Source organism: Barbus barbus (assembly GCF_936440315.1).
Source record: "Barbus barbus genome assembly, chromosome: 1".
Taxonomy (NCBI): Eukaryota; Metazoa; Chordata; class Actinopteri; order Cypriniformes; family Cyprinidae; genus Barbus; species Barbus barbus.
In genome coordinates, this window is record NC_136729.1 from 36,548,667 (window position 1) to 36,620,755 (window position 72,089).

At 35.7% G+C, this 72,089-nt stretch overlaps 1 protein-coding gene across 1 annotated transcript; it reads left to right on the top strand.

The window, feature by feature from the left end:
• Nucleotides 1–5,081: 5,081 nt before the first annotated feature.
• Nucleotides 5,082–16,539, top strand: LOC306871135 (large ribosomal subunit protein eL34). The gene is made up of 5 exons (XM_079418853.1): nt 5,082–5,200; nt 5,663–5,733; nt 5,862–5,961; nt 8,062–8,165; nt 16,416–16,539. The coding sequence occupies exons 2-5, from the start codon at nt 5,669–5,671 to the stop codon at nt 16,498–16,500; spliced, it is 354 nt and encodes a 117-aa protein (XP_079274979.1). The 5' UTR covers nt 5,082–5,200; nt 5,663–5,668; the 3' UTR covers nt 16,501–16,539.
• The last annotated feature ends 55,550 nt before the right edge of the window (nt 16,540–72,089 follow it).

Genomic DNA, 72,089 nt, shown 5'->3' on the forward strand with positions numbered 1-72,089 from the left:
GAGCATTTCACACTAAATAAACAGAAAAAGTGAGTTAACTGCAATGCAAAGTGTCTGAACAAAGTAAGTGTGTGTGTGTGTGTGTGTGTGTGTGTGTGTGTGTGTGTCAGTGTGTGCGTCTGTCAGTGTGTGCGTCTGCGAGTGTGTGCGTCTGCAGTGTAGTGTAGAGAACAAGTTCTGACATTCAAACAAATCCTGTTAAATTTTCTGATTTGTATTGTTCTTTATTTTTTATAAATTATTTATTGTTCTGCAGGTGCGTGTCTACGTGGTGGCCAGGGCTTTTTTTTTTTTCTAATTCAAGTGAAGACTAGGCTTTTCTCACTAAATGGAAGCAAGCTGAATATAGTTAGCCTTCTCTAGTTATTAATTTTATTAATACTTATTTTAGTTAAGTGCTTAAATTGTAAATATGCATTTATTAAATTATTTTATGTAGTACATTTGTATTTTGTTGTTTTTGTATATAGTTATAGAAGCATATCAACCAGGTTCCAGAAATAATCACCAAGGCTGCTTCTGAAATAAGTGGGGGTGCTCTCTTAATGCACATTTTCACATATTTTGTCCCTTCTATTACTATCAATATGCTGATACTTCGAGAGCGAATCCTGCATAAATATGCAGATGTCATTCCCAAAACGTTGCAACATGTGTGTGGGCAAAAAACAAAGTTCTGCATTTTAAATGGATTGCCTAGAAAGCTTGCAAAGAGCGCTCATAACCAATAAAGCTGTCACTCTTTGTTCATCGCGATCTCACAAAGTTCTGTGAGTACCAATGAATCTCACACTGTGCAATTAATAGCCTATATAATATAGGCCTATTAACATCGTGTATCCAACCCCTCCCCCCGGCCACCCTCTTTTGAGGCAGTGCCCCAGACTGGCCCCCCCATTTAAAATGTTCTAGACACGCCCCTGTTGTTCTGGCAGCTCAGGTGGCACTTTATTTTTTTTTAAAAAGTCTATATATTTGGCAGATGTAAAGCATACATGTGTATGTTTTTTGTGTTAGTCCATTTTTATTTAATTTTATTATTATTATAACAGCTCAGGGATGTTCAAGGAGCAACGTGTTTGTGCACTTTCTAAATATTTTAGTTCTGTTTTTGAATAAAGGGTTGGAAATGAATGCCTTGTTTTTGGTTTTTTAATCCGATTCATCGATTAATCGAAAATATAATCGACAGATTAATCGATTATTAAAATAATCGTTAGTTGCAGCCCTAGATTAGAGCAAAGAAAACCAGGCGTAATCGAAGTTTTGAAAGAGGAGTGGAGGAGAATGATCAAGAAGGTTTGAAATTTAAAATTATACTGAGATTTGGTGAGGAGAAGGGAATATCAGCAATGAGTCCAGTGAAATTGACAACTATTTTGCGAAACCTTTTTGCGAGACATGGCTGAGACCAAATTTAGATTTTAGACTAGTTGGATATGATTGTGTTAGGTGTGATAGGAGGGAAGGAGTAGGGGGTGGGTGTGTAACATTTGTTAGAGAAGATATTGCATTTAGAGAGATAGGAATAGGAAATGAGCATGAATATGTAGCCATAGAGATCTGGACAAAGGAAGGAGAGCTCATAATTATTAATTATTATAATCCTTGTAAGAAGTTAGATCTGAATGAGTTAATGCAAACTGAAGGAATGGATGGAAATAAGAGAGAATTTGTGGGGATTTTAATGCGCATAGTACATTATGGGGAGGAACAAAAACAGATGTAAACGGAGGGGTGATTGAACAATTGTTAGAGGAAAAGGAATCGGTTTGTTTAAATGATGGAAAAAGGACCAGACTGGATGTGCACACAGGGAATATGTCAGTATTGGATTTAACTTTGGTGTCAAATAATTTAGCAGGGATATGTGAGTGGGATGTAACTTATGAAACATCAGTAGGGAGTGATCATTATCCAATATTTTGTGGAATATTACTACAGGAAAATAAACAACAAGAGAAAAGAATAGGGAAGTGGATATTTGATCGTGCTAATTGGGAAACGTTTAGTTTTATTTGTGAGCGGGAAATAGATAAAATAGATTTAAATGAAGATATTGAGGAGATTGATAAAAAATTGAAAACAGTATTGCTTGAAGCTGCTAATGAGTCAATTCCTAAAAGTAATGGACAAATGAAGAGGAAGGTGGTCCCTTGGTGGACAGATGAATGCAGTGCAGTAGTTAAAGAAAGAAATAAAGTTTTAAGAACTTTAAGAAGAACTCATAATTTTCAAAATTTAATTAAATATAAGCAAATGCAAGCAAAGGTTAGGAAAATTATACGGAATGCAAAAAGACAAAGCTGGCAGAAGTTTTGCAATAAAATAGGGAGATCAACACCTGTGGGGGAGGTATGGGACATGATTAAAAGCATGAGAGGGATCAGAAGAAAATGGAAATACCCTGTTATGAAGGTGGGGGAAAAGGCAGCAGCATCGGATGAAGAAACGGCAGAAATGATAGCAAAGGCACTCATTGAAATCCATAGCTCAAACAATCTAACTGAGGAGGGAAAGAGAGGAAGGGAATTAACAAAATCAGTTTATTCTGGAAGGATTGAGAGGCAGAAGGAAACTAATAGTACAATGGATGCTCCGTTTACTATGGAAGAAATGAAGAGGGCAATAGAAAGAGCTGGAATAACATCTCCTGGAAAGGATGAAATCTGCTACATAATGTTAAAACATTTGGGTGTTTTGGCATCTATAAAACTGTTAGGCTTTTATAATGAAGTTTGGGAAAAAGGAAAGTTACCTTCTGGATGGAAAGAGTCAGTGATTATTCCTATTAGGAAACCTGGAAAGGACCAGTCAAATCCAAAGAACTATCGGCCAATAGCATTGACCTCACATATAGGAAAGATAATGGAAAGAATGATTACAGAGAGAATAGCATTTTATTTGGAAAGTAGAGGAATTCTATCACCTCATCAGAGTGGTTTCAGGAGAGGAAGAGGAACTATGGACCCCATTATATGTTTGGAAACAGATGTTAAGAAAGCTCAGGTTAATAAGGAATCAGTGATGGCAGTTTTCTTTGATGTTGAAAAAGCATACGACATGGTTTGGAAAGAGGGGTTAATGATCAAACTTGATATGATAGGAATAACAGGCAGAATTTATAATTGGATTAAAGATTTTTTGTTTGATAGATTTATTCAAGTCAGAATTGGGAAAGTCTTATCTGGAAGATATATGGTAGAAAATGGTACCCCCCAGGGCAGCATCATAAGTCCAATACTCTTTTCAATTATGATAAATGATGTATTTTCTCAAGTTCAAGGAGACATTGGCCGTTCATTGTTTGCTGATGACGGGGCATTGTGGAAACGGGGAAGGAATATAAATCATATTATAGGAAAAATACAAGAGGCAATTGAAGTAGTAGAAAAATGGTCATATGCATGGAGATTCAGGTTTTCAGTAGATAAAACAAAAACAATAATGTTCACTCGGAAAAGAGGCATTGACACAGGGATAAAGATGTATGGACAAACTATTGAACAAGTTAAAGTTTTTAAGTTTCTGGGTGTGTGGTTTGATGCAAAATTAACATGGAACGAACTTATTGGAAAAATTGACACTAAATGTAAAAAGATTTTAAATGTGATGAGATGTTTAAGAGGATCAGAGTGGGGAGCGAGTAGAACGGCAATGAAAAGTATTTATATAGCACTGAAAGATCAGTGTTAGACTATGGAAGTATTGTTTATGGTTCGGCAGCAAAAACTTTGTTGAAGAAGTTGGATGTGGTACAGGCTCAAGCTTTGAGACTTTGTTGTGGTGCTTTTAAAACGACTCCTGTATCTGCTCTTCAGGTTGAAGTGGGTGAAATGCCATTACAAATCAGACGAAAGCAGTTAATGATGAACTACTGGGTAAATCTTCAAGGCCATTCAGAAGACCGCCATCCAATAGTAAAGGTACTCCTTCCATGCTGGGAAAAGGAAAGGTCTAAACAGAGGTGTTTTGCATGGAATAGTGACAAAGAAGCTAGAGAAATGATTTTAAGTCAGAAAAGATACATTCCTACAGTACCGTTATCAATAACTCCACCTTGGTTGTTTCCTGCAGTAATCATAGATTTTGATATGCTAGAGTTAATGAAAGAATCTGGAAACATTGTAGCTGTGGTTGAAGATAGACTACAAACTGTATATCAAGCATTTGTCCCAGTATATACTGATGGCTCTAAAGATCCTAATACAGGGAGAACAGGTTTTGCTTTCAGTATTCCATCCTTAAATATTTCTGTTAATAGGAGAACATCAGATCATTTATCAGTATACACAGTAGAGATGATGGCAATAGCAACAGCACTACAGTGGATAGAAGACACTCAAATCAAAAAGGTTATACTTTGTACAGATTCATGTTCGGCATTAAAATCATTGAAATCATTCGAAAATCCCTACAAATTTAAGAATATGAACATCATGATAATATTTATGTGGATACCAGCTCATAGGGGGATAAAAGGTAATGAAAAGGTTGATAGTTTAGCAAAACAGGCTTTGGAAAATGAGGAGGTCATGAATATTTCACTTAGTAAATATGAAGCAAAAGCAGTAATTAAAGCATATATCACGAAGGAGTGGCAACATACATGGAAATACAGGAAAATACAGGACGTCATCTTTATGAAATACAACGAGAAGTAGGAGTAGTGAGGATAACAAAAAGAAGCACCAAAGAGGAAAATATTCTAACAAGATTAAGGGTTGGACATACTATGCTGAATAAAACCTTAAAAATAATAAATAAACATCCAACAGGATTATGTGAGCACTGTGGAACAGAGGAATCAGTAGAACATGTTATTTGTGTTTGTCAAAAGTATACTAATGAACGAGAAGTAATGGAAAATGAACTTAGAAAGATGGGAATAGATGAATTTAAGCTTAAAAATATAGTTACTTATGGTTTAGAAAGTTTATTTCTTTATCTCAAGAGGACAGAGTTGATTAAGAGAATTTAGGTTTTTTTTTTTTTGTTTTTTTTTATTATTATTATTATTATTTTTTTTTTTTTTAAAGTTTACATAAAAAGGGTAAACTCTGGTTCACACTCCAATACAGTAGGTGGCGATAATGCACCTCAATGTTGGTGCTACCCGCCATAAAATCGAAGAAGAAGAAGAAGATTTTGAACTTTACCCTGTATCTAATCCTTCCTCTTCCGGCTACAGTGATAGTAGGTATGGCGGATTGTCTTTGCGCTTAAAATGTGATTGAATTATCTATTGTCATCTGCCGTTTTTGAAGATCAAATATATGATATTAAAAGTTCTATGTATAGTTCGCATTCTATCGGAGAATATATTTGCCATATTAAATCAATTAATAATATAATAACGATTTTTGTTACTGCTTGAGTTGACGCTGAGAAGCTGTCGTTCACATCCCACACAAACGCGAACCTATCAAACTACGATTTTACAGTTGTTACTATCTTCTAACAGAGTGAAAGTGTAACGCTGTTATATTCGTTGATTTGGTTAAAACGTATATTTAACAGCTGTTTGGACATTTGTAAAAACGCATATTTAACAGGACATTAGCTTATACCCTAAACGGTGCTTAATCCGTTACTTAGCCTGAACTCCACACAGGCTTTGACATCTGCTGAACAGGTGTAATTAAAGAGTGTAATTTTTCAGGTCAAGATGGTGCAGCGCCTGACTTACCGACGTAGGCTTTCCTACAACACTGCTTCAAACAAGACCAGGCTGTGAGTGTATTTCCTGCATTGATATAAATGGATCTTCACAATGTAACGACTTTTTTTTTTTTTTTTTTACAATATAGTGTTTAATACAGACTTCAAAAGCTGTGCTTAACGACTGCATTGTTACTCAGGTCCCGTACGCCAGGTAACCGCATTGTGTACCTGTATACCAAGAAGACTGGCAAGGCACCCAAGTCAGCATGCGGAATCTGTCCCGGTAGACTGCGTGGTGTAAGTGATGCACTATATACAGTTCTTTCCTTTGTGCTTGGACGATCCGTTATCTTAAGTACGCTGATAGGAATGGTGTTTGAGGGTAGAAGCTAGAGCTGCACGATTCTTGCTAAAATGTGAATCACGATTTTTCTCCATGGGAATTGAGATCACGATTCTCATTTTTTCAACCAAAATGTATTGCACTCAAGTACAAAAAACAAAAACACAGGACATTCATATATAATAAATTGTCAAGTATAATAAATTGCTGGAGTAACAAAAAATAGTCTCTTTTCTTTATTTTAGTCTCCTTAAAGTGAATAATTTTAAAGCTTTAAGTTGTTGAACATAAGAGAACATTAACAATAATAAATCCAAAGGAACTTAGGAATGCGGAAGTAAAGCGTGTCATGGAGCAGCCAATAGTTCCAAACAACCGATAGTTTCAGCATTGAAGCCCATTAATTTCAGTGCTTCTCAAGCACAGTTGCCAGAAAGTTGAGGAAATTACAGCATTTTTTTGCCATTTTAACGCATTAGTTTACCTCTCGGAAATCTGACCAGTAGTTCTATTTTATGAAACGCGTTATAGTTAATGTTTATTTTTTAGATAATAGGCAGTATATGCTATTTTTGCAGTTAGATAACGTGGATATATTATATAATAAAATATTTTGATGAATACAGTTGGTTGCCTTTTTTATTTTGAAGTATTTGCAAACTGAAATTTAAATTTTTTTCATTTACATTTAGTCATTTAGCAGACACTTTTATCCAAAGCGACTTACAATGTAGAAGCAAACAGACCAACGAAAGAGCAACACAATACAAGTGCTGTGACAAGTCTCAGTCTAGCACAGTTCACATACAAATTATTTTTTTAAATAAATGGAATAGAATTGGCAAGTGCTAGTATTAATTGGTCAGATGGTGGCGAAAAAGATGTCTTTAGATGTTTTTTTTTTTTTTTTTTTAAATGGCTAAAACCATTTCTAGCATTTTTCTATCATTCACTGATATTCACTTGTGTATGCATATTGTATCTTATATTTTAACAATGTTGTATTAAAATGTGAATAATAGATGACCATAGATTAAGAAATATATATTAATACAATAACACATTTTACATACTAATTAGATTTCTTATACGCTTTAAATAAACAATTTATTTCATCATTGGTCTACACATCCACAGGAATAAGTGTAACACAAAAACACACAAAGTCATGCCTCAAGTCTCCAATCTTTATTAAGCAGTTTACACTATTTATACTTTGCATACAAAGAAATGTAACCGCCTTATCCTGTGTGTTGCATTGTACTATGTTTGTACTCCTCCATAGTTAAACAAGAAAAACCCATTAATATTATTTCCATTAAACTCCATAGACAAAATGCTACTATCAGTGTATTTAATTAATCAATGGACATTGTGTTAATATTTGCCGGAAAATGCTGCAAGTATACCCGCTGTTGTTGTCTGACCCGATTGACAGCGCGGAAGTTGTTTGGAACTATTGAGAGCTCCATGAACCACGTGACGGCGCGGCGGCGAGATCAAAGCGTGTCGCAACTCTGTTTCAATCTCAACGGCTCTGGTCAGCACCAAGCTTCAGACACGCCCTCCGTCAAGCATTGATGCTGACGCCCCGTGATCGTGATTTTTTTTTTTTTTTGATTAATCGTGCAGCCCTAGTAGAAGCCAATATATCTGGTGGAATCTTGAAAGGAAGCAGTGTTAGTTTCTTGGCTGTTGTTTATCGGATACAGCTTTGTTGTAGAGTAAATAGTATGTTTATCATGAGGTTAAAAATATTTTGTAAAGCAATTATCATCTCTAGAGTATTTTTATAGTATTTCTAAGTTAAAATGCCACTTAGTGGCATATTATATCTGTTAAAGATAAGATCAGTAATGTGTCTCTTGGGGTAGTTTATATCAAATATTAGGGAGATCAATTCAAATGATCTACAATAGCGTAGCAGATGTTAGCATCTATTGAAAGTCTTGGTAGCTACATCAGATTGGATTACAGAATAGTTTTAATTTACATCAAACTAGACATAAGTGAACACATGATTTAAACGTGTTCTAATGTTTGTTCCTCAATAGATCCGTGCTGTGAGACCCCAGGTTCTTATGAGACTCTCAAAAACCAAGAAGCATGTCAGCCGAGCTTATGGTGGTTCCATGTGTGCCAAGTGTGTACGAGACAGGTAACTGACTGAGACCATTGCATTAGCCTGTTTGTAGATAATTAGATTGATAATGGGTTCCTCCAAAAATTGTTCAATATGTAAAGTATATTTTATTTAGATTGCACATTTAAACACAGCAAAGCTGACCAACGCTCTGAACAGAGAAAACAGAGTCCAACAGAATAAAGAATAAAACACCAAATAATCAAAACGATTTATAATGCCTAGGAGTTAGGGGTGTGCAAAATATATTGTCTACACCAGTGGTTTTCAACCTGTGGGCCGCGGCGGTATTGCAGGGGGGCCGCCAATTATTATTATTATTATTATTAATAGAAATTGTAATGTTAATATAATAAAAAATGTCTAGTCAAAATCAAATAAATCATAATTTATGTATATTTTCTGTTTATTCAATACATTACCAGTTTATTCAATAAAGACAATTAACAGCCTTGCTTCCGAGTACTTAGTTAACCCGACACAAAAAGCGGGATCGTTTAAATTCTTTTGCAGTGGGCCGCGGAAACATATGTGTTTGGCTGTGTGGGCCGTGAGTTAAAAAAGGTTGGGAACCACTGGTCTACACTAAGATCGTAATTGTATGCGATTTGATTGATACTGATTGAAATGTATTGATTGATTGGTAACAGCCCTATAGTGTGTTACTATTTTATTTATTTATTATTTAGTCATTTGGCAGCCGCTTTTATCCAAAGCGACTTACAAATGAGGACAACAGAAGCAATCAATTGTACTATTAAAAACAGATCCAAATCTAAAAGCTAAAACTTTAGAAATACTACCTATACACATTTTAAAAATAAAGAAATTAAATAAAAATGTCAAATACAACAATTTCTAAACTTAACATTTAAATGAAAAACCAAAAATAAAGCTAAAAAACAATTCAAATTAAAGCTGCAAGCAGCGATGACGGGCCCAAGCCGTCAGTGCAACCGCCACCCCCCGTGGCATCAGGAAAACGGTGCACAGCGAGCACATGCATTAAAGTAACCCCCTGGCAGTTTGGATTTGAGGGATTCAGCAATGAAAGGGTTAAACCAAACCATCAAGACTGTGAAACACACACAACGATACATAAAACTTCTGTAACACTTTCAATAAAGTTTCAGTTACTAACATTAAATTAATTAACAAGAACAATACTTGTATAGCGTTTACTAATGTTAATATTCAAAACTTATATACATTAAAATTAAGTTTTATCTGTTAACATTAATGCACTGTGAATTAACAAACATTTTGATTAACATCAACAAACATTAATAAATGCCGTGAAAATTAATTTTTCATTGGTAGTTAATGCATTTACTAATGTTAACAAATGAGACATTATTATAGTTACCAAAGCTTTTAATGATTTATAAGCATTTTTTAATTAATTTTTTCATGAACTAACATAATTTTTACTAACTCAAAGAAAAATAATATATTGTTAATACTTAATGTTATTTGAGAATTAACCAATGTTAAAAATCAACATTATTTAACTGTTAGTTAACAGCATTAATAATTATATACCATTTAATGTTGATCAATATTCATTCCAAAATGCGTTAATATATTATCAAAATTTAAAGTTTTATCTATTGAACATGACTTTTTCTAACACTAAAAATATTTTATTCATTGTTAGTTCATTGTAAGTTCATACTATCAATGAAGAATTAACATGCTGTAAAAAACATTTTTCATTGTTAGTTCATGTTAACCTGTTAACCTTCAACCCCATTTGTGGCCTCGCAGGTGAAAATAACCTACCTGAATTAAAATGGTAACAGTTTGTGACAAAGTGTGCTTACACAAACAAATTAGGTATCTTTTGAAAGAAGAGACTCTGGGCTTTACTATCTATCATCCAGAGTTGATAATGCTCAAAAAGATAAAAAGTTATAGACACTGACGTCCCTTGAAAAATATTTTTCCACACTGAATGTTTTTTTATTTCATATACAAATACATGAAATAAGTCCTGGAGCAATCCAGAAAAGTAATGGATCGAAAGCCACATGTCTCATGTGTTCATATTTCAAATTTGAAGAAGATACCATGAAAAATGAGATTCCTGCAATATTTTTTCTGAAACTATTTATGGTCCCCCCACCCCCCTGTTTGAGGAAAAATAACCACCAAATGGATTACAGAATTATACAAGCTATTTTAGTCATTGTACATGTTCCTGCATAGTTTTTCAATTATAAAATAATAGACAGATTTATTTGAGCACTAAAAAATACAAAAATAATTATTTGAGTAATAAAAAAGGAAAAAAAATAGAAAAAAATGCTTTGTATATAGTATGTATACTGAAGTATTGTTCGTTATTCGTTATTACAATGATAAATATCACTGCCAGACGTGAAGTGATATTGCCAGACATGGTCATAGAGTCAGTAAACACACGCTGATGTGCTTCCATTCAGATTATAATCAAACAGATGGGCCATATAATCAATAATAGCTGATCAATGAATCACAATGATAGCCGTCATAGAGTCGCTAATAAACACGCTGATGTGCGTCCATACAGATTATAATCATGCAGACACGGCCACATTCCCCACACAATACACACACACACACATATAAAAAATGTAGAAGAAAAAAAAAACAGTTTTTTATGGATAAAGCAGATCGCTAAATTGTGCCCCGCTCAGATGACAGCGTGCGTCACAGAAGCGTCACTGCCGGCTGGAGGGAGCGCCAAATTCAAATAATCTATATTCCGCTTTTCTGAGACTTTTTTTTCCGTAGACGGTCTCATTATATTTGTAAGACCGTATTCTACAACATCGTTTTGTTTTTTTACCACCAAGACGCTGTTTTTGAGCGTAATTTATTCCATAACGGACGCGAACAATAACTCTCTGAAGAAATGAAATGTAAACAAAGGAATATTCATCCTTATTACAACGTTATTGTTTCGCTGGACTAAAAGTGCTCGCTGGGATGTTTTTCTGTGGACCCTTACCTCTCTAACTAAACTGGGATTTCAGCAGTGGACGCGTTTGTGGCTCGTTATTACAATGATAAAGGTACGTACGGCTTTTTTACTCTGCGTGTTTGGATGTGTACTGCTTACACAAATGTAGCAAATTTGTGCCACTCATTCCTTATAAGCTTTCCATCGAAAAACAGCGATCTGTCGTCGATGCTTGAGGCTTAGACCCTCAGAATGATATAAAGTTTGTCAAGATTAACTTTGTCCCGTTTCATTTATTCTATTAGAAAACAATGACACATGCAAACAAAGATCGTTCAGTGCGAGGTCGCTCTGGTGCAGGCTAACAGGTTAATGCATTCCCTAATGTTAACATATGAGACCTAATTATAAAGTGTTATCAACCTTTAATGCTTTATAAGCATTTTTTAAGGATTTTGAGAAGTTTAAACAAACCCTCTCGCTCTCTCTCTCCCCCCCACCCCCTCCACGCTCACTGAACTCACACAGTCAGTCACCCACCGCTTACATAGAAGCAGAGTGACGGCAAATCTCTGATAAGTTTTTACATTTTCTTTTCGCCATAGTGTATTGTAAATTCATGAAATTAAGCACATATCCTCAGACTGTCTTGTTCTGTGTATGTAATTTTTTTATTAAGTGTTTGGAAGCTGCTCTTAAAAGATGAAAAAACTAAAAGTTCTCTTTTTTTACTGTAACTTTAATAAATTGCCATTAAAACACCGTTCAAGATATCCTAAATCCATCCGCAATTTAGCATCTTCAGTATCTTGGCATCATGAGAAAAAATGTTTGGTGTGATTTACGTGTTTCTGCTTGGAGTATGAATTTGTTTACAGCCCATTTAAAAAAATAAATGTAGCCGACGTCCTGTTGGTCGTAGCTTACTAGAAAGTTGTCTGGATTAATAAGAACAATTTATGTACCGAGTTTGGTGTCTGTAGCTAAAACTAACCCCCCCCCCCCCCCATTTTTGACAAAAGGTGGCGCTATAGAGTGCCTCTTCCACGCCAGTTTGAGCTTTTTCCAGTGTCAATGGATGTGTGTTGAGTTTCATGTCATTCTAAACATATTATCTGCCTCAAAATCACCAGAAACGAATTTTCAATTTTGACACGTTGCCATGGCAATATAATTTTAGATATCAATATTCCCTTCACAGTTTTACATCGGCTGTGTTTTGACATTATTCTGGTGAAGTTTGAAGCAAATCGAGTAAAAATAAGATGCTGGATTCAAAGCATTTTGAAAATGACACTTACTGCAGCCAGTTGGTGGCGCTATAGCTTTCAGTCATAATAGTCACATCTATCCGATCGGCATCATACAACGAAGAAACCACTGAAGTTTGATCAAAATCAGACAATATATGTGGACGTTATTAGGCATTTCCTGGGTCTCATTTTTCACCATAACTTCATCGCCTCGCCACGGGCAAACCCTTCGAGATATCAAAAATATCTTCGCAATTTAGCGTCCCCAATGTTTTGAGATCATGTTCACCGAGTTTGGTGACAATCGTATGGAAATCCTCAAAGGAGTATATCAAATTCCAGAGCATGCACTTTTTAAACAGCCCTGAATAGCCGACTTCCTGTTGGGCGGAGCCTATGACATGCTGCGCAGAAGTTGTTCAGCTCAATGAGTTCTATGTGTACCGAGTTTCATATGAATACGTGCAAGTATGTGTGAGCTATACATCAATCAAGTTTTCTGACAATTTTCCAGGGGGGGCCGTAGAGCCCCTGTGCCACGCCCGGGTCCCAGCCTCTGTGGCGTCCTAATTTTCAAGAGTTTTTGAGCACGTTAAGGCCCCCAAAAGTGCTCGGATAGTCGAAATAAAAAATAATAATCCTTAGGGGAACAATAGGGCCCTGCGCCTTACTGAGTCCCTTATATTGAGTCCTAACACGTGAGTTTGAAGGAGAATGCATGCTTTGGCAGTAATGTATAGACGGACAATGCGTGAAAATGTGAATAGTGCCAAAATAAAAGTGCCTATTTATACTACAGATTAGAGGTCTGCACGGGCTTTAAACTGAAGCCCGTACCCGAGATCGTCAGACCCCGTTAAATTTAGAGCCTGAACCCGAAATCTTTTTTCCCACGATGAATAGTCAATTAAAAAAAATAAAATGCTGTATTTCATGATTGCATGCAACAGTCAGTAAACAAATAAAGAAACGGATTCATCAAGGCTCAGCCACTTCACAAGGCAAAAGAAAAAACACTTACCAGTTATGAAAGTTTATGAACATCAGGTGCAGCAGCGGTCACACAAATTCAGTTTTTGAATGGTTGTAGCATATACAACAAGAGAATTTTTCCACCGTGCAAATTATGGTCATTTTCGTCAGTTAAGGCTTGTTACCATTTGGCCTGCTTTAAATCAGACACGGAGATGTAGTTCGGTAAGATTGCATTTATTTGAATTGGCGAGAGAGAGAGAGAGGGATGAAAGTTGCGTGTGTGAACTTGCATCTGCGTGTCTCTCTCTACAAGCAATGAGGCTTAAGCCCGGCTCACACTGTGCGATTTTGGCCACGATTTGTTCGTCTGAGACAAATTTTGAAAATCCTAACATCCTAAAAGATTCCTATAATCCTAGGCTAAAATCGGTTGTCTAGATCGCTGGTTTGACATGTTCACCGACAGCCGATTAATGGCCGTTGCGATCAATTTTTTCCTCCGATTAAATTCTGGCAGTGTCAGAAGATTTCAGACACTTTCCTCAAGTTTCCTGCAGTGTGACATCTCCTACGACGACCGTCAAACCAAGAACCAATAGGAGCACTGAACTTGATGACGCAAATAGCGCGACAACTTCAAACCATTCATTATTTGTAAAAAACAATATATGTACAACGTAAAGTTTACTTAAAGTTTATTTATTAAGGGGCAGGATGTTTAAACTCGAATAACAAAATTACCTCAAGTTCGCTCTGTAGAACTGGAAGTCCATAAAGTCCTCTTTTGCCCAGCCATGACTTGCTCCACACACGTCGTCTTTTTCGTTTTTTTTTTTTTTTTTTTACATCAAGGCATGTAATTAATCAAACTAACGCTACACGTTGCTGTTGTTTGCTAGCTACCATTATAGCGAGAGAACGCGGGTCACGTATTGATGACGTAAAACTCCAGACAAGTCTTCTTGAGTACGTCCGTTTTTATCGCGTCTTGACTGTCGTACAGTCTGACATTAAGACAACTGAGATCCTACAGTCTGACATGGGGATCATGTTCGTACAGTGTGACAAGCAGCAATCGCAAAAGATTTTTAAAAATCGCACAGTGTGAGCCTGGCTTTAGTTACTTCAAAAACAGCGGTTTTACCCCCTCTTTGCAGATACATATAACGTTGCGAGTCAGTAGCCTATCGAAGCTATTTTACTAATAAAAGTTTCCGTGCTGTTTTCTGCGCGATCTCTGATATGTGTGTAATGTGTGTGCATGCGTCTATGAAAGAAGCGTACACTGTTAGACATTGCAAAGGGTTTTTACAGTAACTTACTGTAATTGAGATTTACAGTAGCAAACTATTTGATTTTGCTGCAAACTGTACTGTTTTACAGTAAATTACTGTAAATAAAATCAATTCATTAGTATGCTACTGTAATTCATTCATTTTCATATAGATTTCATTAGATTTTATATTTTTTATATAGAATTCATTTTATTTTTACCCTACATAGGTACTACTGGCATTCAATTAAAACAGACACAATAATTGTAAAATATCAAATTCTTTATTTAAAACATTGCATGTTATAACACTTAAAAATACAGACTTCCAATGCTGGAGAAGTGCATATTCACCATTTCACCTGTCTTAGGACATTTTGCAGTGCATTATGTTGTGTCCTCTGGATTTATCCTCACAAAGAATCTTTAGACAAAAGACAAGCAGCCAAAGAATACATAGCCATCTGCAAAACCCAGGTGCTGCTCCAAAACGTGGCCACCACCTTTGTTCTCCATCCACTTTGTAAGTGACAGAAATGTCTTCTCTGAAAAACAAGAATTAGAAATAGCTCACTTTTAAATGCAAACCTCATAGAATACACAAATCTCTCAAAACCATAGTTGTTCTCTTACCATGAATTATCAGTCTCAGGGTGGCTGGCATGCTCATTTTTTTCTTGATGCTTCATTGCGGTTGCCTTTAAAACACAAATACAAAACATGCAGTAAATCTTAATGTGTTTATTTAGTTACTGACACGAAAGCACGCTATATATTAACATGTTCATCCAATCGCCGCTCAAGTTCAGGTGCATTTTCTCTGAAGCGCTGTGTGTCTTCTTCTCTTGAATGCATCCAGGAGGGCTGAACTACAGTCTTGCGCTACAGTGCCACACTGGTGAAACCGCAGTATTGCAGGCTCTAACATTAGGTCATGTGAGATCTAACGACTACTCGACAAATATTTATGATAATGTCGACTAATCGTTGCGGCCCTATTCTCTGCAGACCTCTTAAAGCCTGCGATGTAACGCCACATTTTTTTTGAAGGTGTGCCTCCTCTAAAAGTGTCCGCCGTCCGATGGAGAAAAGCAGACAATGGGGAGTCCCGTGATTGGTTAGTTTACGAAGAGACAAGTCTGACAATGTTCTGCTCGGTATGTCGTCAACACGCTTCAGAAGATGCCAAAACTAATAGTTTCATTGTTGGGACTAAAAACCTAAAACTGGAAGCCATAAAAGACCACGAATCATCCGAGCAGGCGTAAATTGGACTGGGAGTGGGGAGGATGGGTGGAGGAATGTTAGTTTTTTTTTGTTTAATCTGCCCTACTCATTTAATGAAATGTATATCAGTTCATGTTTGTGTGTGTATAAGAGAGAAAGAGAAAATGTCAGTATTTCATTGAGACTTGAGATTAAATAAACTGCTTAAGTATTGTAGATATTGTAGTATTAATTTTCACATGCAGTTACACATTGTCGGTTAAAAACAAGAAAGTGGCTGGTAAAAACATTGAGTGGCTGGTAGATTTTGAAATCCACCAGCCACAGTGGCCGGTGGACAAAAAAGTTAATTTCCATCCCTGTACTGTACTCTGCAAAAAGGACAGTTGAATAGTCAAATTATTTTGTGGAAAGGAACGACCAGTAAGCTACAGTTCTCCTTTGGGTTTTGCAGAATAAGTAATAATGAAACAACACTAGTAAATATTGACATGTTTTTCATAAATTGGTGAACTATTGATATATGAATGCTGTAGTTAAACTCTTAAAAGGCTTTTTGTGAGCTAATAATCCATATCTGTCTCCCTTTTCAGGATCAAACGTGCTTTCCTCATTGAGGAGCAGAAGATTGTGGTCAAAGTACTGAAGGCACAGGCACAAAGCCAGAAGTCTAAGTAAAGTTGATTTGTACTGTTCAAATAAAAGAATTGGAAAGCACTGTTTTGTGTTCTTATTCTTATTTCTTATTTGAAGATGAATGACCATGACTGGATAGTGGCAGGAATTTAGTTATGTATGAGAAATGAATTTTATTTTATAATTAATATTATAATAAATTTTTTGGTGATAATAGTATGGCAAGTATGATTTGGTCTCTTTTTTTATTTTTGTTTATTTTACAAATGATCCTGAGCTGAAGAAAACCGTTTTGATTGATGCTCAGTAATGAGACAAACTCTTTTATATATTCAAAATCCAATGTATTGAAATGACACAAGGGCAGATTAAAACTATGACAAGTAGTCCTCGCACATACACAGTGTGCTCTACCAACCCAGTCTCACGGCAGTTCATGATATAATTATGAAACTGAATGTATTGACACTTTGGGGACCACAGACGCTGTCCAAACCATCATCAGTGGTTCCTTGCGGTCACATGTACTATAACGTTAACGTTGCATTTATATACAAATATACGAGACTGCATAAATTAGAGACGCACATTTATTACAGTATAGAAATTATAAAATATATTTTCTGCCTTATTCTCTGATAAAATGAAAATGTGGGAAAAGATTACATTTGGCATTTCTGTCAGCATTAGCCATGATCCTCAGCCTCCGGAGCCAGGCTGCGGGTGAGTTCTCATTGCCCACTGTCCAGGTAAATCACGAGATTATTATTAGTAATTAAGTCACTAATTACTAATAATCACGTTTTGTTTAAATGTTGTAATTGATGACTCATTAAACTCGCATGGTTTAAATATAGCAACAATTAAAACCCGACCAATGGATTGCTCCTTATCAGCGAATAACAATAATAAAACATTAGGCTTGCTAAATGGGGCTAGCTAACTTCAGTATAAGCTAACTCTATTAATAGAAAAATCCAAGGTACTTCATCTGGTCCAAAAAGGTTTATTTACCTCTTGGCCATCATCACTATTAATAGACGGCTGAAAGAATATTTCTTGACCCCAAAAAAATTCTAACAAAAGGTTTCTCAGTGGTTTACAGTAGTATCAGATGTACTTAAAAACATACTAAACGTTTACCAAAGTTTAACTCCAAGAAAGGCCCCATTTTAAAAATGGCGGCCGTCAGGTCCTTAAAATGACCGTTACTCCTTTGTATTCCTCCTAGACCAGGAATACTGGTGCCTGATACATGTTTTGGCCATGTAATTTTCTAATTGGCATATTTGCTTGACAAATAAGTGATTACAAGGACAATTCTATATTGTTCTATATAGTGGCAAGTGAATCAGTACTTTTTCCGCCAAACAACACTGCCATTGCCTCGGTCCCATGGTCCTCTATGATTCCTTGCTTGATGTGGGAGCAGAAACACATTTGCACAGGACAGGATGGTTGATTCACCATTCACAAGTTTCTGGAATGCTGTCTGTTTGTCAGCACTAAAAATGCGTGAAGTTGTATCACATCCTGTCAAGGCGTGAATAAACAGCAACTGGGAACACAAGTCACTATCCAGGACATGTTTTATCTCACTGATGTTGTACACTTTAGTAGCTTTGGACTTGTCTGAACGAAAATAGAGGCCTCTATTGTTCGTCCCAGCATAGTAGAGGAGAAGAATGAGTAACTCTGTATCCTCCCCTATGAAGGTTGTGGGCTGATGTTCTGAGGCCTTGACTGCAGCTTTGACAGTGTCCACGTCTGCATCACCTGATGCATTGATAACCGCCCTTCTTCTCCAGCTCCTCGGTCATAAGATTGATAAGTCCTTGTTTGTTGCAAGATCTGGAAAGGAAATTATCCTTCCTTCCACAAACTCAGTCTCTGCATTGAAGTTAACGATGGGGTGAGTGTTTTCACCATGTCTCTGATGCGTATTGTCTTTGATGGAAGGACCTTTGCTATAACCATCAAAAACGACTATTGCTTTACCATAATGGCGTATGGTAAAGTCTGCATATGACTGTGCAATGGCACCGTAACTGTCACCCTTTTTCCATGCCAAGCGGTGAACCAGGGAGCCACCGTCAAGGACATAATGCTCAGTTGGTGGGATGGAATCCAGGACAGTTTTGTTAGATTTCTTGCTTGAGAACAAAGTGACAGCCTGCGCTAGTTGTGGCTTGTTGGCTTTACGGAAGATTTCCTTGTCTTTGAACAGGGCTGCAGGAAATGAGCAGAGCTCATAGCTTATTACATCTTTAGTTTTCAACATGATCAGGAACCGTTGGAACAGCAAAGCAGGATCAATGGTTTGGTCTTGGCCAACTTTGATGGTGGAGTCATCTGCAAGGGTTTTTGCCTGGTCTGTTGAACATCTGTTTGAAGGATATTCATCTTTTCAATTATCTCATTGCCAACAGTCTCAAACTCATGCACATTCACCTCCTCTTTGGCAACAACACCAGTTACAATGTTGCAATGTACAATGTGCAAATGCTAAGCTTTTCCTTGATCTTTTCTAGATCAGAGTGATCTCTTTTCATTCTTGCTTCTGAGGATTCTCTGTGCTGCTCACTGGTCGTGTAGGTGAGGTCATTGAATTCCTGCATGGTGTTGTTGTATTCAGATGTGATAGCTGTAGACATGGTCCACAATGCTCGCATTTCTTCAGTCATTCCACTTCCATGGGTCAAGCCTCCACTGCTTTTCAAGGATCGGATCAATGTCTGCTCGATGACAAGGTCAGAGCTAAGGCCTGCCCAGTACTGGTTGCTGCAGCGGATCACATGGAAACCCCTGGAAAACTTGTCATGTACATCGGTGTCTGGTCTTGAGTTGACACATTTCTTGGAGGTAGAAATATGCTGATTTCAGGTAGTTGTAGTGCCCAGCGGTGGGAAATATTGGCAGACAGTCCAACATTGCGCGCAAGTGCTTTTTCCAAGATCCTGTACGATCTGCCTTGATCAGAGCTCGGGCTGTCTGCAGCGTCTTCTGATAGTTTACTCACAGCCGGCTGGTTTTTGACCTTGTGCTAAGGTCTACCCCCTTTGTGTCCACCTTTTCCTTGATTTGGTTCAGCATATCTGATGCTGCAGCACTCTCCAAAGTTGTTTCTTTCATTACCATGGATGAGTACATCTCTCCAGGTTGGTTCACCAATGACTCAAACTGTGAGTCATCCTCCTTCAGGTCTGACACAGCCAGGTGAGTGAGACATCTGTCTACCAGCAAATGTTCACGAAAAACTCTTTGCACTGACTTTCCAGTCATCATGTGCTGGACGGCATTTGATCCATAGACAACTTCCATAATGTTCCTGAGTCCTGTGCCTTCCATCAGTGTGCCTATTGCACCAAGTAGGTTCATAAAAGTATGAAAACCTCAGTTTCAGCAGACTACTCTGTGGTGCATCCATGATCATCTCTGCTGCTTTCCAGTACAGTGGCTCATCAAACGTAATAATGGGTGGAGCACTGTGTTTGATAGCCAGGTCACAAACTAAATCCAAGGTGGACAAAATACATGTTTTGTCTCCAGAGTACAGGTCACACAACTGATGATTGGCCTGAATGTTGTAGTCCTTGATGAATTATATGCATCATTCCCTGCCACCCTGGGGTTTGTTGTTTGAAGTTCAGTGAGAGCTCCCACAGGACATCAACTGTTCTGTCACAGCCGATCAGTGCTGGGAGGTCGTTGAACACGATGGTTTGGCACACATCTTTCGCAAAGCTATATTCGATGACTGGGATTTTACTTTGCACTGCAAAATCTAGGTTGGTAATGTATCTCCTTGGAATGATACGGTCCTTTTTTCGCCCTGGAGTGATTGCTGCTATGATTTCCATTCGGTGGAAGGTCCCCTTACCATCAGTAGTAAGGATGTTGTGGTCAACATTGTCCCCAACAAAAAGAAGTGCCATGTCCAGCACATCTATGTCATCCGCTAACATATCTGGGGCAACTGGATCTGCTGCATTCTTTTCAAAACGCAAAACTTCCTAGTATGATGAAGCAAATCCCATTCCATGAAGGGTATCCACCAGAAATTGTGACCGATACATATGATGTGCCTGCACTGCAAGGCCAAGTTGTAATGTATCTACCACAGCACGCAGTCGTGCTGCCTGGACAAGTGCCTGTCCAATTCCTGCAACCTTTCGGCTTGTCTCCTTGCCCACAAAAAGACCATTCAAAAGTGTACGGAGAGTCTCAGGAACAAACAAAAGGGCAGAGTCAAGCTCAGGTGACTTTGTGCTCGGATACTGATCTGTAACAGACGGGACATTGGTCTTGATATCACTTTTGATCAATCGCGCAGCTGTTTGAATTATCGCTTGTTTCTGGGATTCCTCATCCTTTCCTTGTTCACTGAAATAAGATTGTAGTATTTGTGATGTCTTCTCTCTCATTGTCACTATGTCATGGAGGCCTTCCCCTTCAGTGAAATGTACATTGTCCTGGTACTGTTCTCTCAATTTTCTCTTGAGGTATTGATTTCCATATGGTTCAGAATCTGGGTTTGTTAGAGATTTCTTCATTTTGTCTCGAAGATATGTAATTGTCAACTTTTCCTCATCATTACTCTCGAGGTAAAAGCAAACTTTCATGAATGCCTGCTCCTGATCTTCATTTTTGGGCTGGCCAGACTTTCTGCGCTTTGCCTCTGGGTCTTCCTGGAACTGTATCGCTATGTTATATCTGTTATGAAAACTACTACTGCATAAGTGGTGGTAAACACAGTCTGCAGCATTTAGATCACGGCCATAATACTCGATCCTGCCTTTTACAGTGAAAGCCCATTGATCTGCATGATTGTCACAACACTCAAGAATGGACTCTGCGAGTGTATCAGTCTTAACACTACTTGTGTCTTTACTTCCATGTGTTATTGTAGTCCCACAGAAAAGACAATCGGTTTGGCTGTTGAAAGGATCAGTTGCTACTCTGGCACTTCTTTTTGGAGGCTCAGCTTTATTCTCTTGTTGCATTTTAATGTCTTTTTTTATTTATGTACCTCTGTCAACATTTTGAGTGTACTATTACACCAGCGGAAATGTGTACGTCGTCGCCTCTTTGTATACTTGCATTGTTGATTCCATCAGCTCCCTTCTGATGAGCATCAACCACATCAGAGCCATCTCTTAAGTTTTTACAGTAAATGGGGCAAGTTTCTTGGTTTACAACAAAATGACTCATGGTCAAAATTGCATTTGGAGTCTACTTTTTCCTCAAGCTAATTCAACAATGTCATCCTCTCTTAACACATTCACATTGTTGGCCTTTTTCATGTGTTAGAAATCTGGGTGGGGGGTTTAAGTAGTCAAGGATGAATTTTGCTTGAGCAAAATGGTATACACTGTGCTGCCAACAACATTTCAATGAGGCAAGCAATATCAAATGTCAGTATTCTCTTCCACCATCTTCTGAATTGCTGAAAATTGTGAATTTAGTTTTGTTGGGTTTAGTATAATGCTACCTTTATACTCAAAAACATCTATAGAGGATGCATTACATATGTATTACCTTATTCAAATTGAAATGAGTGACCATTTTAGAGGGTTCACACACAGGCCTCTGTTCGGGCTAATTCAGAGTTGTTTATGATCAAAGTTATACAACTCCAGTTTAAGTTACTTTTGGGTGCAATAACTTTTACATTGAGTGTCAAGTCTGTGTTTTAGCAAAAAAAAGGGTATGTGTCCAAAAACACGTACTGAGTAGGAGTTACATGACATAGGCTAAATCGTTTACATCTCTGGTTCACCGCAAACATTGATAAAACCTTACAGTAATCTCACAAAATCATGTATTCCATAAGTATGTGTCGCGGTCCTACTCCACCCCGCTCTGAGCGGGAATCGAACCACAGTTTCCAGCGTGGGAGGCGGGCGCTCTAACAAGGAGGCTAAAGGCCACAGCCTCTAGTGTCAGTCGCTAGAGCGCCACTTGAGATCGGGGAGTGAGGTTTAACCTGCACAGCACTTACCCGCTGGCCTCTGCTACATATGTAATCATGTCAGTGCAATTTAGACAAGTCCAATGGATTCATAGACCCAGAAAACATGGGGGTAGAGATTACTTGGCTAGGTCAAATAATGGAGTTAGGATAGTTTAAGGGCTTCCTGCTCATCTTGGACACCATCTTGAAAATTACACCTTTCTAGTGGTCAAACTTTGGTGAACTTTTAGTATGTTATTAAGGACATCTAATATTACAAAAAACAGCTGAGAAACCTTTTGTTAGAATTTGTTTTAGGGTTAGGCGGTTTTTTTTATATATATGCAGCCGCCTATAATAGAAACATAACTAAAACACTGCACTGATGCATTATTGCGTGAGCTCTAGATGACATAATTTTCTCTCGATCATCGTGGTTCACCCACAACGTCACTGTAATGTGTCAGTAATAACAATATAACTTTGCCTAAAGTTACTGCACATAAAGTTTCCTTTAAATCTGGGATGAGGAACCCCAGACGCATGTTACATGCCTTTTAACTGTCATACAGGAAATTGGAAAATTTCATTGGAAAAATATTTTTTTTATTAATTTACCTTGAACCTGCAGTCTGTAACTTTTTTTGGTTAAAAATTATCCAAAATCAATATTTGAGAAATTACATAACCAGCCAGTGTTCAAAACTATCACCTTACTTTTGCCCGATTCACAACGGTTAGTTTATAATAATGTTTTCTAATTTGAGTGGTACACGTAGGTTTTCGCGGGAAATTCTGTAAACATAAAGAAGTTTTCCCGGCTAGTAGGCTATCCGCACATGAGGATCCTGCAGGTGCCTGATCATTTATAGCCTTTTCTCACAGCAGCTAGAATGATTAAATTATTGTAGGTTGGTAATCCAGAAAGGATTATGTGTTTTTGAAACACATGTGAATGAAATTAAATTATATTCCAGTTTTAAATATGCTTCTGATTACAGATAGCCAGCGTGGGATTACACAAGTATTTGAATGGTATGACAAATAGATATTAGACTGTGCAAAAATTTAAATCTACACACTAATACTATACTCATAGTCACGCAATGCTAATGTTGTTAACAGTAATAATTTGAGAACAAAATATAACAATGATAATACTTTGCACAGTTAGATGTGATATGAGCTAACTGATCTTTAGATTTAATCACCATTGGTAGCACGATTTATTGTAATGCTTTTATCCTCAATTGGGCAGAACAAACGTGGCAGATTGTTACTTACTTGTTCAGATGACAATATACGGTGAAAATTCTGATTTAGGTCATATAATCCAAGACATACAGTTCCAAACAGGATATATCACCCTCCGAAGGGCACATCGGAGTGAAAACAATCATGGCCGCCATATTGAAGTGTCGTTCCAAACCGAAGTGCTCAAAATTAGCCACTTTAAAGGGCCTTTCGGAATGAAGGATTTCAAAGGGTACAACTGATGGACACTTCGGGCCCCCATGATCCTTTGTTTGGTCCTCTACACCCTTCAACCCTTCGAAGCTCTCACTCCGGAGGGTAAACCCTTTGAAGGGATTAGGGCATAGGGATGAGCCCTTCCGAATGGAACGCAGGGATAGGCTAGAATCTGTGATTGCGAAGTACAGTAAATATCCACAACGGTGCAGTGACTGACATCTACACATTCACCTCAAAACATTAGATTAATCTGCGCTGGAACACCGGATCACAACCCCACGCATGAAAGATAATTCCGCAAGAAACTGCAATTCCAGGTTTTCAAACATTGAGGGCAACAAAGAGGTAAAAGTTACGGACTGCAGCTTTAAGGTAAATTAATAAAAATTCTAGATTTTCCAATTTCCTGTATGACAGTTAAAAGGCATGTAGCATACGTCTGGGGTTCCTCATCCCAGATTTAAAGGAAACTTTATGTGCAGTAACTTTAGGAAAAGCTATATTGTTTTTACTGACACGGTGATTGAGAGAAAATGTCATCTAGAGCTCACACAATAATGCATCAGAGTGCAGTGTTTTAGTTATGTTTCTATTAATAGTGATGATGGCCAAGAACTTTTTAACTTTTTTGGACCAGAAGAAGTGCCTTGGATTTTTTTCTATTAATAGAGTTAGCTTATATTGAAGTTAGCTAGCCCCATTTAGCAAGTCTAATTTCACAAGTGTTTTATTATTATTATTATTCGCTGATAAGGAGCAAACCATTAGTCGGATTTTAATTGTTGCTCTAACATTTAAACCATGTGAGTTTAATGGCAAAGAAAGGCATCGGTTACAACATTTAAACAAAACGGGATTATTAGTAATTAGCTCGTGATTTACCTGTACAGTGGTTTGAGCGCAATGAGAAGAATTCAACAGCGGCCTGGCTCCGGAGGCTGAGGATCATGGGTAATGCTGACAGAAATGCCAAATGTAATCTTTTTTTTTTCTTTTTATCAAAGAATAAGGCAGAAATATATATTTGATCATTTCTATACTGTAATAAATGTGTGTGTCTCTAATTAACGCAGTCTCGTATATTTGTATATAAATGTAACATTAACGTTATAGTATGTGACCACAAGGAACCACTGATGATGGTTTATAATAGCGAGTAGCTTACAGAATATAAAGCAATAAAAAGAAGGATACAATCTGCTGATTAAATGTTGAGTAATAGTGCTTGAATATATATTTAAAAAGAATAACAAATACAGTGTCTGTGGTACCCAGTGGCAAAAAGAAAAATGTGGTGGAAGGCACGAAAGATATTTCCGATTGAAATTCATTAGATAGAAAGTCATGCTGAGTGACACAAAAAAAGATTTAAATTTGTGTCCATGAACACGAATCAATAGATAAAATTTCGTGACTAACATAGGTTTTATAGACAATTGGACAAGTTTTTGTGGCAGACCTGACCTGTTGAAAAGAGATGGTGTTCATCCCTCCTGGGGTGGTGCCGCTCTTCTCTCTAGAAATATGGCACATAGTCTTAGAGTTCGTACTTGACTAACTGGGGCCCAGGTCAGGAAGCAGACAGACTGGCTAAACCGACCGTCTGCTAGCCGCCTCACGTCACAGAAATCAGTTAATTCTCAGAACATAGAGACTCTTTCACCTAGATATCACACTATAGAGACTGTGTCTGTTCCCCGAACTAAAAAATACAGAAAACATCCAAACCAAATTAAGAGTAACAATCTAATTGATGTTCAACAAATAAAAAATGTTTACAATGCAGAGAAACAATTTATAAAACTTGGCTTACTGAATATCAGGTCCCTTTCTACAAAAACACTTTTTGTAAATGATTTAATCAATGATCATAAACTAGATTTGCTCTGTTTGACAGAAACATGACTAAAACCAGATGAACACATTACTTTAAATGAGTCTACCCCCGAGATTACTGCTATAATAATGAGTCACGTCTAAAAGGTAAAGAGGGAGGTGTTTCTACAATTTATAGCAATATTCTCAGTATTTCTCAGAGGGCACGCTTTAAGTATAACTCGTTTGAAGTTACGGTGCTGCGTATAACATTATATGATGTTTTATTAACAAGGTTCGGGAGGAGAACCTTGTTAATCCCTCCTCCACCCCAACTCCTCACCCCTAATCTGTCTTTATCCCATATTAAGGATAGGGGGAGTTTTCTGGGTTCGGGCCATATTCTGGGCTCGGAGCCCTCCCCCAGGACAGCACGCCAAAATATGCTTACTATTTGCTATCAGATTAGATGTAAGGGTGAACTCGTGAACTAGAGAAACACGTGTTAGTGATAAATCCTCTGTGATGTTTGTACTGGCTACTGTATTCAGGCCACCAGGGCACCATACTTTTTTCCTCTGTACTCTTTGCTCTTGATTCTCCCTGGTTACCAGACGACTCAGAGGAGCGTTTGCTGAGAAAAAAAAGAAGAAGAAAAAAAAAAGACAGCTGGCGTTTCGTTTCAGAGCCACCCTGTTCTCTTCAGAGCATGGGGTAATTGCCCAACACGTAACACCAGTGATGAGAAGATACTGCAGATGCACTAAAAATAGCTGACAGGGCCTTCAAAGCACAAAGCCAGAAAACCAGCTGAGTGAAGGGGTTTCGATGATTTCCATCACGCCCGGTACGATAATTATCCCCGTGTCATTACAAAAAGGTGCGATAAGCCATTTTGTTTGCACAGAAAGTGATGATTCTCACACTGCCATCCATAATATTAGCATGGACTCTTGGAGAAGTGCTGGTGGAGGAAAAGTAGGAGACAGAGATGTTTGTATTAAGGCTGTCAGTCAATTACAATTTTTTATCTAATTAATTACATGATGTATCGATTAATTAATCTAATTAATTGCAAAATGAATTTGACTGAAAATACAAAAAAAAAAAGATTATTTCAATCCATTTTTGTGTTACAAGAGAAAGTATCAAGTAGACATAAAAATCGACATGTAAAAAAGAATTTTCTGAGTTAGTACTGGCTGCAGATAAAGTCTTAATTGTTGGCGATTTTAATATCCATGTCGATAATGAAAAAGATGCATCAGGATCAGCATTCATAGATATTCTGAACTCTGAACTAACTATTGGGGTTAGACAACACGTTTCAGGACCAACTCATTGTCGAAATCATACTCTAGATTTAATATTGTCACATGGAATTGATGTTAGTGGTGTTGAAATTCTGCAGCAAAGCGATGATATCTCAGATCATTATCTAGTCTTGTGTAAACTACATAAAGCTAAAACTGTAAATTCTACTCCTTGTTACAAGTATGGTAGAACCATCACTTCTACCACAAAAGACTGCTTTGTAAGTAATCTTCCTGATTTATCTCAATTCTTCAGCATATCCAATAGCTCAGAACAACTTGATGATGTAACAGAAACTATGGACTCTCTCTTTTCTAGCACTTTAGATACAGTTGCTCCTTTACGCTTGTAAGAGATGGGTTGTTTTTTGTGGTATACTCAACGGATGAACATTTAGAGACTGGAAGTCTATTGGGGGATACATTCAAGGTTGCAACTGGTGCAAAACAACATCATTATCTCCTGAGAAAGAACAACGCGTTTAGGACTTGGTTACATCTCGAGGTTGAAGTTTCTGGGGGTTCAACTCATTTGCAATCTAATGAGTTTTTGAGGGGATCTGGCGTCTTAAACTTTGTTAGAACGTGGTTCATTGATCAAAACAGATCATGTTCAATGTTCAACGACCAAAGGACATCCGTGTTAACCATTTTATGATGTACACCTGCGCGTGTGAACTCTGTCAAAGGTTTAGACAGAAGTTCACTAACCGGTCAAAGGATGTGTGCCCTATTGAACCTTTTTATTAAACATCTGGTGAAGTTAGGTTTAGTTGAGAATTGAGCATTTATAATGTATTTATAATCTATTCGAATGTGGCTTTAAACTGATGTTCAGGATGAGATGAGATGGACAAAGAAGTTGATAACCACAAACTTAAATAAATAGAGGTGATTGTTTTAATAAGATGGTCTGCGCTGTTGGAAAATCTTGTTTAATTTACTTCATTTTTACCTAGTTTTGTTATTTCTTTTTTCACTCATATTTTTCAACCCTCAACACAAACATAAACAGTCAACACATGCACAAAAATAAACAAACACTCAACACATCTACACATAAACAACCATACAGTTAAATATTTAGACTTTTATGATGTCTCATACAAACCTTTTATAAATAAAAACTTTTAGAATCACACTGGGTATCTTCACAGGGGGATGAAAAGTAGCATGATTAAACAATGATATAACTTTTGTTTTAACAAATACGTTTTTAGATCTTTCAAACCTAAAACCATGATGCTCTAAAGCCAGGATTAGAAGCAGTCAAACGATCCTCTGAGTAACGCAAGACACTTACAGAGATTTTTCTTTAGGAATTGGACCTAAATTAGATAGATAAAGTAGGTTGGAATTAGATAAAGAAAACACACACACACACAAATCTGAGTATGCTAAATTTTAAATACGAGCAAAATCGTATAAGTTGTTTTTACTTTTTGTTGTTAGTTAAGAAATGTTTTCATTTTAATCTAGACTGTAGATAGAATGTGTACTGTAAAAGAACAAATCGTGGCCTAATGGTTAGAGAGTTGGACTCGTGATCCAAAGGTTGCGGGTTCGAGTCTCCGGCCGGCAGGAATTGTAGGTGGGGGGGAGTGAATGTCCAGCGCTCTCTCCACCCTCAATACCACGACTGAGGTGCCCTTGAGCAAGGCACCGAACCCCCAACTGCTCCCCGGGCGCTGCAGCATAAAATGGCTGCCCACTGCTCCGGGTGTGTGTTCACGGTGTGTGTGTGTTCACTGCTGTGTGTGTGCACGTTGGATGGGTTAAATGCAGAGCACGAATTCCGAGTATGTGTCACCATACTTGGCTGAATGTCACAATAAAAAAAAAAATATATATATATACATTTCACTTAAAACTTATCAGTAAATAATAACCTACAGTTTTAAACATGTTTAAAAAGTTTTAAACACTTTGTGTGTCACTAAAGTAAGTCATGATGTCTATTGTCTTTAAATTAAACTTTAGTTTTATACTAACACATAATTTTTTACTTCAGAAAAGTTTTCGAAACGTATGACTGAACTTTTACTCATTTGAAAGACCTAAGTTTCAAATTATTTACACGAGGCGTTTAACAGCCAGAGGGAATACATGTTGTTTTCTAATGTTCGTGGGGACCTTTATTGGTGTAAATTTCTCACGTAGAACACAAAACTTGTAAATTTTTTGGATTGTTTATGTTTTTAGGTGAAGACAGCTCTTTGTGAGCTGTCATCATAATAGGAATAAATGAAGATCATGAAATTAAGTAACAGTCTTTTCTCTTTGAGATACTTATTTTAGTGCAGCTTTGTGTCTGTCCATGATGTGCAAACACGTGAAGCATCAACGCGAAAATTAAGTCTTGCTGTTTTAACCTTAAAACTATTACAACTGAAACAAATCAAACTATTGCACTGAAAGCTGCACATTCATTCAAGTTTGAACATGTTAAAATTTCTGCACTCTTGTAAAAAGCACCGATAAATTTCATCCATAACCTTTCATACATTCAAGAGACAAAATCACTAAGACGGAGTGTATAGCAAGACAAGAAAATGTTTATAATGCAGATAGAATTTAGAAAATCTGTTTCATAAATAATTTTGAAAGTTTGTTAAACAGGGATTTGTAAATTATATTTTTATTACTCCACTGGATTTAGTAATCTTGCTCAGATAGCAGATGACACAATTCACATTTTTTATTCAAACTCTATCACGCACACACAAACAAATACTATAATAAAACATAAGCACTCACAGATGTTAAGTATGTGTAAAACATATGCAAAGTTCAATATTACTGTTAAAAATAGTATAGTAAAACACAAACACTCACATAAAAACAAACACACACACACACACACACACACACACTAAAACAAACCCTATACAGTTAAACATTTAGACTATTATGATGTGTATTTATGTTTTCATCTCTACAAGATGATGAAAAGCAGCATGATTAAACAATGATATAACTTTTGTTTTAACAAATAAGTTTTTAGATCTTTCAAACCTAAAACCACGATGCTCTAAAGCAAGGATTAGAAGCAGGCAAACGATCCTCTGATTAACGCAAGACACTTACAGAGATTTTTCTTAAGGAATTTGACCTATATTAGACTGAAAATTACTTGTCATAAGGTTGTCTGCAACAAAAGTATAAGATGCCACAAATGCTTCTCAGAATCTTTACAACAGATTAGACTTTCTTTCTCACTTTAAAAATCGTATTATTAACCGCAGAGTTTAAATGTAGCATTTGTTCACAGTATAATGTTTTATTAAAATAAAAACAACTACATAGGTTTATTTGACTAAGATTTGATCAAATAACTGCAAATATTCGATAAGTCCATCTTATCACACCACAAACTGACGTGTCTGATGGTTTGTGATGACATAAATATCTTACTGATTCAGATGTGTTGTGTCTGTAAAAATAGTTTAAAAAGTCATCTTTTTTAGCTTTCATGTAGGATTTGTGTCCACCCTCAAGTGTTTTTTTTGTGTAACAGAATCCTGAGACAAATGAAAATAGAATGTGTGAAAGGTTTTTCTCTTTAAGATATTTGTAATGACAGACTAAAAGCTTTATAAAACAATTGTGTGTATGCATTTCTCTCGTACATGTATACAGTAACCGATGAGTACAGAACCTCAGTGTAAATTCAGTGTGATTCTATCATTTTTATATACCGTATCTGACTTTCTCTTCAAAACACAAACATTCTTACGGCTTTTTTAAATGTGTTGAACAACCGGTTTTGGGGGAAAACCATATAGTGTCGTGTTTCTAAGTTAGAATGCTTGTAGTTAATCACATCTTTAACTAAAACATTTTTTATTCAAATTCTCTCACGCATACACACACACACAGCTTTCCCGGACAGCTGCAAATTGCCAACAAAATTCTTAACTTTGTTTTATCATTCAGCTGTAGCTAAAACCCTATAACGGAGTTATTTTATGCATTAGATTCAAGATTCAAGAGTTTTTATTTGTCACATACACAATTACACAGGGTATAACCAGCAGTGAAATGTAGGTCAGGTCCGCCCCAAGGACAGTGCAATTATATAGAATACAAATATTAAGAAGGAGAAGTACAAAACATAAAATAAAATAAAATAAAATAAGATAAGATAAAAATATAAATATAAATGTGCAGGTCAGTATGTTGTTGACAAATAGTAATAAGAGGAATGTGCAAAATAATGTGCAAAAAGTTGTACAGGGTGTTGAATAGCAGCAATATGAGGTAGAGAAAAATTATGAATAGCTTATTGATATATGATATTTACATGGAGAAAAATTATGAATAGCTTATTGATATAGTGATATTTACATGGAGTCAAGTGATGTTATGACACAGAGTTAGAGTTTAGGAGCCTGATGGCCTGGGGGAAGAAGCTCCACCTAAGTCTCTCAGTTTTTGCCATCAGGCTACGGAAGCGCTTACCAGATGGAAGCAAAGTGAATAGACGGTTAACAGGGTGATTTGGGTCCTTGAAGATTTTAACAGCTCTGTTTTTGCAGCGTTTGAGGTAGATGTCCTGCAGAGAGGGGAGAGCAGACCCTGAGATGCGCTCAGCTAAGCGCACAACTCTCTGTAGTGCTTTGCAGTCCTGATTGGAGCTGTTTCCATACCACACTGAGATGCACTGAGTCAATACACTTTCTATGGTCCCTGAATAGAAAGTTTTCAGGATTGCTGGTGAGACCCTGAATTTCCTCAGCTGACGCAGATGGTACAGTCTTTGCCTGGCTTTCTTAACCTGGGATTGGATGTGTGTAGTCCAAGTCAGGTTCTCGGAGATGTTTACGCCGAGGTACTTGAAGCTACTCACCCTCTCCACAGGGGTCCCACTGATCCTGAGAGGAGAGTAGGGCTGCTGCTGTCTCTTCCTAAAGTCCATGATCAGCTCTTTAGTCTCTCTACCTCATCCAAGTATGCGGTCTCATCGTTGTTGGAGATGAGGCCCAGAACCACAGTATCATCAGCGAATTTGACAATAGATGTGGAGCTGTGAGAGGACACGCAGTCATGCGTGTAGAGAGAGTAGAGCAGGGGACTCAGGACACAGCCCTGTGGGGCTCCTATGTTCAGAGTGATGGAGTTTGAGGTGAACTGGCCAACTTTCACCACTTGAGGTCTGCCGGTGAGGAAGTCTTAAATCCAGTCACAGAGTGAGGAGTTTAGGCCGAGGTCTGTGAGTTTAGATGCCAGCTTGATGGGGACTATAGTGTTGAAAGCTGAGCTATAGTCAATGAATAGCAGCCTTACATAATTCCCATTGTTGCTGTCCAAGTTTGTGAGGGAAGAGTGGAGAACGTGAGAAATGGCATCGTCCGTGGATCTATTTGGGCGATAGGCAAACTGAAGAGGGTCCAAAGTATCAGGGATGGAGGAGCAGATGTGGCTCTTTACAAGTCTCTCAAAAACCTTCATGACTATAGATGTGAGGGCAACTGGGCGATAGTCATTCAGGCAAGAGGGTTTATTGTTCTTTGGCACAGGGATAATAATGGATTTTTTGAATGAAGTGGGAACCACGGAGGTAGCAAGGGACTCATTAAAAATGGAAGTGAACAAACCAGCGAGCTGATCGGCGCAGGACCTCAGAACACGGCCGGTTATCCCATCAGGTCCGGCTGCTTTCCTGACGTTCACTCTCTTTAGCGCCCTCCGAACCTCATCCTCCGACACGGTGATTACAGGATCATCGCTGCTCTGCCTGCTGCTTCCTGACGCGCTGGTCGACAGAAACGCGCCACCGCCGTTGCCATCGAAGCGGCCGTAGAAGATGTTTAACTCGTCGGCCAGCAACGGATCTGCTCTCACCTCCGCGGAGGATTTGTTTCCGAAGTCACAGATGGTCCTCAGTCCCTGCCACATCCGTCGAGAGTCGTTGAGCTGGAAATGAGACTCAATTCTCTCTCTGTATCTGTGTTTGGCGGCTCTTACTGCGCGTCGGAGAGCATAGCACGATGCTTTGTACTTGCTCGTATTCCCAGACAGAAGAGCCTCATTGTAAGCGGCAGTGCGTGTGTTAACCGCGGCACGGATTGTTCTGTCCACCCACGGTTTCTGATTGGAGAATGTCCTTATCGTTATTGTTTCTGTAGCTTGCTCGGTTAGCGTGTTTACAAAACTTAATGCTACATCCGTGAACTCGCTGACGTCAGAAGAACTCGCCCGGAACATGTCCCAGTCGATGTCATCAAGCGCCGCCTGCAGCATAGTCTCTGAGTGGGAGGACCAGCGCGTCACTACTCTCTGCACCGGAGGTTCCTGAACGAGCCTTTGTTTGTATCCCGGTGTTAGAAAAATGGTGGCATGGTCCGATTTGCCAAAAGCCGGTAGTGAGCGGGCTTTGTAGACATCCTTGAACTGAGTGTAGCAATGATCCAGTGTGTTCGGTCCTCTAGTTGGACAGGATACATGTTGATGGAAGTTCGGCATGACCTGTCTGAGGTTGGCTTTGTTAAAGTCCCCCGCGATGATGAAGGCAGCGTCAGGATGTTTGTTAATGTAGCCGCTGAGCACATCGTGAAGTTTAGACAAAACCAAGCCGGTGTCCGCCTGTGGTGGAATGTACACAGCAGTAACAATGATCGATGAGAACTCCCGGGGCAGATAAAATGGGCGGCAAATAATGGAAAGATGTTCCAGATGAGGCGAGCAGGAACGCGACAGAATAGAGATATTCCTGGGATCACACCATTTCTTGTTGATCATGAAACACACTCCTCCACCCCTGGATTTACCGGCCTCTGCTGTTCTGTCCGTCCGAAAGACAGAGAAGTTATCACTCGGCATTACAGCAGTGTCCGGGACCGAGGACGAAAGCCACGTTTCTGACAAACAAAGGATGTTACAGTCCCTAATGTCCCGTTGGAAACTAATCCTGGCTCTAAGATCGTCCATCTTATTCTCCAAGGATTGGACATTAGCGAGGAGAATGCTTGGAAGAGGAGGACTGTGAGCCCTTTTCCTGAGTCTGACTCAAATTCCAGCGCGCTTCCCGCTGTGTTTCTTGATCCGTCGCCTCGGGGGGTTATTGTTCGTCTCCGCGTTCCGAAGAATCTCCAGAGGCCACGCAGGATTCGTGGATAAAGTGTCCTGAAGCAGGTTGGTGTAGCGGTTTCCAATGTCCAAAAGTGTTTCTATGTTGTAGGTGATCAGTGCCGACGTGAAATGTGTAACAAGAGAAAGTAAAAGTAAGTAAAAGAGTAAGCTAAAGCAAAATCTCAGTGGAGCGACCCGAACAGCGTCCGAACACAGCCGTGCCATCTTGGAGAAGACATTATTACAACTATAGATGCTGAAAGAGCTCATTAACCTGTTTAACTCTAAAAATGTTAACAATGTCGCTTACAAACAAAGTTTAACAAACAAGGGTTCGCTCATAAAACAAGTCTGGAACCGATTTGAAGCATTCTAACAACAAGTACAACCGCTGCAGAAAACGTATTATAGCACCGCAGTAAACTCCGGATGCGTGATCGACCGACTTATCAGATGTAAGGCCTTGCTTGTAGTTTATGATGAAACTAGAAAAATATAAGAACACAACCAGATCCTAACACTATTTCACGAAATAACGCAACAACAGGTGATCCGTTTCAACACATACACGTCAAGTCTGTTTTACCATAAGTATATCATATTCTTTATATATATATATTTGTTTAGCCTAAATATGTTTTAACAATTCTTTTTGTTTTTGTTTTTACAAAGATGTTAAATTGAACGTGTGTAACTAATACCTCATTCAAACGTTGCGGCCTTTCAGGTCAGCGAACTACAATACCCAGCATACACCTCAGACTACAAACATGGCCGTCGGGGATCCATATCCCAAAATGCTTGTGCGTGACAGCACTCTAAATCGTTGGACTTCTGATTATACGGGCGCTCAGATGTCCTATATAAAAAGACACGCATTTCCACACTTTTTGTGTTTCCACTATTCTTTCCCACAGTTCGGTTCAGTGATTCGGTTCAAAGATCCGATTCATTGTCTCATTAAGTCATCTCGCTGTGTCAAAATACATGTGAAAGGTCGGATAACATATTAACGTAATGTTTTGGTACGTGTCTTACACAACTGCTCATTACTTAACGTTTTTATTAAGTTTTAATATAAAAGGTAATAGTCTGTTAACAATTTAGGCGCTTTTATTAAGTTTTAATATAAAAGGTAATAGTCTGTTAAGAATTTAGGCGCTTTTATTATGAAACCACTGAAGTACGCACTGTTTGTTAACACAGAATTATTGGAAATAATAACCTACTACGAGCTTATTTAAGCGCTTTATTTACAGCATGCTGAATGTAATACAGTTAAACAGAAACATTAAAACATTTCAAACTTGTTAAACAACAGCTTCAATACATTCCTCTTATGAAAACGGTTAAAATCGAATACTGTCAAACAGAACGTTGTCTGCAAGTTCCCAACGTGTAAATTACCAACAAGTTCTCAAAGAGAAACATACTTATGCCGAGCTTGAAAATATGTTCAAAACACATAAATATCCATCACGCATATAGTTTGTGCGTCGATCTAATGCATTCTGTACATTCAATCAAAAACACGACCGACAGACAGACAGACAAAACCTCAACGGTAGCTGAGATGGATCGGGAGGGAGGACAAAATTATTATTCTTCGCCACAATAACATACCGGGTCCGAGAAATTTGATACCCTTACTGCAGATTTTCGCGACATTCTTTATTCTAGGTGTTATTTTCCTCTTATTCAATCATAAACCTGCAAGAGTTAAATTAATTGATAACATTTTAACAAATTCTCTAAGTGAAAAATTAAATCCTGTGTTTTACGTTCAGATTTGTCTGATCGTTTTCCGATATTGCATTATTCTGTAATTAGGGTTAACAGGGTTCAATTCTCAAAAGAAATACAACAACAATTAAATTACAGTCCTTCTACATGACACTGCTTAAGACTAAACAATACTAAAGGACATCTTTCTGGTCTGTCTACGATGTGTGCGTTCACAAGACAAACCGAGCACGAAAAACTGGCGTTTGTGTCTTTCTGTTAGCTACATACGACTATTTCACTTCAAACTTTTCTATTACGCTTGAAGCTACGCATTTCACAGTACATACTCAGATACGCGTTTCTTTTGCGTATGTCTCTAAACAATAGTTAGGTAAATGACTTACAGTTGATACGTCATTTTAAGTGAAAGGTGGTACGATTTTAAGCCTGACCCCAGAAAACAGATGTCTCAGTATTTTGTTATTTGTTCAATAAAATATAGCGTCTTCATTCGAGACATTTACGTTACAAGAGTAAAGCTTAAGTACATTAAAGATGCCTCTTTCTCATGAAATGTAATGTTATTTGCAACGCAGAGGACAGATTTTCATGTTTTGGCGGTTCTTTGCAAAGCGAGTCATGTTAGAGTTTCAATGCACAGAATCACTAGTTTAGAGCTTCTAAGAAAACTAATGCTGTGTTTAGTGCAACTAAGCAAATGAAGAGAAAGCAAGGCCACATTTGCTAAAAAGCTTCTTTCTCAGAGAGTTGGTTTATGCAAGTTTAAGAGTAAAGCTCAAGTACATGAAAGATGTTTCTTTCTCATGAAATGTAATGTTATTTGCAAAGTAGAAGTCAGATTTTCATGTGTTAAAGTTTTTTTGCAGAGAAAGTCATGTTTGAGCTTCAATGCACATTATCACTAGTTTAAACCTTCTAAGAACACTAATGCTGTGATTAGTGCAGATGAAGAGAAAGCAAGGCCACATTTGCTAAAGAGCTTCTTTCTCAGTGAGAGAAAGTTGGTTTATGCAATTTTAAGAATAAAGCTCAAGTACATGAAAGATGTTTCTTTCTCATGAAATGTAATGTTATTTGCAATGCAGAAGACAGATTTTCATGTGTTAAAGTTTTTTTGCAGAGCAAGTCATGTTTGAGCTTCAATGCACATTATCACTAGTTTAAACCTTCTAAGAACACTAATGCTGTGTTTAGTGCAAGTAAGCAAATGAAGAGAAAGCAAGGCCACATTTGCTGCAAAGCTTCTTTCTCAGTGAGAGAAAGTTGGTTTATGCAATTTTAAGAGTAAAGCTCAAGTACATGAAAGATGTTTCTTTCTCATGAAATGTAATGTTATTTGCAAAGCAGAAGTCAGATTTTCATGTGTTAAAGTTTTTTTGCAGAGCAAGTCATGTTTGAGCTTCAATGCACATTATCACTAGTTTAAACCTTCTAAGAACACTAATGCTGTGTTTAGTGCAAATGAAGAGAAAGCAAGGCCACATTTGCTAAAGAGCTTCTTTCTCAGTGAGAGAAAGTTGGTTTATGCAATTTTAAGAATAAAGCTCAAGTACATGAAAGATGTTTCTTTCTCATGAAATGTAATGTTATTTGCAATGCAGAAGACAGATTTTCATGTGTTAAAGTTTTTTTGCAGAGCAAGTCATGTTTGAGATTCAATGCACATTATCACTAGTTTAAACCTTCTAAGAACACTAATGCTGTGTTTAGTGCAAGTAAGCAAATGAAGAGAAAGCAAGGCCACATTTGCTGCAAAGCTTCTTTCTCAGTGAGAGAAAGTTGGTTTATGCAATTTTAAGAGTAAAGCTCAAGTACATGAAAGATGTTTCTTTCTCATGAAATGTAATGTTATTTGCAAAGCAGAAGTCAGATTTTCATGTGTTAAAGTTTTTTTGCAGAGCAAGTCATGTTTGAGCTTCAATGCACATTATCACTAGTTTAAACCTTCTAAGAACACTAATGCTGTGTTTAGTGCAAATGAAGAGAAAGCAAGGCCACATTTGCTGCAAAGCTTCTTTCTCAGTCAGAGAAAGTTGGTTTATGCAATTTTAAGAGTAAAGCTCAAATACATGAAAGATGTTTCTTTCTCATGAAATGTAATGTTATTTGCAAAGCAGAAGTCAGATTTTCATGTGTTAAAGTTTTTTTGCAGAGAAAGTCATGTTTGAGCTTCAATGCACATTATCACTAGTTTAAACCTTCTAAGAACACTAATGCTGTGTTTAGTGCAAATGAAGAGAAAGCAAGGCCACATTTGCTAAAAAGCTTCTTTCTCAGTCAGAGAAAGTTGGTTTATGCAATTTTAAGAGTAAAGCTCAAATACATGAAAGATGTTTCTTTCTCATGAAATGTAATGTTATTTGCAATGCAGAAGACAGATTTTCATGTGTTAAAGTTTTTTTGCAATGCAAGTCATGTTTGAGCTTCAATGCACATTATCATTAGTTTAAACCTTCTAAGAACTCTAATGCTGTGTTTAGTGCAAGTAAGCAAATGAAGAGAAAGCAAATGAAGGTTTAAACCTTCTAAGAACACTAATGCTGTGTTTAAGTGCAACTAAAAAAATGAAGAGAAAGCAAGGCCACATTTGCTACAAAGCTTCTTTCTCAGTGAGAGAAAGTTGGTTTATGCAATTTTAAGAGTAAAGCTCAAGTACATGAAAGATGTTTCTTTCTCATGAAATGTAATGTTATTTGCAAAGCAGAAGTCAGATTTTCATGTGTTAAAGTTTTTTTGCAGAGAAAGTCATGTTTGAGCTTCAATGCACATTATCACAAGTACATGAAAGATGTTTTTTTCTCATGAAATGTAATGTTATTTGCAAAGCAGAAGTCAGAATTTCATGTGTTAAAGTTGTTTTGCAGAGCAAGTCATGTTTGAGCTTCAATACACATTATCACTAGTTTAAACCTTCTAAGAACACTAATGCTGTGTTTAGTGCAAGTAAGCAAATGAAGAGAAAGCAAGGCCACATTAGCTGCAAAGCTTCTTTCTCAGTGAGAGAAAGTTGGTTTATGCAATTTTATGAGTAAAGCTCAAGTACATGAAAGATGTTTCTTTCTCATGAAATGTAATGTTATTTGCAAAGCAGAAGTCAGATTTTCATGTGTTAAGGTTTTTTTGAAGAGCAAGTCATGTTTGAGCTTCAATGCACATTATCACTAGTTTAAACCTTCTAAGAACACTAATGCTGTGTTTAGTGCAAGTAAGCAAATGAAGAGAAAGCAAGGCCACATTTGCTGCAAAGCTTCTTTCTCAGTCAGGGAAAGTTGGTTTATGCAATTTTAAGAATAAAGCTCAAGTACATGAAAGATGTTTCTTTCTCATGAAATGTAATGTTATTTGCAATGCAGAAGACAGATTTTCATGTGTTAAAGTTTTTTTGCAGAGCAAGTCATGTTTGAGCTTCAATGCACATTATCACTAGTTTAAACCTTCTAAGAACACTAATGCTGTGTTTAGTGCAAGTAAGCAAATGAAGAGAAAGCAAGGCCACATTTGCTGCAAAGCTTATTTCTCAGTCAGAGAAAGTTGGTTTATGCAATTTTAAGAGTAAAGCTCAAGTACATGAAAGATGTTTCTTTCTCATGAAATGTAATGTTATTTGCAAAGCAGAATTCAGATTTTCATGTGTTAAATTTTTTTTGCAGAGCAAGTCATTTTTGAGCTTCAATGCACATTATCACAAGTACATGAAATATATTTCTTTCTCATGAAATGTAATGTTATTTGCAATGCAGAAGACAGATTTTCAAGTGTTAAAGTTTTTTTGCAGAGCAAGTCATTTTTGATCTTCAATGCACATTATCACAAGTTAATGAAAGATATTTCTTTCTCATGAAGTGTAATGTTATTTGCAATGCAGAAGGAAGATTTTCATGTGTTAAAGTTGTTTTGCAGAGCAAATCATGTTTGAGCTTCAATGCACATTATCACTAGTTTAAACCTTCTAAGAACATTAATGCTGTGTTTAGTGCAAATGAAGAGAAAGCAAGGCCACATTTGCTGCAAAGCTTCTTTCTCAGTCAGAGAAAGTTGGTTTATGCAATTTTAAGAATAAAGCTCAAGTACATGAAAGATGTTTTTTTCTCATGAAATGTAATGTTATTTGCAATGCAGAAGACAGATTTGCATGTGTCAAAGTTTTTTTGCAGAGCAAGTCATTTTTGAGTTTCAATGCACATTATCACAAGTACATGAAAGATGTTTCTTACTCATGAAATGTAATGTTATTTGCAATGCAGAAGACAGATTTTCATGTGTTAAAGTTTTTTTGCAGAGCAAGTCATGTTTGAGCTTCAATGCACATTATCACTAGTTTAAACCTTCTAAGAACACTAATGCTGTGTTTAGTGCAAGTAAGCAAATGGAGAAAGCAAGGCCACATTTGCTGCAAAGCTTCTTTCTCAGTGAGAGAAAGTTGGTTAATGCAATTTTAAGAGTAAAGCTCAAGTACATGAAAGATGTTTCTTTCTCATGAAATGTAATGTTATTTGCAATGCAGAAGACAGATTTTCATGTGTTAAAGTTTTTTTGCAGAGCAAGTCATGTTTGAGCTTCAATGCACATTATCACTAGTTTAAACCTTCTAAGAACACTAATGCTGTGTTTAGTGCAAGTAAGCAAATGAAGAGAAAGCAAGGCCAGATTTGCTGCAAAGCTTCTTTCTCAGTGAGAGAAAGTTGGTTTCTGCAATTTCAAGAGTAAAGCTCAAGTACATGAAAGATGTTTCTTTCTCATGAAATGTAATGTTATTTGCTTTGCAGAAGACAGATTTTCATGTGTTAAAGTTTTTTTGCAGAGCAAGTCATGTTTGAGCTTATATGCACATTATCAGTAGTTTAAACCTTCTAAGAACACTAATGCTGTGTTTAGTGCAAATGAAGAGAAAGCAAGGCCACATTTGCTAAAAAGCTTCTTCCTCAGTGAGAGAAAGTTGGTTTATGCAATTTTAAGAGTAAAGCTCAAGTACATGAAAGATGTTTCTTTCTCATGAAATGTAATGTTATTTGCAAAGCAGAAGTCAGATTTTCATGTGTTAAAGTTTTTTTGCAGAGAAAGTCATGTTTGAGCTTCAATGCACATTATCACTAGTTTAAACCTTCTATGAACACTAATGCTGTGATTAGTGCAAATGAAGAGAAAGCAAGGCCACATTTGCTGCAAAGCTTATTTCTCAGTGAGAGAAAGTTGGTTTATGCAATTTTAAGAGTAAAGCTCAAGTACATGAAAGATGTTTCTTTCTCATGAAATGTAATATTATTTGCAAAGCTCAAGTACATGAAAGATGCTTCTTTCTCATGAAATGTAATGTTATTTTGCAATGCAGAAGACAGATTTTCATGTGTTAAAGTTTTTTTGCAGAGCAAGTCATTTTTGAGCTTCAATGCACATTATCACAAGTACATGAAAGATATTTCTTTCTCATGAAATGTAATGTTATTTGCAATGCAGCAGACAGATTTTCAAGTGTTAAAGTTTTTTTGCAGCGCAAGTCATGTTTGAGCTTAAATGCACATTATCACAAGTTGATGAAAGATATTTCTTTCTCATGAAATGTAATGTTATTTGCAATGCAGAAGACAGATTTTCATGTGTTAAAGTTTTTTTGCAGAGCAAGTCATGTTTGAGCTTCAATGCACATTATCACTAGTTTAAAACTTCTAAGAACACTAATGCTGTGTTTAGTGCAAGTAAGCAAATGAAGAGAAAGCAAGGCCACATTTGCTGCAAAGCTTCTTTCTCAGTGAGAGAAAGTTGGTTTATGCAATTTTAAGAGTAAAGCTCAAGTACATGAAAGATGTTTCTTTCTCATGAAATGTAATGTTATTTGCAAAGCAGAAGTCAGATTTTCATGTGTTAAAGTTTTTTTGCAGAGCAAGTCATGTTTGAGCTTCAATGCACATTATCACTAGTTTAAACCTTCTAAGAACACTAATGCTGTGTTTAGTGCAAATGAAGAGAAAGCAAGGCCACATTTGCTAAAAAGCTTCTTTCTCAGTCAGAGAAAGTTGGTTTATGCAATTTTAAGAGTAAAGCTCAAATACATGAAAGATGTTTCTTTCTCATGAAATGTAATGTTATTTGCAAAGCAGAAGACAGATTTTTAAGTGTTAAAGTTTTTTTGCAGAGAAAGTCATGTTTGAGCTTCAATGCACATTATCACAAGTACATGAAAGATGTTTCTTTCTCATGAAATGTAATGTTATTTGTAATGCAGAAGACAGATTTTCATGTGTTAAAGTTTTTTTGCAGTGCAAGTCATGTTTGAGCTTCAATGCACATTATCACTAGTTTAAACCTTCTAAGAACTCTAATGCTGTGTTTAGTGCAAGTAAGCAAATGAAGAGAAAGCAAATGAAGGTTTAAACCTTCTAAGAACACTAATGCTGTGTTTAAGTGCAACTAAAAAAATGAAGAGAAAGCAAGGCCACATTTGCTGCAAAGCTTCTTTCTCAGTGAGAGAAAGTTGGTTTATGCAATTTTAAGAGTAAAGCTCAAGTGCATGAAAGATGTTTCTTTCTCATGAAATGTAATGTTATTTGCAATGCAGAAGACAGATTTTCATGTGTTAAAGTTTTTTTGCAGAGCAAGTCATGTTTGAGCTTCAATGCACATTATCACTAGTTTAAACCTTCTAAGAACAGTAATGCTGTGTTTAGTGCAAATGAAGAGAAAGCAAGGCCACATTTGCTGCAAAGCTTCTTTCTCAGTCAGAGAAAGTTGGTTTATGCAATTTTAAGAGTAAAGCTCAAGTACATGAAAGATGTTTCTTTCTCATGAAATGTAATGTTATTTGCAAAGCAGAAGTCAGATTTTCATGTGTTAAAGTTTTTTTGCAGAGCAAGTCATGTTTGAGCTTCAATACACATTATCACTAGTTTAAACCTTCTAAGAACACTAATGCTGTGTTTAGTGCAAGTAAGCAAGTGAAGAGAAAGCAAGGCCACATTAGCTGCAAAGCTTCTTTCTCAGTGAGAGAAAGTTGGTTTATGCAATTTTAAGAGTAAAGCTCAAGTACATGAAAGATGTTTCTTTCTCATGAAATGTAATGTTATTTGCAAAGCAGAAGTCAGATTTTCATGTGTTAAAGTTGTTTTGCAGAGCAAGTCATGTTTGAGCTTCAATGCACATTATCACTAGTTTAAACCTTCTAAGAACAGTAATGCTGTGTTTAGTGCAAATGAAGAGAAAGCAAGGCCACATTTGCTGCAAAGCTTCTTTCTCAGTCAGAGAAAGTTGGTTTATGCAATTTTAAGAATAAAGCTCAAGTACATGAAAGATGTTTCTTTCTCATGAAATGTAATGTTATTTGCAATGCAGAAGACAGATTTTCATGTGTTAAAGTTTTTTTGCAGAGCAAGTCATGTTTGAGCTTCAATGCACGTTATCACTAGTTTAAACCTTCTAAGAACACTAATGCTGTGTTTAGTGCAAGTAAGCAAACGAAGAGAAAGCAAGGCCACATTTGCTGCAAAGCTTCTTTCTCAGTGAGAGAAAGTTGGTTTATGCAGTTTTAAGAGTAAAGCTCAAGTACATGAAAGATGTTTCTTTCTCATGAAATGTAATGTTATTTGCAAAGCAGAAGTCAGATTTTCATGTGTTAAAGTTTTTTTGCAGAGCAAGTCATGTTTGAGCTTCAATGCACATTATCACTAGTTTAAACCTTCTAAGAACACTAATGCTGTGTTTAGTGCAAGTAAGCAAATGAAGAGAAAGCAAGGCCACATTTGCTGCAAAGCTTCTTTCTCAGTGAGAGAAAGTTGGTTTATGCAGTTTTAAGAGTAAAGCTCAAGTACATGAAAGATGTTTCTTTCTCATGAAATGTAATGTTATTTGCAAAGCAGAAGTCAGATTTTCATGTGTTAAAGTTTTTTTGCAGAGCAAGTCATGTTTGAGCTTCAATGCACATTATCACTAGTTTAAACCTTCTAAGAACACTAATGCTGTGTTTAGTGCAAGTAAGCAAATGAAGAGAAAGCAAGGCCACATTTGCTGCAAAGCTTATTTCTCAGTCAGAGAAAGTTGGTTTATGCAATTTTAAGAGTAAAGCTCAAGTACATGAAAGATGTTTCTTTCTCATGAAATGTAATGTTATTTGCAAAGCTCAAGTACATGAAAGATGCTTCTTTCTCATGAAATGTAATGTTATTTTGCAATGCAGAAGACAGATTTTCATGTGTTAAAGTTTTTTTGCAGAGCAAGTCATTTTTGAGCTTCAATACACATTATCACAAGTACATGAAAGATATTTCTTTCTCATGAAATGTAATGTTATTTGCAATGCAGAAGACAGATTTTCAAGTGTTAAAGTTTTTTTGCAGAGCAAGTCATGTTTGAGCTTCAATGCACATTATCACAAGTTGATGAAAGATATTTCTTTCTCATGAAATGTAATGTTATTTGCAATGCAGAAGACAGATTTTCATGTGTTAAAGTTTTTTTGCAGAGCAAGTCATGTTTGAGCTTCAATGCACATTATAACTAGTTTAAACCTTCTAAGAACACTAAGGCTGTGTTTAGTGCAAGTAAGCAAATTAAGAGAAAGCAAGGCCACATTTGCTGCAAAGCTTCTTTCTCAGTGAGAGAAAGTTGGTTTCTGCAATTTCAAGAGTAAAGCTCAAGTACATGAAAGATGTTTCTTTCTCATGAAATGTAATGTTATTTGCTTTGCAGAAGACAGATTTTCATGTGTTAAAGTTTTTTTGCAGAGCAAGTCATGTTTGAGCTTATATGCACATTATCACTAGTTTAAACCTTTTAAGAACACTAATGCTGTGTTTAGTGCAAATGAAGAGAAAGCAAGGCCACATTTGCTGCAAAGCTTCTTTCTCAGTCAGAGAAAGTTGGTTTATTCAATTTTAAGAGTAAAGCTCAAATACATGAAAGATGTTTCTTTCTCATGAAATGTAATGTTATTTGCAAAGCAGAAGTCAGATTTTCATGTGTTAAAGTTTTTTTGCAGAGAAAGTCATGTTTGAGCTTCAATGCACATTATCACTAGTTTAAACCTTCTAAGAACACTAATGCTGTGATTAGTGCAAATGAAGAGAAAGCAAGGCCACATTTGCTAAAAAGCTTCTTTCTCAGTGAGAGAAAGTTGGTTTATGCAATTTTAAAAACAAAGCTCAAGTACATGAAAGATGTTTCTTTCTCATGAAATGTAATGTTATTTGCAATGCAGAAGACAGATTTTTATGTGTTAAAGTTTTTTTGCAGAGCAAGTCATGTTTGAGCTTCAATGCACATTATCACTAGTTTAAACCTTCTAAGAACACTAATGCTGTGATTAGTGCAAACGAAGAGAAAGCAAGGCCACATTTGCTAAAAAGCTTCTTTCTCAGTGAGAGAAAGTTGGTTTATGCAATTTTAAGAGTAAAGCTCAAATACATGAAAGATGTTTCTTTCTCATGAAATGTAATGTTATTTGCAAAGCAGAAGTCAGATTTTCATGTGTTAAAGTTTTTTTGCAGAGAAAGTCATGTTTGAGCTTCAATACACATTATCACTAGTTTAAACCTTCTAAGAACACTAATGCTGTGTTTAGTGCAAATGAAGAGAAAGCAAGGCCACATTTGCTGCAAAGCTTCTTTCTCAGTGAGAGAAAGTTGGTTTATGCAATTTTAAGAGTAAAGCTCAAATACATGAAAGATGTTTCTTTCTCATGAAATGTAATGTTATTTGCAAAGCAGAAGTCAGATTTTAATGTGTTAAAGTGTTTTTGCAGAGAAAGTCATGTTTGAGCTTCAATGCACATTATCACTAGTTTAAACCTTCTAAGAACACTAATGCTGTGATTAGTGCAAACGAAGAGAAAGCAAGGCCACATTTGCTAAAAAGCTTCTTTCTCAGTGAGAGAAAGTTGGTTTATGCAATTTTAAGAATAAAGCTCAAGTACATGAAAGATGTTTCTTTCTCATGAAATGTAATGTTATTTGCAATGCAGAAGACAGATTTTTGTGTGTTAAAGTTTTTTTTGCAGAGCAAGTCATGTTTGAGCTTCAATGCACATTATCACTAGTTTAAACCTTCTAAGAACACTAAGGCTGTGTTTAGTGCAAATGAAGAGAAAGCAAGGCCACATTTGCTGCAAAGCTGCTTTCTCAGTCAGAGAAAGTTGGTTTATGCAATTTTAAGAGTAAAGCTCAAATACATGAAAGATGTTTCTTTCTCATGAAATGTAATGTTATTTGCAAAGCCGAAGTCAGATTTTCATGTGTTAAAGTTTTTTTGCAGAGAAAGTCATGTTTGAGCTTCAATACACATTATCACTAGTTTAAACCTTCTAAGAACACTAATGCTGTGTTTAGTGCAAATGAAGAGAAAGCAAGGCCACATTTGCTGCAAAGCTTCTTTCTCAGTCAGAGAAAGTTGGTTTATGCAATTTTAAGAGTAAAGCTCAAATACATGAAAGATGTTTCTTTCTCATGAAATGTAATGTTATTTGCAAAGCAGAAGTCAGATTTTCATGTGTTAAAGTTTTTTTGCAGAGAAAGTCATGTTTGAGCTTCAATGCACATTATCACTAGTTTAAACCTTCGAAGAACACTAATGCTGTGATTAGTGCAAATGAAGAGAAAGCAAGGCCACATTTGCTAAAAAGCTTCTTTCTCAGTGAGAGAAAGTTGGTTTATGCAATTTTAAGAATAAAGCTCAAGTACATGAAAGATGTTTCTTTCTCATGAAATGTAATGTTATTTGCAATGCAGAAGACAGATTTTTATGTGTTAAAGTTTTTTTTGCAGAGCAAGTCATGTTTGAGCTTCAATGCACATTATCACTAGTTTAAACCTTCTAAGAACACTAAGGCTGTGTTTAGTGCAAATGAAGAGAAAGCAAGGCCACATTTGCTGCAAAGCTTCTTTCTCAGTCAGAGAAAGTTGGTTTATGCAATTTTAAGAGTAAAGCTCAAATACATGAAAGATGTTTCTTTCTCATGGAATGTAATGTTATTTGCAAAGCAGAAGTCAGATTTTCATGTGTTAAAGTTTTTTTGCAGAGAAAGTCATGTTTGAGCTTCAATGCACATTATCACTAGTTTAAACCTTCTAAGAACACTAATGCTGTGATTAGTGCAAATGAAGAGAAAGCAAGGCCACATTTGCTAAAAAGCTTCTTTCTCAGTGAGAGAAAGTTGGTTTATGCAATTTTAAGAATAAAGCTCAAGTACATGAAAGATGTTTCTTTCTCATGAAATGTAATGTTATTTGCAAAGCAGAAGTCAGATTTTCATGTGTTAAAGTTTTTTTGCAGAGAAAGTCATGTTTGAGCTTCAATGCACATTATCACTAGTTTAAACCTAACAACACTAATGCTGTGTTTAGTGCAAGTAAGCAAATGAAGAGAAAGCAAGGCCACATTTGCTGCAAAGCTTCTTTCTAAGTGAGAGAAAGTTGGTTTCTGCAATTTCAAGAGTAAAGCTCAAGTACATGAAAGATGTTTCTTTCTCATGAAATGTAATGTTATTTGCTTTGCAGAAGACAGATTTTCATGTGTTAAAGTTTTTTTTGCAGAGCAAGTCATGTTTGAGCTTCAATGCACATTATCACTAGTTTAAACCTAAGAACACTAAGGCTGTGTTTAGTGCAAATGAAGAGAAAGCAAGGCCACATTTGCTGCAAAGCTTCTTTCTCAGTCAGAGAAAGTTGGTTTATGCAATTTTAAGAGTAAAGCTCAAATACATGAAAGATGTTTCTTTCTCATGAAATGTAAAGTTATTTGCAAAGCAGAAGTCAGATTTTCATGTGTTAAAGTTTTTTTGCAGAGAAAGTCGTTTGAGCTTCAATGCACATTATCACTAGTTTAAACCTTCGAAGAACACTAATGCTGTGATTAGTGCAAATGAAGAGAAAGCAAGGCCACATTTGCTAAAAAGCTTCTTTCTCAGTGAGAGAAAGTTGGTTTATGCAATTTTAAGAATAAAGCTCAAGTACATGAAAGATGTTTCTTTCTCATGAAATGTAATGTTATTTGCAATGCAGAAGACAGATTTTTATGTGTTAAAGTTTTTTTTGCAGAGCAAGTCATGTTTGAGCTTCAATGCACATTATCACTAGTTTAAACCTTCTAAGAACACTAAGGCTGTGTTTAGTGCAAATGAAGAGAAAGCAAGGCCACATTTGCTGCAAAGCTTCTTTCTCAGTCAGAGAAAGTTGGTTTATGCAATTTTAAGAGTAAAGCTCAAATACATGAAAGATGTTTCTTTCTCATGGAATGTAATGTTATTTGCAAAGCAGAAGTCAGATTTTCATGTGTTAAAGTTTTTTTGCAGAGAAAGTCATGTTTGAGCTTCAATGCACATTATCACTAGTTTAAACCTTCTAAGAACACTAATGCTGTGATTAGTGCAAATGAAGAGAAAGCAAGGCCACATTTGCTAAAAAGCTTCTTTCTCAGTGAGAGAAAGTTGGTTTATGCAATTTTAAGAATAAAGCTCAAGTACATGAAAGATGTTTCTTTCTCATGAAATGTAATGTTATTTGCAAAGCAGAAGTCAGATTTTCATGTGTTAAAGTTTTTTTGCAGAGAAAGTCGTTTGAGCTTCAATGCACATTATCACTAGTTTAAACCTTCTAAGAACACTAAGGCTGTGTTTAGTGCAAATGAAGAGAAAGCAAGGCCACATTTAATGCAAAGCTTCTTTCTCAGTCAGAGAAAGTTGGTTTATGCAATTTTAAGAGTAAAGCTCAAATACATGAAAGATGTTTCTTTCTCATGAAATGTAATGTTATTTGCAAAGCAGAAGTCAGATTTTCATGTGTTAAAGTTTTTTTGCAGAGAAAGTCATGTTTGAGCTTCAATGCACATTATCACTAGTTTAAACCTAACAACACTAATGCTGTGTTTAGTGCAAGTAAGCAAATGAAGAGAAAGCAAGGCCACATTTGCTGCAAAGCTTCTTTCTAAGTGAGAGAAAGTTGGTTTCTGCAATTTCAAGAGTAAAGCTCAAGTACATGAAAGATGTTTCTTTCTCATGAAATGTAATGTTATTTGCTTTGCAGAAGACAGATTTTCATGTGTTAAAGTTTTTTTTGCAGAGCAAGTCATGTTTGAGCTTCAATGCACATTATCACTAGTTTAAACCTAAGAACACTAAGGCTGTGTTTAGTGCAAATGAAGAGAAAGCAAGGCCACATTTGCTGCAAAGCTTCTTTCTCAGTCAGAGAAAGTTGGTTTATGCAATTTTAAGAGTAAAGCTCAAATACATGAAAGATGTTTCTTTCTCATGAAATGTAAAGTTATTTGCAAAGCAGAAGTCAGATTTTCATGTGTTAAAGTTTTTTTGCAGAGAAAGTCATGTTTGAGCTTCAATGCACATTATCACTAGTTTAAACCTTCTAAGAACACTAATGCTGTGATTAGTGCAAATGAAGAGAAAGCAAGGCCACATTTGCTAAAAAGCTTCTTTCTCAGTGAGAGAAAGTTGGTTTATGCAATTTTAAGAATAAAGCTCAAGTACATGAAAGATGTTTCTTTCTCATGAAATGTAATGTTATTTGCAATGCAGAAGACAGATTTTTATGTGTTAAAGTTTTTTTTGCAGAGCAAGTCATGTTTGAGCTTCAATGCACATTATCACTAGTTTAAACCTTCTAAGAACACTAAGGCTGTGCTTAGTGCAAATGAAGAGAAAGCAAGGCCACATTTGCTGCAAAGCTTCTTTCTCAGTCAGAGAAAGTTGGTTTATGCAATTTTAAGAGTAAAGCTCAAATACATGAATGATGTTTCTTTCTCATGAAATGTAATGTTATTTGCAAAGCAGAAGTCAGATTTTCATGTGTTAAAGTTTTTTTGCAGAGAAAGTCGTTTGAGCTTCAATGCACATTATCACTAGTTTAAAACTTCTAAGAACACTAAGGCTGTGTTTAGTGCAAATGAAGAGAAAGCAAGGCCACATTTGCTGCAAAGCTTCTTTCTCAGTCAGAGAAAGTTGGTTTATGCAATTTTAAGAGTAAAGCTCAAATACATGAAAGATGTTTCTTTCTCATGGAATGTAATGTTATTTGCAAAGCAGAAGTCAGATTTTCATGTGTTAAAGTTTTTTTGCAGAGAAAGTCATGTTTGAGCTTCAATGCACATTATCACTAGTTTAAACCTTCTAAGAACACTAATGCTGTGATTAGTGCAAATGAAGAGAAAGCAAGGCCACATTTGCTAAAAAGCTTCTTTCTCAGTGAGAGAAAGTTGGTTTATGCAATTTTAAGAATAAAGCTCAAGTACATGAAAGATGTTTCTTTCTCATGAAATGTAATGTTATTTGCAAAGCAGAAGTCAGATTTTCATGTGTTAAAGTTTTTTTGCAGAGAAAGTCGTTTGAGCTTCAATGCACATTATCACTAGTTTAAACCTTCTAAGAACACTAAGGCTGTGTTTAGTGCAAATGAAGAGAAAGCAAGGCCACATTTAATGCAAAGCTTCTTTCTCAGTCAGAGAAAGTTGGTTTATGCAATTTTAAGAGTAAAGCTCAAATACATGAAAGATGTTTCTTTCTCATGAAATGTAATGTTATTTGCAAAGCAGAAGTCAGATTTTCATGTGTTAAAGTTTTTTTGCAGAGAAAGTCATGTTTGAGCTTCAATGCACATTATCACTAGTTTAAACCTAACAACACTAATGCTGTGTTTAGTGCAAGTAAGCAAATGAAGAGAAAGCAAGGCCACATTTGCTGCAAAGCTTCTTTCTAAGTGAGAGAAAGTTGGTTTCTGCAATTTCAAGAGTAAAGCTCAAGTACATGAAAGATGTTTCTTTCTCATGAAATGTAATGTTATTTGCTTTGCAGAAGACAGATTTTCATGTGTTAAAGTTTTTTTTGCAGAGCAAGTCATGTTTGAGCTTCAATGCACATTATCACTAGTTTAAACCTAAGAACACTAAGGCTGTGTTTAGTGCAAATGAAGAGAAAGCAAGGCCACATTTGCTGCAAAGCTTCTTTCTCAGTCAGAGAAAGTTGGTTTATGCAATTTTAAGAGTAAAGCTCAAATACATGAAAGATGTTTCTTTCTCATGAAATGTAAAGTTATTTGCAAAGCAGAAGTCAGATTTTCATGTGTTAAAGTTTTTTTGCAGAGAAAGTCATGTTTGAGCTTCAATGCACATTATCACTAGTTTAAACCTTCTAAGAACACTAATGCTGTGATTAGTGCAAATGAAGAGAAAGCAAGGCCACATTTGCTAAAAAGCTTCTTTCTCAGTGAGAGAAAGTTGGTTTATGCAATTTTAAGAATAAAGCTCAAGTACATGAAAGATGTTTCTTTCTCATGAAATGTAATGTTATTTGCAATGCAGAAGACAGATTTTTATGTGTTAAAGTTTTTTTTGCAGAGCAAGTCATGTTTGAGCTTCAATGCACATTATCACTAGTTTAAACCTTCTAAGAACACTAAGGCTGTGCTTAGTGCAAATGAAGAGAAAGCAAGGCCACATTTGCTGCAAAGCTTCTTTCTCAGTCAGAGAAAGTTGGTTTATGCAATTTTAAGAGTAAAGCTCAAATACATGAATGATGTTTCTTTCTCATGAAATGTAATGTTATTTGCAAAGCAGAAGTCAGATTTTCATGTGTTAAAGTTTTTTTGCAGAGAAAGTCGTTTGAGCTTCAATGCACATTATCACTAGTTTAAAACTTCTAAGAACACTAAGGCTGTGTTTAGTGCAAATGAAGAGAAAGCAAGGCCACATTTGCTGCAAAGCTTCTTTCTCAGTCAGAGAAAGTTGGTTTATGCAATTTTAAGAGTAAAGCTCAAATACATGAAAGATGTTTCTTTCTCATGAAATGTAATGTTATTTGCAAAGCAGAAGTCAGATTTTCATGTGTTAAAGTTTTTTTGCAGAGAAAGTCATGTTTGAGCTTCAATGCACATTATCACTAGTTTAAACCTTCTAAGAACACTAATGCTGTGTTTAGTGCAAGTAAGCAAATGAAGAGAAAGCAAGGCCACATTTGCTGCAAAGCTTCTTTCTAAGTGAGAGAAAGTTGGTTTCTGCAATTTCAAGAGTAAAGCTCAAGTACATGAAAGATGTTTCTTTCTCATGAAATGTAATGTTATTTGCTTTGCAGAAGACAGATTTTCATGTGTTAAAGTTTTTTTGCAGAGCAAGTCATGTTTGAGCTTATATGCACATTATCACTAGTTTTAACCTTTTAAGAACACTAATGCTGTGTTTAGTGCAAATGAAGAGAAAGCAAGGCCACATTTGCTGCAAAGCTTCTTTCTCAGTCAGAGAAAGTTGGTTTATTCAATTTTAAGAGTAAAGCTCAAATACATGAAAGATGTTTCTTTCTCATGAAATGTAATGTTATTTGCAAAGCAGAAGTCAGATTTTCATGTGTTAAAGTTTTTTTGCAGAGAAAGTCATGTTTGAGCTTCAATGCACATTATCACTAGTTTAAACCTTCTAAGAACACTAATGCTGTGATTAGTACAAACGAAGAGAAAGCAAGGCCACATTTGCTAAAAAGCTTCTTTCTCAGTGAGAGAAAGTTGGTTTATGCAATTTTAAAAACAAAGCTCAAGTACATGAAAGATGTTTCTTTCTCATGAAATGTAATGTTATTTGCAATGCAGAAGACAGATTTTTATGTGTTAAAGTTTTTTTGCAGAGCAAGTCATGTTTGAGCTTCAATGCACATTATCACTAGTTTAAACCTTCTAAGAACACTAATGCTGTGATTAGTGCAAACGAAGAGAAAGCAAGGCCACATTTGCTAAAAAGCTTCTTTCTCAGTGAGAGAAAGTTGGTTTATGCAATTTTAAGAGTAAAGCTCAAATACATGAAAGATGTTTCTTTCTCATGAAATGTAATGTTATTTGCAAAGCAGAAGTCAGATTTTCATGTGTTAAAGTTTTTTTGCAGAGAAAGTCATGTTTGAGCTTCAATACACATTATCACTAGTTTAAACCTTCTAAGAACACTAATGCTGTGTTTAGTGCAAATGAAGAGAAAGCAAGGCCACATTTGCTGCAAAGCTTCTTTCTCAGTCAGAGAAAGTTGGTTTATGCAATTTTAAGAGTAAAGCTCAAATACATGAAAGATGTTTCTTTCTCATGAAATGTAATGTTATTTGCAAAGCAGAAGTCAGATTTTAATGTGTTAAAGTGTTTTTGCAGAGAAAGTCATGTTTGAGCTTCAATGCACATTATCACTAGTTTAAACCTTCTAAGAACACTAATGCTGTGATTAGTGCAAACGAAGAGAAAGCAAGGCCACATTTGCTAAAAAGCTTCTTTCTCAGTGAGAGAAAGTTGGTTTATGCAATTTTAAGAATAAAGCTCAAGTACATGAAAGATGTTTCTTTCTCATGAAATGTAATGTTATTTGCAATGCAGAAGACAGATTTTTATGTGTTAAAGTTTTTTTTGCAGAGCAAGTCATGTTTGAGCTTCAATGCACATTATCACTAGTTTGAACCTTCTAAGAACACTAAGGCTGTGTTTAGTGCAAATGAAGAGAAAGCAAGGCCACATTTGCTGCAAAGCTGCTTTCTCAGTCAGAGAAAGTTGGTTTATGCAATTTTAAGAGTAAAGCTCAAATACATGAAAGATGTTTCTTTCTCATGAAATGTAATGTTATTTGCAAAGCCGAAGTCAGATTTTCATGTGTTAAAGTTTTTTTGCAGAGAAAGTCATGTTTGAGCTTCAATACACATTATCACTAGTTTAAACCTTCTAAGAACACTAATGCTGTGTTTAGTGCAAATGAAGAGAAAGCAAGGCCACATTTGCTGCAAAGCTTCTTTCTCAGTCAGAGAAAGTTGGTTTATGCAATTTTAAGAGTAAAGCTCAAATACACGAAAGATGTTTCTTTCTCATGGAATGTAATGTTATTTGCAAAGCAGAAGTCAGATTTTCATGTGTTAAAGTTTTTTTGCAGAGAAAGTCATGTTTGAGCTTCAATGCACATTATCACTAGTTTAAACCTTCTAAGAACACTAATGCTGTGATTAGTGCAAATGAAGAGAAAGCAAGGCCACATTTGCTAAAAAGCTTCTTTCTCAGTGAGAGAAAGTTGGTTTATGCAATTTTAAGAATAAAGCTCAAGTACATGAAAGATGTTTCTTTCTCATGCATTGTAATGTTATTTGCAAAGCAGAAGTCAGATTTTCATGTGTTAAAGTTTTTTTGCAGAGAAAGTCGTTTGAGCTTCAATGCACATTATCACTAGTTTAAACCTTCTAAGAACACTAAGGCTGTGTTTAGTGCAAATGAAGAGAAAGCAAGGCCACATTTGCTAAAAAGCTTCTTTCTCAGTGAGAGAAAGTTGGTTTATGCAATTTTAAGAATAAAGCTCAAGTACATGAAAGATGTTTCTTTCTCATGAAATGTAATGTTATTTGCAAAGCAGAAGTCAGATTTTCATGTGTTAAAGTTTTTTTGCAGAGAAAGTCATGTTTGAGCTTCAATGCACATTATCACTAGTTTAAACCTAAGAACACTAATGCTGTGTTTAGTGCAAGTAAGCAAATGAAGAGAAAGCAAGGCCACATTTGCTGCAAAGCTTCTTTCTAAGTGAGAGAAAGTTGGTTTCTGCAATTTCAAGAGTAAAGCTCAAGTACATGAAAGATGTTTCTTTCTCATGAAATGTAATGTTATTTGCTTTGCAGAAGACAGATTTTCATGTGTTAAAGTTTTTTTTGCAGAGCAAGTCATGTTTGAGCTTCAATGCACATTATCACTAGTTTAAACCTAAGAACACTAAGGCTGTGTTTAGTGCAAATGAAGAGAAAGCAAGGCCACGTTTGCTGCAAAGCTTCTTTCTCAGTCAGAGAAAGTTGGTTTATGCAATTTTAAGAGTAAAGCTCAAATACATGAAAGATGTTTCTTTCTCATGAAATGTAAAGTTATTTGCAAAGCAGAAGTCAGATTTTCATGTGTTAAAGTTTTTTTGCAGAGAAAGTCATGTTTGAGCTTCAATGCACATTATCACTAGTTTAAACCTTCTAAGAACACTAATGCTGTGATTAGTGCAAATGAAGAGAAAGCAAGGCCACATTTGCTAAAAAGCTTCTTTCTCAGTGAGAGAAAGTTGGTTTATGCAATTTTAAGAATAAAGCTCAAGTACATGAAAGATGTTTCTTTCTCATGAAATGTAATGTTATTTGCAATGCAGAAGACAGATTTTTATGTGTTAAAGTTTTTTTTGCAGAGCAAGTCATGTTTGAGCTTCAATGCACATTATCACTAGTTTAAACCTTCTAAGAACACTAAGGCTGTGCTTAGTGCAAATGAAGAGAAAGCAAGGCCACATTTGCTGCAAAGCTTCTTTCTCAGTCAGAGAAAGTTGGTTTATGCAATTTTAAGAGTAAAGCTCAAATACATGAATGATGTTTCTTTCTCATGAAATGTAATGTTATTTGCAAAGCAGAAGTCAGATTTTCATGTGTTAAAGTTTTTTTGCAGAGAAAGTCGTTTGAGCTTCAATGCACATTATCACTAGTTTAAACCTTCTAAGAACACTAAGGCTGTGTTTAGTGCAAATGAAGAGAAAGCAAGGCCACATTTGCTGCAAAGCTTCTTTCTCAGTCAGAGAAAGTTGGTTTATGCAATTTTAAGAGTAAAGCTCAAATACATGAAAGATGTTTCTTTCTCATGAAATGTAATGTTATTTGCAAAGCAGAAGTCAGATTTTCATGTGTTAAAGTTTTTTTGCAGAGAAAGTCATGTTTGAGCTTCAATGCACATTATCACTAGTTTAAACCTTCTAAGAACACTAATGCTGTGTTTAGTGCAAGTAAGCAAATGAAGAGAAAGCAAGGCCACATTTGCTGCAAAGCTTCTTTCTAAGTGAGAGAAAGTTGGTTTCTGCAATTTCAAGAGTAAAGCTCAAGTACATGAAAGATGTTTCTTTCTCATGAAATGTAATGTTATTTGCTTTGCAGAAGACAGATTTTCATGTGTTAAAGTTTTTTTGCAGAGCAAGTCATGTTTGAGCTTATATGCACATTATCACTAGTTTTAACCTTTTAAGAACACTAATGCTGTGTTTAGTGCAAATGAAGAGAAAGCAAGGCCACATTTGCTGCAAAGCTTCTTTCTCAGTCAGAGAAAGTTGGTTTATTCAATTTTAAGAGTAAAGCTCAAATACATGAAAGATGTTTCTTTCTCATGAAATGTAATGTTATTTGCAAAGCAGAAGTCAGATTTTCATGTGTTAAAGTTTTTTTGCAGAGAAAGTCATGTTTGAGCTTCAATGCACATTATCACTAGTTTAAACCTTCTAAGAACACTAATGCTGTGATTAGTACAAACGAAGAGAAAGCAAGGCCACATTTGCTAAAAAGCTTCTTTCTCAGTGAGAGAAAGTTGGTTTATGCAATTTTAAGAATAAAGCTCAAGTACATGAAAGATGTTTCTTTCTCATGAAATGTAATGTTATTTGCAATGCAGAAGACAGATTTTTATGTGTTAAAGTTTTTTTGCAGAGCAAGTCATGTTTGAGCTTCAATGCACATTATCACTAGTTTAAACCTTCTAAGAACACTAAGGCTGTGTTTAGTGCAAATGAAGAGAAAGCAAGGCCACATTTGCTGCAAAGCTTCTTTCTCAGTCAGAGAAAGTTGGTTTATGCAATTTTAAGAGTAAAGCTCAAATACATGAAAGATGTTTCTTTCTCATGAAATGTAATGTTATTTGCAAAGCAGAAGTCAGATTTTCATGTGTTAAAGTTTTTTTGCAGAGAAAGTCATGTTTGAGCTTCAATACACATTATCACTAGTTTAAACCTTCTAAGAACACTAAGGCTGTGTTTAGTGCAAATGAAGAGAAAGCAAGGCCACATTTGCTGCAAAGCTTCTTTCTCAGTCAGAGAAAGTTGGTTTATGCAATTTTAAGAGTAAAGCTCAAATACATGAAAGATGTTTCTTTCTCATGAAATGTAATGTTATTTGCAAAGCAGAAGTCAGATTTTCATGTGTTAAAGTTTTTTTGCAGAGAAAGTCATGTTTGAGCTTCAATGCACATTATCACTAGTTTAAACCTAAGAACACTAATGCTGTGTTTAGTGCAAGTAAGCAAATGAAGAGAAAGCAAGGCCACATTTGCTGCAAAGCTTCTTTCTAAGTGAGAGAAAGTTGGTTTCTGCAATTTCAAGAGTAAAGCTCAAGTACATGAAAGATGTTTCTTTCTCATGAAATGTAATGTTATTTGCTTTGCAGAAGACAGATTTTCATGTGTTAAAGTTTTTTTTGCAGAGCAAGTCATGTTTGAGCTTCAATGCACATTATCACTAGTTTAAACCTAAGAACACTAAGGCTGTGTTTAGTGCAAATGAAGAGAAAGAAAGGCCACATTTGCTGCAAAGCTTCTTTCTCAGTCAGAGAAAGTTGGTTTATGCAATTTTAAGAGTAAAGCTCAAATACATGAAAGATGTTTCTCATGAAATGTAATGTTATTTGCAAAGCAGAAGTCAGATTTTCATGTGTTAAAGTTTTTTTGCAGAGAAAGTCATGTTTGAGCTTCAATACACATTATCACTAGTTTAAACCTTCTAAGAACACTAATGCTGTGTTTAGTGCAAATGAAGAGAAAGCAAGGCCACATTTGCTGCAAAGCTTCTTTCTCAGTCAGAGAAAGTTGGTTTATGCAATTTTAAGAGTAAAGCTCAAATACATGAAAGATGTTTCTTTCTCATGAAATGTAATGTTATTTGCAAAGCAGAAGTCAGATTTTCATGTGTTAAAGTTTTTTTGCAGAGAAAGTCATGTTTGAGCTTCAATGCACATTATCACTAGTTTAAACCTAAGAACACTAATGCTGTGTTTAGTGCAAGTAAGCAAATGAAGAGAAAGCAAGGCCACATTTTCTGCAAAGCTTCTGTCTAAGTGAGAGAAAGTTGGTTTCTGCAATTTCAAGAGTAAAGCTCAAGTACATGAAAGATGTTTCTTTCTCATGAAATGTAATGTTATTTGCTTTGCAGAAGACAGATTTTCATGTGTTAAAGTTTTTTTTGCAGAGCAAGTCATGTTTGAACTTCAATGCACATTATCACTAGTTTAAACCTAAGAACACTAAGGCTGTGTTTAGTGCAAATGAAGAGAAAGCAAGGCCACATTTGCTGCAAAGCTTCTTTCTCAGTCAGAGAAAGTTGGTTTATGCAATTTTAAGAGTAAAGCTCAAATACATGAAAGATGTTTCTTTCTCATGAAATGTAATGTTATTTGCAAAGCCGAAGTCAGATTTTCATGTGTTAAAGTTTTTTTGCAGAGAAAGTCATGTTTGAGCTTCAATACACATTATCACTAGTTTAACCCTTCTAAGAACACTAATGCTGTGTTTAGTGCAAATGAAGAGAAAGCAAGGCCACATTTGCTGCAAAGCTTCTTTCTCAGTCAGAGAAAGTTGGTTTATGCAATTTTAAGAGTAAAGCTCAAATACATGAAAGATGTTTCTCATGAAATGTAATGTTATTTGCAAAGCAGAAGTCAGATTTTCATGTGTTAAAGTTTTTTTGCAGAGAAAGTCATGTTTGAGCTTCAATACACATTATCACTAGTTTAAACCTTCTAAGAACACTAATGCTGTGTTTAGTGCAAATGAAGAGAAAGCAAGGCCACATTTGCTGCAAAGCTTCTTTCTCAGTCAGAGAAAGTTGGTTTATGCAATTTTAAGAGTAAAGCTCAAATACATGAAAGATGTTTCTTTCTCATGAAATGTAATGTTATTTGCAAAGCAGAAGTCAGATTTTCATGTGTTAAAGTTTTTTTGCAGAGAAAGTCATGTTTGAGCTTCAATGCACATTATCACTAGTTTAAACCTTCTAAGAACACTAATGCTGTGTTTAGTGCAAATGAAGAGAAAGCAAGGCCACATTTGCTAAAAAGCTTCTTTCTCAGTGAGAGAAAGTTGGTTTATGCAATTTTAAAAACAAACCTCAAGTACATGAAAGATGTTTCTTTCTCATGAAATGTAATGTTATTTGCAATGCAGAAGACAGATTTTTATGTGTTAAAGTTTTTTTTGCAGAGCAAGTCATGTTTGAGCTTCAATGCACATTATCACTAGTTTAAACCTTCTAAGAACACTAAGGCTGTGCTTAGTGCAAATGAAGAGAAAGCAAGGCCACATTTGCTGCAAAGCTTCTTTCTCAGTCAGAGAAAGTTGGTTTATGCAATTTTAAGAGTAAAGCTCAAATACATGAATGATGTTTCTTTCTCATGAAATGTAATGTTATTTGCAAAGCAGAAGTCAGATTTTCATGTGTTAAAGTTTTTTTGCAGAGAAAGTCGTTTGAGCTTCAATGCACATTATCACTAGTTTAAACCTTCTAAGAACACTAAGGCTGTGTTTAGTGCAAATGAAGAGAAAGCAAGGCCACATTTGCTGCAAAGCTTCTTTCTCAGTCAGAGAAAGTTGGTTTATGCAATTTTAAGAGTAAAGCTCAAATACATGAAAGATGTTTCTTTCTCATGAAATGTAATGTTATTTGCAAAGCAGAAGTCAGATTTTCATGTGTTAAAGTTTTTTTGCAGAGAAAGTCATGTTTGAGCTTCAATGCACATTATCACTAGTTTAAACCTTCTAAGAACACTAATGCTGTGTTTAGTGCAAGTAAGCAAATGAAGAGAAAGCAAGGCCACATTTGCTGCAAAGCTTCTTTCTAAGTGAGAGAAAGTTGGTTTCTGCAATTTCAAGAGTAAAGCTCAAGTACATGAAAGATGTTTCTTTCTCATGAAATGTAATGTTATTTGCTTTGCAGAAGACAGATTTTCATGTGTTAAAGTTTTTTTGCAGAGCAAGTCATGTTTGAGCTTATATGCACATTATCACTAGTTTTAACCTTTTAAGAACACTAATGCTGTGTTTAGTGCAAATGAAGAGAAAGCAAGGCCACATTTGCTGCAAAGCTTCTTTCTCAGTCAGAGAAAGTTGGTTTATTCAATTTTAAGAGTAAAGCTCAAATACATGAAAGATGTTTCTTTCTCATGAAATGTAATGTTATTTGCAAAGCAGAAGTCAGATTTTCATGTGTTAAAGTTTTTTTGCAGAGAAAGTCATGTTTGAGCTTCAATGCACATTATCACTAGTTTAAACCTTCTAAGAACACTAATGCTGTGATTAGTACAAACGAAGAGAAAGCAAGGCCACATTTGCTAAAAAGCTTCTTTCTCAGTGAGAGAAAGTTGGTTTATGCAATTTTAAGAATAAAGCTCAAGTACATGAAAGATGTTTCTTTCTCATGAAATGTAATGTTATTTGCAATGCAGAAGACAGATTTTTATGTGTTAAAGTTTTTTTGCAGAGCAAGTCATGTTTGAGCTTCAATGCACATTATCACTAGTTTAAACCTTCTAAGAACACTAAGGCTGTGTTTAGTGCAAATGAAGAGAAAGCAAGGCCACATTTGCTGCAAAGCTTCTTTCTCAGTCAGAGAAAGTTGGTTTATGCAATTTTAAGAGTAAAGCTCAAATACATGAAAGATGTTTCTTTCTCATGAAATGTAATGTTATTTGCAAAGCAGAAGTCAGATTTTCATGTGTTAAAGTTTTTTTGCAGAGAAAGTCATGTTTGAGCTTCAATACACATTATCACTAGTTTAAACCTTCTAAGAACACTAAGGCTGTGTTTAGTGCAAATGAAGAGAAAGCAAGGCCACATTTGCTGCAAAGCTTCTTTCTCAGTCAGAGAAAGTTGGTTTATGCAATTTTAAGAGTAAAGCTCAAATACATGAAAGATGTTTCTTTCTCATGAAATGTAATGTTATTTGCAAAGCAGAAGTCAGATTTTCATGTGTTAAAGTTTTTTTGCAGAGAAAGTCATGTTTGAGCTTCAATGCACATTATCACTAGTTTAAACCTAAGAACACTAATGCTGTGTTTAGTGCAAGTAAGCAAATGAAGAGAAAGCAAGGCCACATTTGCTGCAAAGCTTCTTTCTAAGTGAGAGAAAGTTGGTTTCTGCAATTTCAAGAGTAAAGCTCAAGTACATGAAAGATGTTTCTTTCTCATGAAATGTAATGTTATTTGCTTTGCAGAAGACAGATTTTCATGTGTTAAAGTTTTTTTTGCAGAGCAAGTCATGTTTGAGCTTCAATGCACATTATCACTAGTTTAAACCTAAGAACACTAAGGCTGTGTTTAGTGCAAATGAAGAGAAAGAAAGGCCACATTTGCTGCAAAGCTTCTTTCTCAGTCAGAGAAAGTTGGTTTATGCAATTTTAAGAGTAAAGCTCAAATACATGAAAGATGTTTCTCATGAAATGTAATGTTATTTGCAAAGCAGAAGTCAGATTTTCATGTGTTAAAGTTTTTTTGCAGAGAAAGTCATGTTTGAGCTTCAATACACATTATCACTAGTTTAAACCTTCTAAGAACACTAATGCTGTGTTTAGTGCAAATGAAGAGAAAGCAAGGCCACATTTGCTGCAAAGCTTCTTTCTCAGTCAGAGAAAGTTGGTTTATGCAATTTTAAGAGTAAAGCTCAAATACATGAAAGATGTTTCTTTCTCATGAAATGTAATGTTATTTGCAAAGCAGAAGTCAGATTTTCATGTGTTAAAGTTTTTTTGCAGAGAAAGTCATGTTTGAGCTTCAATGCACATTATCACTAGTTTAACCCTTCTAAGAACACTAATGCTGTGTTTAGTGCAAATGAAGAGAAAGCAAGGCCACATTTGCTAAAAAGCTTCTTTCTCAGTCAGAGAAAGTTGGTTTATGCAATTTTAAGAGTAAAGCTCAAATACATGAAAGATGTTTCTTTCTCATGAAATGTAATGTTATTTGCAAAGCAGAAGTCAGATTTTCATGTGTTAAAGTTTTTTTGCAGAGAAAGTCATGTTTGAGCTTCAATACACATTATCACTAGTTTAAACCTTCTAAGAACACTAAGGCTGTGTTTAGTGCAAATGAAGAGAAAGCAAGGCCACATTTGCTGCAAAGCTTCTTTCTCAATCAGAGAAAGTTGGTTTATGCAATTTTAAGAGTAAAGCTCAAATACATGAAAGATGTTTCTTTCTCATGAAATGTAATGTTATTTGCAAAGCAGAAGTCAGATTTTCATGTGTTAAAGTTTTTTTGCAGAGAAAGTCATGTTTGAGCTTCAATGCACATTATCACTAGTTTAAACCTAAGAACACTAATGCTGTGTTTAGTGCAAGTAAGCAAATGAAGAGAAAGCAAGGCCACATTTTCTGCAAAGCTTCTGTCTAAGTGAGAGAAAGTTGGTTTCTGCAATTTCAAGAGTAAAGCTCAAGTACATGAAAGATGTTTCTTTCTCATGAAATGTAATGTTATTTGCTTTGCAGAAGACAGATTTTCATGTGTTAAAGTTTTTTTTGCAGAGCAAGTCATGTTTGAACTTCAATGCACATTATCACTAGTTTAAACCTAAGAACACTAAGGCTGTGTTTAGTGCAAATGAAGAGAAAGCAAGGCCACATTTGCTGCAAAGCTTCTTTCTCAGTCAGAGAAAGTTGGTTTATGCAATTTTAAGAGTAAAGCTCAAATACATGAAAGATGTTTCTTTCTCATGAAATGTAATGTTATTTGCAAAGCCGAAGTCAGATTTTCATGTGTTAAAGTTTTTTTGCAGAGAAAGTCATGTTTGAGCTTCAATACACATTATCACTAGTTTAAACCTTCTAAGAACACTAATGCTGTGTTTAGTGCAAATGAAGAGAAAGCAAGGCCACATTTGCTGCAAAGCTTCTTTCTCAGTCAGAGAAAGTTGGTTTATGCAATTTTAAGAGTAAAGCTCAAATACATGAAAGATGTTTCTCATGAAATGTAATGTTATTTGCAAAGCAGAAGTCAGATTTTCATGTGTTAAAGTTTTTTTGCAGAGAAAGTCATGTTTGAGCTTCAATACACATTATCACTAGTTTAAACCTTCTAAGAACACTAATGCTGTGTTTAGTGCAAATGAAGAGAAAGCAAGGCCACATTTGCTGCAAAGCTTCTTTCTCAGTCAGAGAAAGTTGGTTTATGCAATTTTAAGAGTAAAGCTCAAATACATGAAAGATGTTTCTTTCTCATGAAATGTAATGTTATTTGCAATGCAGAAGACAGATTTTTATGTGTTAAAGTTTTTTTGCAGAGAAAGTCATGTTTGAGCTTCAATACACATTATCACTAGTTTAAACCTTCTAAGAACACTAAGGCTGTGCTTAGTGCAAATGAAGAGAAAGCAAGGCCACATTTGCTGCAAAGCTTCTTTCTCAGTCAGAGAAAGTTGGTTTATGCAATTTTAAGAGTAAAGCTCAAATACATGAATGATGTTTCTTTCTCATGAAATGAAATGTTATTTGCAAAGCAGAAGTCAGATTTTCATGTGTTAAAGTTTTTTTGCAGAGAAAGTCATGTTTGAGCTTCAATGCACATTATCACTAGTTTAAACCTTCTAAGAACACTAATGCTGTGTTTAGTGCAAGTAAGCAAATGAAGAGAAAGCAAGGCCACATTTGCTGCAAAGCTTCTTTCTAAGTGAGAGAAAGTTGGTTTCTGCAATTTCAAGAGTAAAGCTCAAGTACATGAAAGATGTTTCTTTCTCATGAAATGTAATGTTATTTGCTTTGCAGAAGACAGATTTTCATGTGTTAAAGTTTTTTTGCAGAGCAAGTCATGTTTGAGCTTATATGCACATTATCACTAGTTTAAACCTTTTAAGAACACTAATGCTGTGTTTAGTGCAAATGAAGAGAAAGCAAGGCCACATTTGCTGCAAAGCTTCTTTCTCAGTCAGAGAAAGGTGGTTTATTCAATTTTAAGAGTAAAGCTCAAATACATGAAAGATGTTTCTTTCTCATGAAATGTAATGTTATTTGCAAAGCAGAAGTCAGATTTTCATGTGTTAAAGTTTTTTTGCAGAGAAAGTCATGTTTGAGCTTCAATGCACATTATCACTAGTTTAAACCTTCTAAGAACACTAATGCTGTGATTAGTACAAACGAAGAGAAAGCAAGGCCACATTTGCTAAAAAGCTTCTTTCTCAGTGAGAGAAAGTTGGTTTATGCAATTTTAAGAATAAAGCTCAAGTACATGAAAGATGTTTCTTTCTCATGAAATGTAATGTTATTTGCAATGCAGAAGACAGATTTTTATGTGTTAAAGTTTTTTTGCAGAGCAAGTCATGTTTGAGCTTCAATGCACATTATCACTAGTTTAAACCTTCTAAGAACACTAAGGCTGTGTTTAGTGCAAATGAAGAGAAAGCAAGGCCACATTTGCTGCAAAGCTTCTTTCTCAGTCAGAGAAAGTTGGTTTATGCAATTTTAAGAGTAAAGCTCAAATACATGAAAGATGTTTCTTTCTCATGAAATGTAATGTTATTTGCAAAGCAGAAGTCAGATTTTCATGTGTTAAAGTTTTTTTGCAGAGAAAGTCATGTTTTAGCTTCAATACACATTATCACTAGTTTAAACCTTCTAAGAACACTAAGGCTGTGTTTAGTGCAAATGAAGAGAAAGCAAGGCCACATTTGCTGCAAAGCTTCTTTCTCAGTCAGAGAAAGTTGGTTTATGCAATTTTAAGAGTAAAGCTCAAATACATGAAAGATGTTTCTTTCTCATGAAATGTAATGTTATTTGCAAAGCAGAAGTCAGATTTTCATGTGTTAAAGTTTTTTTGCAGAGAAAGTCATGTTTGAGCTTCAATGCACATTATCACTAGTTTAAACCTAAGAACACTAATGCTGTGTTTAGTGCAAGTAAGCAAATGAAGAGAAAGCAAGGCAACATTTGCTGCAAAGCTTCTTTCTAAGTGAGAGAAAGTTGGTTTATGCAATTTTAAGAGTAAAGCTCAAATACATGAAAGATGTTTCTTTCTCATGAAATGTAATGTTATTTGCAAAGCCGAAGTCAGATTTTCATGTGTTAAAGTTTTTTTGCAGAGAAAGTCATGTTTGAGCTTCAATACACATTATCACTAGTTTAAACCTTCTAAGAACACTAATGCTGTGTTTAGTGCAAATGAAGAGAAAGCAAGGCCACATTTGCTGCAAAGCTTCTTTCTCAGTCAGAGAAAGTTGGTTTATGCAATTTTAAGAGTAAAGCTCAAATACATGAAAGATGTTTCTCATGAAATGTAATGTTATTTGCAAAGCAGAAGTCAGATTTTCATGTGTTAAAGTTTTTTTGCAGAGAAAGTCATGTTTGAGCTTCAATACACATTATCACTAGTTTAAACCTTCTAAGAACACTAATGCTGTGTTTAATGCAAATGAAGAGAAAGCAAGGCCACATTTGCTGCAAAGCTTCTTTCTCAGTCAGAGAAAGTTGGTTTATGCAATTTTAAGAGTAAAGCTCAAATACATGAAAGATGTTTCTTTCTCATGAAATGTAATGTTATTTGCAAAGCAGAAGTCAGATTTTCATGTGTTAAAGTTTTTTTGCAGAGAAAGTCATGTTTGAGCTTCAATGCACATTATCACTAGTTTAAACCTTCTAAGAACACTAATGCTGTGATTAGTGCAAATGAAGAGAAAGCAAGGCCACATTTGCTGCAAAGCTTCTTTCTCAGTCAGAGAAAGTTGGTTTATGCAATTTTAAGAGTAAAGCTCAAATACATGAATGATGTTTCTTTCTCATGAAATGTAATGTTATTTGCAAAGCAGAAGTCAGATTTTCATGTGTTAAAGTTTTTTTGCAGAGAAAGTCATGTTTGAGCTTCAATGCACATTATCACTAGTTTAAACCTAAGAACACTAATGCTGTGTTTAGTGCAAGTAAGCAAATGAAGAGAAAGCAAGGCCACATTTGCTGCAAAGCTTCTAAGTGAGAGAAAGTTGGTTTCTGCAATTTCAAGAGTAAAGCTCAAGTACATGAAAGATGTTTCTTTCTCATGAAATGTAATGTTATTTGCTTTGCAGAAGACAGATTTTCATGTGTTAAAGTTTTTTTTGCAGAGCAAGTCGTGTTTGAGCTTCAATGCACATTATCACTAGTTTAAACCTAAGAACACTAAGGCTGTGTTTAGTGCAAATGAAGAGAAAGCAAGGCCACATTTGCTGCAAAGCTTCTTTCTCAGTCAGAGAAAGTTGGTTTATGCAATTTTAAGAGTAAAGCTCAAATACATGAAAGATGTTTCTTTCTCATGAAATGTAATGTTATTTGCAAAGCAGAAGTCAGATTTTCATGTGTTAAAGTTTTTTTGCAGAGAAAGTCATGTTTGAGCTTCAATGCACATTATCACTAGTTTAAACCTTCTAAGAACACTAATGCTGTGATTAGTGCAAATGAAGAGAAAGCAAGGCCACATTTGCTAAAAAGCTTCTTTCTCAGTGAGAGAAAGTTGGTTTATGCAATTTTAAGAATAAAGCTCAAGTACATGAAAGATGTTTCTTTCTCATGAAATGTAATGTTATTTGCAATGCAGAAGACAGATTTTTATGTGTTAAAGTTTTTTTTGCAGAGCAAGTCATGTTTGAGCTTCAATGCACATTATCACTAGTTTAAACCTTCTAAGAACACTAAGGCTGTGTTTAGTGCAAATGAAGAGAAAGCAAGGCCACATTTGCTGCAAAGCTTCTTTCTCAGTCAGAGAAAGTTTGTTTATGCAATTTTAAGAGTAAAGCTCAAATACATGAATGATGTTTCTTTCTCATGAAATGTAATGCTATTTGCAAAGCAGAAGTCAGATTTTCATGTGTTAAAGTTTTTTTGCAGAGAAAGTCGTTTGAGCTTCAATGCACATTATCACTAGTTTAAACCTTCTAAGAACACTAAGGCTGTGTTTAGTGCAAATGAAGAGAAAGCAAGGCCACATTTGCTGCAAAGCTTCTTTCTCAGTCAGAGAAAGTTGGTTTATGCAATTTTAAGAGTAAAGCTCAAATACATGAAAGATGTTTCTTTCTCATGAAATGTAATGTTATTTGCAAAGCAGAAGTCAGATTTTCATGTGTTAAAGTTTTTTTGCAGAGAAAGTCATGTTTGAGCTTCAATGCACATTATCACTAGTTTAAACCTTCTAAGAACACTAATGCTGTGTTTAGTGCAAGTAAGCAAATGAAGAGAAAGCAAGGCCACATTTGCTGCAAAGCTTCTTTCTAAGTGAGAGAAAGTTGGTTTCTGCAATTTCAAGAGTAAAGCTCAAGTACATGAAAGATGTTTCTTTCTCATGAAATGTAATGTTATTTGCTTTGCAGAAGACAGATTTTCATGTGTTAAAGTTTTTTTGCAGAGAAAGTCGTTTGAGCTTCAATGCACATTATCACTAGTTTAAACCTTCTAAGAACACTAATGCTGTGTTTAGTGCAAATGAAGAGAAAGCAAGGCCACATTTGCTGCAAAGCTTCTTTCTCAGTCAGAGAAAGTTGGTTTATGCAATTTTAAGAGTAAAGCTCAAATACATGAAAGATGTTTCTTTCTCATGAAATGTAATGTTATTTGCAAAGCAGAAGTCAGATTTTCATGTGTTAAAGTTTTTTTTGCAGAGCAAGTCGTGTTTGAGCTTCAATGCACATTATCACTAGTTTAAACCTAAGAACACTAAGGCTGTGTTTAGTGCAAATGAAGAGAAAGCAAGGCCACATTTGCTGCAAAGCTTCTTTCTCAGTCAGAGAAAGTTGGTTTATGCAATTTTAAGAGTAAAGCTCAAATACATGAAAGATGTTTCTTTCTCATGAAATGTAATGTTATTTGCAAAGCAGAAGTCAGATTTTCATGTGTTAAAGTTTTTTTGCAGAGAAAGTCGTTTGAGCTTCAATGCACATTATCACTAGTTTAAACCTTCTGAGAACACTAAGGCTGTGTTTAGTGCAAATGAAGAGAAAGCAAGGCCACATTTGCTGCAAAGCTTCTTTCTCAGTCAGAGAAAGTTGGTTTATGCAATTTTAAGAGTAAAGCTCAAATACATGAAAGATGTTTCTTTCTCATGAAATGTAATGTTATTTGCAAAGCAGAAGTCAGATTTTCATGTGTTAAAGTTTTTTTGCAGAGAAAGTCATGTTTGAGCTTCAATGCACATTATCACTAGTTTAAACCTTCTAAGAACACTAATGCTGTGTTTAGTGCAAGTAAGCAAATGAAGAGAAAGCAAGGCCACATTTGCTGCAAAGCTTCTTTCTAAGTGAGAGAAAGTTGGTTTCTGCAATTTCAAGAGTAAAGCTCAAGTACATGAAAGATGTTTCTTTCTCATGAAATGTAATGTTATTTGCTTTGTAGAAGAGAGATTTTCATGTGTTAAAGTTTTTTTGCAGAGCAAGTCATGTTTGAGCTTATATGCACATTATCACTAGTTTAAACCTTTTAAGAACACTAATGCTGTGTTTAGTGCAAATGAAGAGAAAGCAAGGCCACATTTGCTGCAAAGCTTCTTTCTCAGTCAGAGAAAGTTGGTTTATTCAATTTTAAGAGTAAAGCTCAAATACATGAAAGATGTTTCTTTCTCATGAAATGTAATGTTATTTGCTTTGCAGAAGACAGATTTTCATGTGTTAAAGTTTTTTTGCAGAGAAAGTCATGTTTGAGCTTCAATGCACATTATCACTAGTTTAAACCTTCTAAGAACACTAATGCTGTGTTTAGTGCAAATGAAGAGAAAGCAAGGCCACATTTGCTGCAAAGCTTCTTTCTCAGTCAGAGAAAGTTGGTTTATGCAATTTTAAGAGTAAAGCTCAAATACATGAAAGATGTTTCTTTCTCATGAAATGTAATGTTATTTGCAAAGCAGAAGTCAGATTTTCATGTGTTAAAGTTTTTTTTGCAGAGCAAGTCGTGTTTGAGCTTCAATGCACATTATCACTAGTTTAAACCTAAGAACACTAAGGCTGTGTTTAGTGCAAATGAAGAGAAAGCAAGGCCACATTTGCTGCAAAGCTTCTTTCTCAGTCAGAGAAAGTTGGTTTATGCAATTTTAAGAGTAAAGCTCAAATACATGAAAGATGTTTCTTTCTCATGAAATGTAATGTTATTTGCAAAGCAGAAGTCAGATTTTCATGTGTTAAAGTTTTTTTGCAGAGAAAGTCGTTTGAGCTTCAATGCACATTATCACTAGTTTAAACCTTCTGAGAACACTAAGGCTGTGTTTAGTGCAAATGAAGAGAAAGCAAGGCCACATTTGCTGCAAAGCTTCTTTCTCAGTCAGAGAAAGTTGGTTTATGCAATTTTAAGAGTAAAGCTCAAATACATGAAAGATGTTTCTTTCTCATGAAATGTAATGTTATTTGCAAAGCAGAAGTCAGATTTTCATGTGTTAAAGTTTTTTTGCAGAGAAAGTCATGTTTGAGCTTCAATGCACATTATCACTAGTTTAAACCTTCTAAGAACACTAATGCTGTGTTTAGTGCAAGTAAGCAAATGAAGAGAAAGCAAGGCCACATTTGCTGCAAAGCTTCTTTCTAAGTGAGAGAAAGTTGGTTTCTGCAATTTCAGGAGTAAAGCTCAAGTACATGAAAGATGTTTCTTTCTCATGAAATGTAATGTTATTTGCTTTGTAGAAGACAGATTTTCATGTGTTAAAGTTTTTTTGCAGAGCAAGTCATGTTTGAGCTTATATGCACATTATCACTAGTTTAAACCTTTTAAGAACACTAATGCTGTGTTTAGTGCAAATGAAGAGAAAGCAAGGCCACATTTGCTGCAAAGCTTCTTTCTCAGTCAGAGAAAGTTGGTTTATTCAATTTTAAGAGTAAAGCTCAAATACATGAAAGATGTTTCTTTCTCATGAAATGTAATGTTATTTGCAAAGCAGAAGTCAGATTTTCATGTGTTAAAGTTTTTTTGCAGAGAAAGTCATGTTTGAGCTTCAATGCACATTATCACTAGTTTAAACCTTCTAAGAACACTAATGCTGTGATTAGTGAAAACGAAGAGAAAGCAAGGCCACATTTGCTAAAAAGCTTCTTTCTCAGTGAGAGAAAGTTGGTTTATGCAATTTTAAGAGTAAAGCTCAAATACATGAAAGATGTTTCTTTCTCATGAAATGTAATGTTATTTGCAAAGCAGAAGACAGATTTTTATGTGTTAAAGTTTTTTTTGCAGAGCAAGTCATGTTTGAGCTTCAATGCACATTATCACTAGTTTAAACCTTCTAAGAACACTAAGGCTGTGTTTAGTGCAAATGAAGAGAAAGCAAGGCCACAATTGCTGCAAAGCTGCTTTCTCAGTCAGAGAAAGTTGGTTTATGCAATTTTAAGAGTAAAGCTCAAATACATGAAAGATGTTTCTTTCTCATGAAATGTAATGTTATTTGCAAAGCCGAAGTCAGATTTTCATGTGTTAAAGTTTTTTTGCAGAGAAAGTCATGTTTGAGCTTCAATACACATTATCACTAGTTTAAACCTTCTAAGAACACTAATGCTGTGTTTAGTGCAAATGAAGAGAAAGCAAGGCCACATTTGCTGCAAAGCTTCTTTCTCAGTCAGAGAAAGTTGGTTTATGCAATTTTAAGAGTAAAGCTCAAATACATGAAAGATGTTTCTTTCTCATGAAATGTAATGTTATTTGCAAAGCAGAAGTCAGATTTTCATGTGTTAAAGTTTTTTTGCAGAGAAAGTCATGTTTGAGCTTCAATGCACATTATCACTAGTTTAAACCTTCTAAGAACACTAATGCTGTGATTAGTGCAAATGAAGAGAAAGCAAGGCCACATTTGCTGCAAAGCTTCTTTCTCAGTCAGAGAAAGTTGGTTTATGCAATTTTAAGAGTAAAGCTCAAATACATGAAATATGTTTCTTTCTCATGAAATGTAATGTTATTTGCAAAGCAGAAGTCAGATTTTCATGTGTTAAAGTTTTTTTGCAGAGAAAGTCATGTTTGAGCTTCAATGCACATTATCACTAGTTTAAACCTTCTAAGAACACTAAGGCTGTGTTTAGTGCAAATGAAGAGAAAGCAAGGCCACATTTGCTGCAAAGCTTCTTTCTCAGTCAGAGAAAGTTGGTTTATGCAATTTTAAGAGTAAAGCTCAAATACATGAATGATGTTTCTTTCTCATGAAATGTAATGTTATTTGCAAAGCAGAAGTCAGATTTTCATGTGTTAAAGTTTTTTTGCAGAGAAAGTCGTTTGAGCTTCAATGCACATTATCACTAGTTTAAACCTTCTAAGAACACTAAGGCTGTGTTTAGTGCAAATGAAGAGAAAGCAAGGCCACATTTAATGCAAAGCTTCTTTCTCAGTCAGAGAAAGTTGGTTTATGCAATTTTAAGAGTAAAGCTCAAATACATGAAAGCTGTTTCTTTCTCATGAAATGTAATGTTATTTGCAAAGCAGAAGTCAGATTTTCATGTGTTAAAGTTTTTTTGCAGAGAAAGTCATGTTTGAGCTTCAATGCACATTATCACTAGTTTAAACCTTCTAAGAACACTAATGCTGTGTTTAGTGCAAATGAAGAGAAAGCAAGGCCACATTTGCTAAAAAGCTTCTTTCTCAGTGAGAGAAAGTTGGTTTATGCAATTTTAAAAACAAACCTCAAGTACATGAAAGATGTTTCTTTCTCATGAAATGTAATGTTATTTGCAATGCAGAAGACAGATTTTTATGTGTTAAAGTTTTTTTGCAGAGAAAGTCATGTTTGAGCTTCAATACACATTATCACTAGTTTAAACCTTCTAAGAACACTAATGCTGTGTTTAGTGCAAATGAAGAGAAAGCAAGGCCACATTTGCTGCAAAGCTTCTTTCTAAGTGAGAGAAAGTTGGTTTCTGCAATTTCAAGAGTAAAGGTCAAGTACATGAAAGATGTTTCTTTCTCATGAAATGTAATGTTATTTGCTTTGCAGAAGACAGATTTTCATGTGTTAAAGTTTTTTTGCAGAGCAAGTCATGTTTGAGCTTATATGCACATTATCACTAGTTTAAACCTTTTAAGAACACTAATGCTGTGTTTAGTGCAAATGAAGAGAAAGCAAGGCCACATTTGCTGCAAAGCTTCTTTCTCAGTCAGAGAAAGTTGGTTTATTCAATTTTAAGAGTAAAACTCAAATACATGAAAGATGTTTCTTTCTCATGAAATGTAATGTTATTTGCAAAGCAGAAGTCAGATTTTCATGTGTTAAAGTTTTTTTGCAGAGAAAGTCATGTTTGAGCTTCAATGCACATTATCACTAGTTTAAACCTTCTAAGAACACTAATGCTGTGATTAGTGCAAATGAAGAGAAAGCAAGGCCACATTTGCTAAAAAGCTTCTTTCTCAGTGAGAGAAAGTTGGTTTATGCAATTTTAAAAACAAAGCTCAAGTACATGAAAGATGTTTCTTTCTCATGAAATGTAATGTTATTTGCAATGCAGAAGACAGATTTTTATGTGTTAAATTTTTTTTGCAGAGCAAGTCATGTTTGAGCTTCAATGCACATTATCACTAGTTTAAACCTGCTAAGAACACTAATGCTGTGATTA

Excerpts from the sequence above, each read along its gene's own strand:
- LOC306871135 (XM_079418853.1), top strand. The coding sequence starts at position 5,669 with ATGGTGCAGCGCCTGACTTACCGACGTAGGCTTTCCTACAACACTGCT. Across the intron at positions 5,734-5,861 it reads GCTTCAAACAAGACCAGGCT|GTCCCGTACGCCAGGTAACC; the intron begins GTGAGTGTATTT and ends ATTGTTACTCAG. Across the intron at positions 5,962-8,061 it reads GTCCCGGTAGACTGCGTGGT|ATCCGTGCTGTGAGACCCCA; the intron begins GTAAGTGATGCA and ends GTTCCTCAATAG.